Source organism: Anoplopoma fimbria, chromosome 12 (genome assembly GCF_027596085.1).
Source record: "Anoplopoma fimbria isolate UVic2021 breed Golden Eagle Sablefish chromosome 12, Afim_UVic_2022, whole genome shotgun sequence".
Taxonomy (NCBI): domain Eukaryota; kingdom Metazoa; phylum Chordata; class Actinopteri; order Perciformes; family Anoplopomatidae; genus Anoplopoma; species Anoplopoma fimbria.
The window spans coordinates 22,199,283-22,271,371 of NC_072460.1; the positions used below are offsets into that span (position 1 = coordinate 22,199,283).

Genomic DNA, 72,089 nt, shown 5'->3' on the forward strand with positions numbered 1-72,089 from the left:
TGTTAGTGAACATACTGGAGTAAGTACTGGAGTCAGCGAGTGAGTGAGTGAATGAATGAATGAATGAATGAAAGGGTGAATCAGTGGATCCAGAGCACTCTGTTTCCATAGCAACATCATGCATTCTCTTTAGCTAAAAGGATGCCAGATTTACTGTTGGTTTAAGAAAGAAGTAATAGATGCAAAATAGACACACAATGACAAAAGAACTCATATACATATATATCTGTTTAACATAATTAACAATGCTGTTTTTCTTGTTGTCCTGTGAATTTCTGCTTCGAGACTTGGGCATCACATCAGCTACTGTTATCATTAACAGCATACCAGCCTTCTAAATAAGGACGTGTTGTGTTTTGTCTTAAAGGTCACAGAGGAAGAGGGGAAAGTGGCAGAGAGAAAGGAGAGGAAGGAGGCGTCCCAAGCACCACCTCCTGTCATCATGTTCTCAGGTTCCCGCCTGAACACCTCCAAGGGTCTACGGAGGCAGAAGAGGGACTGGGTGATCCCACCGATCAACGTGGCAGAAAATTCTCGAGGACCGTTCCCTCAGATGCTCGTCAGCGTAAGTGACAGATTTGATTCGTTCTGAATATACAGCTGGGATGTCTTGAGGGCACTTCACGGCTAACCCGCTGATTGGTGGTTGTGGTTGGGAGGGGGTGTTTGTGGAGGGTGATAAAGAACTGTTACTCACAGACGATTATGCTGTGTTCCCCTGGTGTAATTATAGCCACAAAATCTTTAAGGTATTTAAACAGCCCTTATTGGCCCTGAGGAGTTTTCCCATCAGGCACAGGGCAGGCTCCGAAACAGCTAAGCAGCTCAACTCTCCCCCAGTGTGACGTCCGTTGGGACGCACAACGAAAAGAAAAGATTATTTCTCCTCTTTGCCTTTATCGGGGCTATTTCAGAAAGGTTGACCGAAGTTCAGTACTCTTTTAATGGCTCCTTTATAACAATACAGTTTGTCACAGTATTTTCAGTGAAGCCATATAACACTACGTCTCCTGTGACGTATAAAGAGAAAAGAATGAAAAGCTGATATTGCCAGGCCCAAAAGAGCTGGACGGTAGTTCATCCCCTAAGTCACAGCAAGGACGTGATGGCGTAAACTTAAAAGAATCAGAGGTAAAAACATACAATACATACAATAAACTGCATCCGTGTCTCAAAAAACAGGAAAATACAAATAGTAACACTTCAGCTGCTGGTGGCTAATCATTATTCAATAAACCTGTCCTCATTTAGGATTCGAGATTTGAATGTGGCAACAACAACTGACTCCCATCGCTGCATATTAGATTCTTGCAAAACTGCTAGTTTTGATAAGTGCAAAATATAAACACAACATGGTGGGGGTTGAAGGTCGAGCCTGTCTGAGAAAAAGAAAAAAAAGGAAACATGAATAAATAAAGGTTTGTGTAAATGTGTTGTGCAAGGGCTCGAGACGCAGAATGCTTAAAATTCAGAGATTCTGTCATCCCAGAATGTGCAGTTTGTCTCTCTCATAGCAAAGCTCTGGACTCTTAAGCTTGTGGTGTGTGCAGTAATTCATCAAAAAGCATCATTCCACTGCTTCACTCCCTGCACCCTGCACTTTCCTTCCGTCTTTATCTGGGATATCTAGCCATCAGCTTTTCCTCGCTGTTTACAAAACTCTCACAGTTTATCTCTTTTTAGGGTCTTAAATTGTGCAAAAGAGACATTTTTTTTTTCCCCTTTTGTTTCTGTTCTTTGTTTTTCTACCGGGTTTTATCCCATCCCCCAGGGAAAAGCCTGGGGAGCTGCTTGAAGAAACTTTTTTTTTGTTTGTTTGTTTTCATGATCCTTTTCTTCACAGTGAAACAAAACTCAAAGAGCGGAGAGTTTGTAAGTCTTTGTTTTGGGAGTCGGAGTGGCAGAGTGTGGCGCTCTCATCTTCGCCCGTCGAGCCCTTCAGATGTGCTACGTCATAAAATGGTCGGACAGTTCTGCTGTTCCATTGAGCTGGTCGGAGTCAGAGACAGAGAGATGGAGGGGATGGGGCAGGGGGAAAGAGAGAAGGGGAGGAGGGGGAGGGGTATCAAAGGAACATTTGGAAGTATAGTGTGCAGCCAAAACACAACCCACTTTGTGCAGTAAATAAGTCCGTCAGGGGCTGGTGGATTGCTGAGCGTGGGGCGTTCGGAGCGGTGGAGAAGTGATGCGTGTTGATGCCTCTGTTGGCCTCTCAGGCTCCCTGTCTTTCTCGTTAATGATGACTGGAGGGCAGGCAGGGCCATACTGAGAACTAGAGATTTTAACAAGGAGACGGCTCGGGGGTGTTGGATGGCATGGGAATGAGTTTTACCATTCTTATTGTTTATACTTTTAGTCCACTACTGTAACCTCTTCAGTCCTCCGTTGAGATCTTTTTTGCATCTGTTTAATTTCCCACAGTCAAAACAACAATGAAAAAAATCCATGCAAAGTTATATATTGTACTTTATATTTTCGCTCTCTGACATTTAACGTGTTAATCACAATTTTATGTTTCATAAGGAAGACCTGTTGCGATGATGCTCGGGGTCTTTCTGCCTCTTGTCTCCTCTCCTGTCTCCCCTCCAACTGTGCCATTACTCAGTACTCCGTGTGCTGTGGCTGTGTGATGCCTCCCCTAATGGCCTGTGAAGTCAGTCCCTCTCCTAATGGGCTGTTCTGTCATCCGGAGCAGCACTGAGTGACATGCAGGCAGCGGACTTCCCCGCCATCCCGCCGCTTTTTTCCCTCTCCGCCCTGACCAAGTTGCCGTCAGTTGGAAAGGCGGACCCGGGTGACAGCAGCCCTCACCTGTATTTCTCCGCGGGTCTGCAGCACTGTCACTTTGATCAGGCCGCCACAGGATCGGGCAGGTGTCAGGACAGAGGGCCCCCTTCTGACTGGCCCCCGTGAGCTCGCAGCCTGACATGGCTCGAGGGACATGTTGACTGCTTAGGTAGACTTCTTGGCAGAGCTGTACTCCCACCGCTCTCTAAAGCCTTGATGGTGTCAGAGCTCAACGAGACGTTATTGACTGCTTTTTTATTTTTATTAATAGCAGCTCCGAAAATAATTGCTTCACACTCTTCCACTGTACATCAAGTGGTGTCGTGCGCATGCTGTAACTCTGTGGCTTAATATTAGACCTTATCTGCGTCTGGTGTCAGAGAGCTGTAGGGGGTGCAGCTTGGCATTAGCATCACAGATGTTCCGTTGTTTTTGTCCTCCAAGATGATGGACAAAAACTCAAGTAGTAGGAAGAGAGGAAGTGAGTTAAACCTGGTATCGGCAAACCACCAGCCTCTTAACATAATGGACATAAATGCATAGAACAGTGAATTAATAAAAGTAGTGGAATGAATGTATGCAAATTGTAACAGAGTAAAAGGAATGAGGAAAGTAATAAAAAGGACTCTTCTGCTTTGAAACTACTTTAACAAAAAGACAAAACGAAAGTCTTTCAAAGACAGCCAAGTTAAGGAAGACTCTTTTCAAGAAAAAGAAAAAGGGGAAAAGATCCAGAAAGACTAAAACAAAGAGCGGGGGGAGTCATTTTTCACAATAAACAGGTGTACTTTGTCGTTCTCTATCATCCGCAGCCAAGCAGCCATCAATAGCATGTAAGGGACATTGATTTCTCACAGAGGCTTTTTGAAACCTCCCATTGATCCGCACACTTCTCCTATGGCAGAGAGGCATCGATTTCTTCTCCTCGGGTAAATAAAGACTCAACGTAGCCACCCCCACCCCCACCCCCACCCAACTCTCTTAACCCTCTATTAGAACAGCCGTCAGCAGAAAAAATGAACAAAACCCTGATGAAACCACAATTTAGCCGAGGAGCGAGACGAGGTATGAATAAACGTTTTTCCAGAGAAATGCCTTTTTCATTGTGGTGCTCGCTGACTCTGCTTTGTGAGATAATAACGTGGGGGGGGGGGGAGTGATGTGATTTTGGCCAGTCAGAGTTGCAGAGGAAGGTGAAGTCATGTTAACACATTGAAAAGAGAAGTTTTTAAACACTGTATCCGTCAATTAAAACAGAAAACATTGGTATAAAATTGGTGAATGTTCACATTTATAGGTATACTTTTGGGAAATATGCGTATTCTCTTTATCTGTGAGAGTTAGATGATAGCATTGATATCATATCTCTCCTTTAAATATGACACTACAGCCAAATACGACTAGCTTAGCATCAAGACTGAAAACAGAGGTTTAGCCAAGAGCTGGGCACATTTTGGTTTGTGCTAAGTAATTAAGAAATTTATATTAGAGTGAGATTAAACATGTTTCTATAAAAGCAACATGCACATCTCTGCTTTAAATGAAGTCTGGAAGTTTGCCTCTAGGCCCTACCGGTCATGTACAATTGCACGGATTGTGGCAGAAGGTGGGTTTTGATTTGATGAAAAAGACTGTTTGAATGCAGCTCATTCAATACAATTATATTTATATGCTGTAAGTGGAGACTGTCTTTCTATTTATACCATGAATGGTTAGGTATACATAAAGGTCTATTTATCCTTCCTTCCATCTGTTGGTCTATCACAAATGGATATAGACAGATGGAGTATGTTCACACTTCAAAATATATATGATTATTGACACAAGACTGTCAAACTATGATAAATGTATTTTTGTTCTCAAGGTCGGCAGTCATTGAAAAAGCAGCGGTCAGCACTGAAGCTACTTACACTCCTCTGATGGACTGGCCGCTATCCACATCCCAGGCAGCAACACACAGAAACATTTCTACTCACTACCCTCTGTGTTATTCACTTCTGATGTCTCATTCTGTGAACAAAAAGTTGAGAGAATTAGTAGTTTTCATTTAATTGTTGTCGTACACTTTAGTTGTAACACTGTGTCACAAAGTTTTTCTCAAGCCAGGCCAACACTTGCTACGAGACGGTTGCTCGTTTCAAAACGGTGCTTTGTTTAAGGCATCAAGACAGTTATTAAGATAATATAGGGTAGGATTTGATGACTAAACACATCAATATCAAAAAACAAGTAAGATACAGAAATTACAAGGCTAGTGGTCTACTGGCTGTAGCTTCATATTTAATAGGCACATCTAGAGTTGCTGTGAGACAAAAACTATTTCTCACAGCATTAGTCTCTTTTCATCCATCAACCATCCCTTTTATTTAGTTATTTTAATCCATTGCATCACTTTTGTCCTTGTCCTCAGTCTCCTCTCTTCTTTTATAAACTTATATAACACTTTTTAAAACACACAGTTACAAAGTGCTTCACATATAGGATAAAAAAACACATACAAAAACCAAGTAGACATACACACACATATACATCTATACATACACACATATATATATACACATATGCATGATACAAAGACAAGAAATGGAGCACACAACCAAAATAAACCAAACTTGAGGCAAACAGAGAGCATTTATAAAAACCCACAGAAATGAGTTTCAGATTTATCAGATCTGATAGAATGGGGAAGGATGTTCCAAAGTTTAGGATCCTCTGCTCAGCCTCTCTTCTCCTCTGAAACCTGTTATCGAGAGACGAGACTTTTGGGAGCTGGAAATAGGGATGTGAAAATGTTTTACAGAGAATATTTCTGTGGAAGAACATTTTTCTTTTATGTCTGTCTTCTATATCTGCGGGCTGTCCTTGAGACGGAGAAAGCCAGATATTTCAATAAAGTGTGGCTGCATCCCTCAATAATCACAGGACATTATATTGACAGCGATACCAAAGAGAGGAACAGCAGCTGCAGGAGCAATAAGCCAAATAAATGGGTTCTTGTCTAAAGCCCTTTAATTACTGATATGAAGAGAAAGAGATTCCTTTGATATCCTGCACTTTTATTGACAAGTCATTTGTCGCGGTGATTTGTTGTGGGCATTTACTCCTCGGTAGTATCTTCTGAAAATGTGTCTAATAAAACGTTGCCTGAATGTTAAACTGCACGCAGAACACCGACATTTGTATCTGATTTGATGTGTGTTGCGGTGCATCTGGTAGTGTTTACTGTACTCGCTGCAGCACCTGTGCTCCAGTTTTCTACATCCCTCTCTCTCTCTCTCTTTCTCTCTCTCTCTCTGTGGAGCGCGTTGAGAAAAGCGTTTTCTGAGTCGTGTCTGCATACGTTTACCAATGATTAATGAGTGCTCTGCTTCACCGACAAAACACCGCAACAACGGAAACACCACAAAGACAGAGAAAAGCAACCAAAAAAAAAATGATCCGAAAGAAAAGGAGAGACAAAAAGCAAGCTATTTTACAAGCTGATTGCATTGGAGAATTTTGAGGTGGGGACAAAGACGGGTGGGTATAACAAGAGAAGGCGCAACAAAAAGAAAAGAAAAGGAGAGCGAGAAAGGGAATGTAGGGCTAGGCCGGGATTAGAGGTCTGTGTTTGTGTTTTGGTCTGATAGACTTCCTCGAGAATTGCCGTTCACGGCCTCTTCCCCCTTGAGTCACCCACCAACCAGCCAACACCAGCACCGCACTGCTCCAGTCTGCTTTTCCACTCCCTCCTTGAGACACGCACACACACACACACACACACACAAACACACACACACACACTCAATCACAAACAAACATACACATGCATAAGCAAAAGCAGAGAGAAATTACTTGTCCTACGCAAGCAGCAAACAAAAGGATCAGCAAAGCGCATGTGCCGTGCTGTTGCCTTTGCTCATTGTTTGGGTGGTTTTGTTTGGTCGCATTTTTGCTTTATCCCTGAACAAAGAGAAGAAAAAAAGCTGAGGCAGAAAAACAGGATCACATCTTGTTTTTTTCTTTGTTTTTTTGTTTTTTTAACCTAGTCCACCAGAGAAACCGCAGAATTGAGAACATTGGGATGCGAGCATTCAAGGGATCACAGTCCGATCCAGAGCTCGGTCACTAGGAATTCACATTGCTGCCCATATGGAACGCTTTACCAATGTTGAACTGCACGGAGCTCATCCTCTGGGCTTAATACATTCAGGCTGTGAAAACACTGAAATGTGTGGTCACACTAAGTCTATCAAACACATGAACTGAACAGGATGTGCACTGCTGTATATGTATTCAAGCATATTTTGTTCGGGGCTATGTTTCGTCTTGTATTCTTTCCATGTTCTTGGCAGGCGTACAACTTCGACACACAAACGCTCACTTCACACACCTACTACATAAACACAATCAAGCCATGGTAGGAAAGAACGAGACAATAAACTTCTTTCATATCGGGGTGGACCTCCTGTAGAGTTTGAAGAGGGAGGAGAAAGAGAAGGAGAGACCTTGGCGTACTCTGGGGGAAGAGCGCAAACACTCGGGCCGGCATCTCATTTGCTCTTTGTTTTACTCAGTAACACATCTTTGCTGGTTTAAACTCTCTGCTTTTTTGTTTGATTTCCCCCCTCCTGAAGAACTCACAAGTGGTATTTCCTTACTTAACCCCAGCTGCGAGGTTTCTTCCAAGCACAAGCAGTTTGATACATACTGATACTCTTTTTAACGTCATGCGAGCTCCACGGCTCTATGGGTGGCACCGGTTGGTCGGTAGGTCCGCCATTTTTGTCCTGACTAAGATATTTAACAACTATTGGATGGTCTGCCTTGAAATTAAATACAGTTATTTGCGATCCCAAGGGTATGAAGCCTACTGACTTTGCAGATCCCCTGACTTTTGCTCTAGCGCTACCAGCAGCAGTCAACATTTTTGGGATTTTAGTCAAAGTGTAGCTTCACCTCCAGGTCTGAGCTGAAGTCCACCCACTGCATCATTTTGAAAAATCCCCCCAAAATGTCTGGCACTAAGATAAGAAACATAGAGGGTGTAGACATCCTTTTATGTCATGATGTGGATTAGTCCCAAACAATCGACTTGCAAGATTAGGGTTGTTATAAAATCATGGATCCATTTTCATGAATTCAGAATTTTAGCAAGAAATGTCCATTTTAATGCCAGCATTTATGTTTTCAAACAAAATGCAATTTTATAATTTATTTTATCGCTTAAAAAAACATGATTAAGTGTTCAGTTCCTCTTTATATGTGTATCTACATTTATTGGCTGGATTGCCATGAATTTTGGTATGACTTTTACAAAACCCACAAGATGTATTGTTATAACTTTGGTCATCCTTTAAACTTTTTATTTTTTGCTTCACCATCAGATGAACATTTAAATAAAAATACAAACATTTTAAAGATGCTAAACTGAGATGTGTTACATTGAACGCAAATCTTCACTCTCCTTAAGTTCAGTGTCACAGAGCCGCTGGATTCTTTGTCCCGTTCACAGTAAAATGACAATAACATCCAATAATCTCAGATATTACCCGTTCTATTCAGGCACAAGGTCATCATCTTTGGCGCAGGCAAGCGTAAAATAGAAGAATATTCAAATATGACTGTTCATTTATTTAAAAAACAAAAAGTCTGCTCTAGTGACCGCTGCAGTAAGCTTGATAGCCGCTCCTCATGATGTCAGGAGTAAAATGCCAGAAAAAGTTGAGAGTGCTTTACATTGTTACTCTTGCTAATGGAGTCTTTGTGATGGAGGAACATTTTCACTCCTGTCTCTTTTTGACAAGTCAGATCATTAATGAAACATTTGAACATAAAAGCAATTTGACCTTCTTCTGCATAGCGTGTGACTCGTTTCTCTTAAGAGAAGAGGTGAGCATGTGTGGGCAACGTTAGTGTCGCACCCAAGGAGGTGCTGGAGGTCAATCGTGAAAGAGGAAGGGGATGGCTTTATGGACAGCTCGATATCTGTACGCTGAGTTCTGATTCTCTTTTCCCATCAACCATCCACTCTTTCCCCTAAAAGCCGGAAGCCCCCACTCTTTATACAGTAGTCTCGTCTTGGCATATTACAAATACCTTATGAACTTCATTTCCTTTCCTCTAATGAAATCACTGAGATCAATGTAATTACGTCTCCTGCAATCTCCTGTTATTGACAAGAAAAACAAATTGTTCCTACGTTTCTACATTCGTCCAGAGCATTTGCACTTTGTTTCCCTGTTGTGTTCGAGGAAGTGAGACTGAAATGTAATTTTCACTGTTTTAATATCTCATTATTTCGAAATTAGTGGCGTGAAGTCTCAGTAAGCATGTTCGTCAGGCATTCTCCGCTACGGTTTTGTTTTTTAAAGAGGAAACATCAAGCCGTGGAATTGTTGCGCACACCAACTCCAGAGATGCTACTTCTAAGGCTTTACAGTAACAAAAAACTACAAAAGAAAAAGCCACCCACTCACACACACACACACACACACACACACACACATGGAGATAAACACATACACATGTTCACAAATCCCCCCCCTCCCAACACATTCCTTTGTGATATGACATCAGGCAGCGCCAGGCGGGCTCCCTCCTGGGTTCAGTTGGTGTTAAATTAAACAGTAAATCATCTCACCAAAAGACACAAGAGTTATGTGTGAGTCAAGGGCAACAGTTCTGGGCTCTTTAATAGGAGATGAGGACGACTTTATGAAGGAGATAAATAACGGCTTAACAAACAGCCTCCGTCTGGTCCCCTGGAGGTTGGCCTCGGCGACCCTGTGGATCAGTAGGATGAAGGAGAGCCAAGAATCTCTTTTCCTCTCAAGACATGAAAAAATAATGTGCAGTGAAATTCGAAGAACGGTATTCTGATGGAGGAGGAGTGGGGGCTCAGGGAGGTGGGGACCAGTGATGAAGCTGGGGGACGGAGGGTGGCAGTGATTGCTGGTGATATGAGAAGGTCGGTCAAATAGAAAAGGACACGTCGCTGGAAGTCAGACAGACAGAATGAGAAGTAGATAGAGAGGGAAAATGCAGGCAAACAGAAGTAGAAATAGTCCCATCAGGTAAAAAGATTCCTTCCACCTGTGCTCAGTAATGTTTCCCTGAGAGACAGACCTAACAAATTAAATCTGATTCAACACAAAGCAACGGCCTTTAAAAGCAAATGAAAGAAAGGAGTAATTGCGAAAGGGAAAAGTCCTTAGGCGTGAGATTGAATTGAATCGAAGTGCTTTTGGATGTCATGTGATTTAAAATTCTAATCTCACTTAATGTGCTTGTATTTTTCCATTTGCCTTCTTTTTTGGCGCTTTCTTTCCTGGAGGTTAAAATTCTAAATCGAGGCCCCGCACCAGAACAATCTGATCCTATTTACTTTGTCATTTCAAATGAAAGGCCTCTGTCACAATCTTTTCATGGAAGTATAATGAAAACTGTCATGGGGAGATCAGGCTTTTTGTATGCTGTTAAAAGCCCTACCACACACACACACACACACACACACACACACACACACACACACACACACACACACACACACACACACACACAGTCACACGCAGTCACTGAGGAGCACAGACAAACACACATTAAGATCTGGTACAAGAAAGCATACATCACCAGGATGCACGTGTGTAATAAACTTCCTCGTAGTGCAATGAAATGCTTTACAGCATCTCAATATGAAACCACGCTGGAGAAAAACAGTTTAGCACCGGAACTCCTTTTTTTTTTTTAACTTTGCAGGTTTCTCATTGCTTCCCTCTTATGAGTATTTTCGGGGCCAACACTCCCTGATGCTGTTTTGCACATTTTTATTAACATTTCCTCCTAACGCGCTATAAAAGCTTTAACATCCCACATTGTTCATAAAACCAGAGTGATGCATAGCTCCTTTGCACAGTGCCTGGCGTCGCAGCAAAACTGGGGGGGTGGTGGGGGGGAGTGTTATGGCTCATCTGAGGCCGTGCAGAAACGCTTCTTCGTATGAGGTGATTTGTTCTGGTTGCTACGTAGTCTGTGTCATCGCTTGAAAGAGGACTCAACGTCAAGCCAAGCGGCCAGGGCGACTGATGCATTTTTAGATTTCCAGCTATGTTGTCATGATGACTTCCGGGACTAGAGCGAGGTCCACAGAAACTGACCTCAGCTGCCTGTGATCCATTTTCTGATCTGTATCAATCAAGGAATGACGGGCCAGCTGCTTCTGAGCCCCCCCCCCCCCCCCCAAAATAAATAAAAAAACTCACTCACACCAGCCATCTGTGTGTGTCATCCCGGTGATGCACGTGCTTGTGCTCGAGCTAAAAAAACACAAGCGTGAATCCACACATACACGCAGATGCATGGCTCCACAAACACACACACACACACACACACACACACACACACACACACACACACACACACACACACACACACACACACACACACACACACACACACACACACACACAAACACACACACACAAACACACCTCTTCACTCTTCCAAGGTCCATTTGTCAACATGACAGCTGGACTCTTGGAGTTTGCCAAGCAGAATCCCTCGCTTGGTTAGTGGGAGCCAGAACATCCTGGGAAACATTCTGCACACACTTACAGGCTGCAGTGCGTCTGTGTGTGTGTGTGTGTGTGTGTGTGTGTGTGTGTGTGTGTGTGTACACGCCATTTGTGCCTGGTTGTCTTTGTGTTTGCGTGAATGTGCAACTTTCCAAAACACCCAGAAGCAGCATGACAAGGTCCGGCCCCTCTTCAGGTTCTGCCTACATTTGCTTGGCAGGAAGCTGCCCCGTTTTGTCAGGCTTCCAGTGGACATCAAAACGTGCACACTGCTCCCGCCTCCACCTGAACACCATTCCTCCTCCGATTCTCCGCTCACATCTGGGTGCTTAGACATCTGTTTACCTCATGATACCTTGAGGTGTTTTTTTTTTTCCCTGTTGGCTTTTGGCGCTGTATGCTTTTCCAATCCGAAACAGCCCTTCAGCTGTGTCCACTGGAAACATGTCCATCCAGTGATGTAACTGACATGATAGAATAAGACAATGTGAGACCTTTTTTTTTTTCTTTCTCAGCAGCACAGGATACCACAAAAGGTCACATGTCTGGTTCTGGGGAGGAAAAAAAAACTCCTCTTTCTCACAATTATAGATCCATCCTTCCAAGTGTATTTCCTGTCAAACAAGTCCTGGCAACTTCTCTGAACTTCCTGTTTCCAGGTTTCCAGCCAAAAGGGCTCGCCGCTCTGCCGCACAGTTTTTGCTGATGCAGTCAATTCACAGCCACTTTCATCCCCCCCCCACCCCCACCTCACTCGTACTCTCCTCACTCTTTCTTCCCTCCATTTTCCCTCTAGTCTGCATTTCTCCCCTTCACTGCAGCCTGATGGATTTAAAAAGCGAGAGGGAGAAAAAGAAGGATGGGGACAGGGGAGAAGAGGGAGAAAAGGGGTGTTTGAAAAGTGAAAAGTACAAAAATGTATGTGTGTGTGTGTGTGTGTGTGTGTGTGTGTGTGTGTGTGTGTGTGTGTGTGTGTGTGTGTGTGTGTGTGTGTGTGTGTGTGTGTGTGTGTGTGTGTGTGTGTGTGTGTGTGCTTGTATTGCTGTGGGGGGGAGTAAATGGCTGGGGAAAAAGTGCAATAGCAGCAGATTTCATGCCACTGTCACCCCTTTCTCTCCTACAAGTCGCCAACACTCTTTCCTCTAATTACCCAGATTGGGTTTCCCGGGGATGAAGGGACGGAGGGAGGAAAAGGGAGGAACAGGGGGTCCTTGATATTGTCCTTGTCAAAGCCTTGGGGGAGCGACTTGAGAAGTCATTCATGCATCCATCACACTCCCGATTTCACAATTTAATCAATCCCCCTAATGAAAGAGAGTGACTGAGAGAGAGAGAGAGAGAGAGAGATGGTAGCCCTCACACTCTAACCCTGCAGAGCCAAAGCTTAGGGGTGCGGCCGCTCTTTGTCCAAAACCACAATGGCCGCCGTATTTTCATTCTCCCTGCCTGGACGAGGGGAGTGAGGAGGGCAAGTCCGTTCCATTGTTACCTCCGGGGAGAATAGCACCTCTAATTTGCCATAAGCTGTCACTATTAAAGACCAGGCTCCTTTCATAGTGCAATAATTGGAAAAGTCATTCACTGCTTAACTTCCATTACTCCATGTTATTTTCACTAATGTGGAGGAAGGTCTTTTAATAATCTCACCTGCGTCAGTTCTAGCTATCATTCAAATGACACAAAAGCCCACTATCTCTCCATTACGTTCTGTCACACACTCACATCGGTCGGCATAGCCGGAGAAATCATAAAAAGCATCTTTTTTTTGTCCCACTGTCCTCTCTGTTCCCTGTGAAAATCAGAAAATTTGTCACAGGGAACAATTTTCGTATATTAGTCCGGAAGAAATGAGCTTTTCAAAAGAATTGACATAAGACTGTCTATACATAACTAGGAGCTGTGTAACAGTAGAGTTATAATTGCAACTTTCTATCATAGATTGTGATCATTCATTTAAAAATGTCAATATAGTCACAATATATAGCACGATACAGGGATTGTTAATCATGAGTTTGGTTATATTGAAATGCAATAGAGGTGATTGAGGAAAGCAGTAGCGAACACAACTGAGAATTAAGAAGCTGGGACCTCCCAGAGCAACCTACGACGTTCAGCAGGAATACTGTTTACCATGTACAAGTACTTAATTAACATGTTAGCACACCAGCATTTCCTTATTAGCAATAAACGTAAACAAATATGTAGACATATTGATCGCAATTGGTTAAAAATTAGGGATCACCAAAGTTATTTCAACTCATCGTTATGGGGACATGAATGTTCATGATAATTCTTCCAATATCCAACAGCTGTTGAGACATTTGACTCAAAACCACAAATGTCAACCTGATGGTGGTTCTATAGAAAAAGTGGGGGGAAGTTATCTTCTAGGGGACCTTGAATGTTGGTACGAAACTACATCGCAAACCATCCACTCATTTTGGAGATATTTCAGTCCGGACCAACTTTTTGACCAACAGACATCGTCATCCCTAGAGACACACTGCTAACGCAAAACATCACTCTGGATGTACACCATTCTCAACGAACACATAGCCACAAGTGCTTCTGTTTCTGCACTACTCCATGCAATCCTCCCTCCAGCTATGAATACAAAATGTTATGCAGTTTCTTTTTATGTTTAAGTTAGTGAGTGCATTTTTGAAAATCCCAACTCCAGACCGAGATACTCGACATCAATCCCGTGCTACCTTTTGAAGAGATACACTGCTCGACATCAAAGCCTGAGCAAAAGTCTGTGTTTTAAAAAAGGCAACAGGAAAGCTTTTAATGCAGACACTTTGCTGACTCACAGCAAAACACACAAGGTGTCTTTTTTTTTTTTATCTCTATGCGTGCACGCAAGCACATTTGACAGATGGAGTTTGCATGTCCGAAAAACCTTTCTCTTGTCGAGGCTCTTTTCTTTCCCAGAGTTAAACAGTTTGTTTGTGACCTGTTGGCCAATACCTGTATTTCATGCCTGCCTGTTAGGCTTTACTGTACTGTGGAAGAAACACATATATCCGTTTGTTCCTGTTGCTGTTTGTGTTTGGAGTCGCTATCCCTGTTTGTTGGGCTTTAGAGCTGTGAAAGGCCCGGCTTCAGCTCTTTAGGGGTTTGCTGTTACTTTACTGTCCTACTGCTCACTGAACCAGTGGCATTCACGGCACACCTAATTGGCACTCTCATGACAGGCCTCTGTGTGTTTGAGTGTGTCTGTATGTTTAGTGATACTTTCTACTTTGGCGGTTTTCTGTGACCGCCAACTCAAAGCAGCTTGTTGCTCCATTCCGTGGCACTGTTTTAGTTTTTACAATGTTGCATTCGTCACAGCATCAATAAATACATTTATAATAATGCTCAATATATATGGTCATAATGTATGTGTCACTTTTTGTTTATTTAAAACCTTACAGTAAATATGTCTCTTCGTTCATCCTTAAACTGGAGTTGTCTTCTATTTCAAAACAGAGGCAGCCTCCCAGTCGTTTGAAGCTGTCTGAAAGATATAATGCACAAAGCTGCAAGCTAATTCAAGTTGAAAGGACGTTTTCCTTCAAATGTATTTAAAATTGAAGGTTTCGTGTAACCAAATGCAGACTAGTAAATGTCTGTCTCAGATTATTTATTTTTTTGTGCACTTTCTGTGGTTAGTGTTTGCACCACCCTCCGGCAAAAACAATAACATGTGGTCACTTTGTTTCCATGTTGAAACCACTGTCGGCCACATCTGATATATGGGCTGTCTTATGTCATGCACTTCAGATAATTGGACTAAGGAATAACAAAATAGTCCTGAACATTAAGGCTGTTTTATGATCAGCACCCACACTGTGTAAGAAGTAAATGTGCTCGCGCCCATCTGTACACCCACGGGCGTGTTGGTCTTAAAAGGAGGCGTGGTCAGGCACATTGTTGGTGCATTGCTATCTTGAGGCATCAAAAGGCGATTCAGGAATTGACCAATAAAAACAAGACTAAAAGTATTTTTCTGTTATTTAAAGGCCGATATATTGCAGAAAGTAAGCTGCGCCTACATCGGCGGATTCACAACGAGCAGACACTCTGCTTGTTATACACACGGAGGAGTCTTCAGATTCGGAGTCTTCAGAGGCAGTCGATGGTCTGCTTGTGAGCTTTCAATTCACACACAAGCAGATTGGTTTACAGCAGCCGAAAACCGCTTAGGTTTGCTGTTTGTTCAATATGCTGCACCTGGCTAATTAAGGTAATGGGAGATGACTGGTTTAATCATGTCACGCCCCAAAAACACCAATGATTAATTAAGAGGCTAAATACCAACACCTTGCATCTTACTTTGTGCCCAAATTATGAGCCATTCAACGAGCAAAAGCAGAGTTGGACACCCCCTAATTGCACTTTCTCCATGACCTATAGATTGTTTGATTGGGCACATCCAACTTCCTGAATACAAAAGGATCTAAAGTACAGCCACGAGGCAGTTATATCATTCCTATGCTAATAGTCTTTCATCGACAATGCCCAAAGAACATCACTGCAATGCATATGGTAATTGAGGATATATCTATGTGCTAAACTGCAAATTACCTCCAATCCTACATGTACTTCAAGAGCTTCCAAGTACGGGAAAGGGCAATTATTATATAATCTATAATTAAAGCTATACTTGGACCGACTCACAAACGAAAAGAACAGATGTACCTGGTGAGTTCCTTTTATTTATGCATCAGTCAGGTAGCCTACAGAACAGATTAAGGAAGAGGTACTGTTAATAAAATCTAGAAGCTTCAATGTTTGAAATGTGGTCCATATAAAAATACAGAATAAACAATACAATATGATCATATTTCCTCCTTTTAGTCTCTTCAGGAAGAAAAGTCTGTTATATTCCTACCTGAGTAGGGTGTCAGGGTCCAGTCCAGTTTTTTATTTATTTATTTGGACCTCAAGGTACTCCTATGAGTCCAACCTCTTCTCTTCCAGGTCAAGGGGCCTCCTGTTCCTCTGGTAGTCCACCACAAGCTCATTGGTTTTGCTGATATGTAGCTTCAGGTGATTGTTGTTGCACCATGTGTTGAATCACGTCCTCTGTTTGTCCTCTGAGTGAAGACAGCTTGTTTCTAACTGGATATAATTTACTGGAATCACACAGGTCAATAAGGTGATAACTTCCATTCAACCAAAAACTGCACTTAGTACACTTTATTAATTTCCTTCACAATATTCACCGCATATAACACATGAGTCTGGACTGACATGGATGTAAACTGCAACATGACTGTTTGGTGAAGGAATGCAACCGTGAGGCAGTCATTCTAATCATCATCTTGATCTGGAATTGTCACTTTCACAGCACCTCCATCCTCTGTTGGGAACAGAACTGCAAACACAAGGAGTATACTGGCATAGACAGTGTCATGTAAAAAGCAAATTGCATTTCAAATGGAATATACTGAAGTCTTAAGCCTCTCCATGTTCCTCCCCTTTGTTTACATATAGCGCCTTCTCTCCTAATCTGCCAGGGTGAGAGTTGCGTGGGCTGAAAGGCAAACAAGTGCAATGGTGAAATGATTATTATATTCCTTTATTTATATATATATATATATATTTTCCTTTAAAATGCTCAGGAATGCTCTGGTATCACACAAAGCAGAGAGACCTGTGGTTGCCTTAGTTTGAACTTGAAACACTTAGAGAGCCAAGACAAGCCAGGATAACTGGAGTAGAGCGATCTCAGATTATGTTAGGGGCAGAGCAGGAATCGTGGTTTCAGATTTTTCAGAATTAAACCCCAAAAATTTGAAAACGTAAAGCAAAATGTGCCTTAAAAGAGGACATGCTTATTTACAACAGAGACAAAATTAGCATTTAGTTGTATCTTTGGCTATCTGTTAAATGTTAGTCCAATTTTCTCTCTGTTTTTGGTCTCCACCAACTAACCAGTTAGTCATTAAATGGGTCTGCCATTTTAGTGCAGGGAAGGCAGTGTAGAGTAGGTTTGTAGAGTTTTTTTGCTTAAAAAAATAGCCAAAAATGTTGCAGTGGAGTAACACGAGTGAACAGCAGTCAAAATAGAACAGTTGCAGTCTGAAAACCAACAAAAATAAGTCTAAACCATAAGTCTATAAAACTTTGTAGAGCTGAGGAGATCTGCAATGGCAGGTGATCATTTTCTTTGTTTTGGTCGACTTTATTAGGATGTTGATTCATCTCTGATTATTTTTCAGGCTCTCTGGTGGTTTATTGAATAGCCTTTTATTTAAAAGTGTTTGCAATATTGTTTCTACCCCGATGTATGCTTATGGGGATGAATTGCATATTAGAAGCATCGACTGGTATTGGATCACATACAAGGGGGGTTGATTTCTGTTCCCATAATATAAACAGCTAGACATCTACTTATATAAATTATTTGTATCTCAAACTAGTGTTACCCTGTCAGCATGCAGAGTAGATCACCTAATCAATACTTTTGGATTATATATCATCACATTATTAAAATATAAAGCCATGATTAACTACAACATGCAGCGCAGTCACATATCTAAGTAATAGTAGTTTGATACAAGTGTTAGTTAACATGCATTTTTAACTGAGAATCAATTCCTCTGCTCCCCAGTAACTGTGGTGGTAGAACGGCGCCTCTCTGTTATTCATTCCCCGCTCTTCATCTCCTCTTCTGTGTTTTCCCCGAAGACCCGGTGCCATGATAATTTCTCATTTGATTCAGTTTTGCCTGGCAGAAGGGAGCTAAGCTCACTGATAAGATCTCCTTAAGAACCAGACAAGTTGTCAGTAATGAAGGGAATTGCTTTGATCCGTCGACAAATAGGTCATTTAGACAGTGTCTGGTTTCTGATGCCGGATGATGCAGTCATGACTCTCTCTCTCTCTCTCTCTCTCTCTCTCTCTGCCTCTCCCTCTCTGACTCACCATCAATCTCTCTTAGCTGAGTGCTTCTCCTCCACTTTTTCTCGATGGACACACATACATGTACTATCAAGACAACAGAAGGACAATTAGAAGGAACACAAAACAACACAAAGAAAGAAATACTTTTTCTATTAGTATTATTATTGACTTGAAAATGATTTTTTTTGTTATTTGTCACCCAATGGAGACATTTTGTGTGTGTGTGTGTGAGTTATATTTTCTTAAATTGTGTGAGTTGCAAGATAGTAGTGTAGCAAGAGAGACAATAATCTCCCCCTCTTCATTAAAGGAAATACAAAGTGCTAATGCAGTTATTAGCAGCTCTTGATGCTCATCTCATGCTGGACTTTTTTTCAACACATCACCTCCCTTTCTGAAGCAAAAAATGGCACAATGATAGCGAGAGTTGCTCGCTAGTGAAATGACACCTAGTCCGTCACATTATTCTGTGTTAAAGGAGGAGACTGATTATATGCAGCAGCAGCGAGCTTATATCCATTATTGGATCCATTAATGCATAAGCATGGCATGTGATTTTCTTCTTTTTTTTTTTTTTTTTTACATGCATTATTAATCATAAGCCAGAGAAAACTTTGTGCACGCTTGAAGGCGCACACCGGTATGTGTGCACATGTAACCACCCACAATGGTTGATAGAAACAGATGAGGATAAGGACTCTGGCACCGTCCCTTAACAATTTTGAAAGCGTTTACGTGAACGTTGTGGGAGGGAGAGCGCTAATTGGCTGAAATGGCTGTGGAAACATGCGGACGAATCTCCCCCCCACACACACACCTCCAAGCAGGGCGACTTGGAAATGGGTGGGAAATCAGGGGGGCGGGGAAAACCCAAATGGAATTATGGAGAGCTATCACTTCCTAACTGGTGAGGATTTATACGCCACTGCCAAGGCCAACGGATTGAAGTAATTTCATTTTTCATGCATGGCTTCTGTCCCCACGGAGACCTGAAGCAAAGACAGACAGAGAGAGAGAGAGAAGGAGAGGGAAGAGATGAGAGGAAAGGGGAGGAGTGGAGATGAGAGAGAGAGAGGGAGTTGGAGAGGAGATGGGAGGGGCAGAGGAAAAGGAGAGACAAGGAGAGGGGAGGAGGAAAAAGGGGGGATGAATGAGAGGGGGAGACAGTTTGGCAGTGGGATGTGTAATAATGGCTTGTATTTCCTAATGCGACAGGAGAGGTAGATGGAGTCAGCGTGCTGCAGTCTCTTTGCTTTGCCTGTAGAGGAGGGTAATGGCGGTACACTGGGAGTTCAACTGAGCTGCCGGCTGGATATTTGTTAGTTTGTTGGTGTTTAACGGGGGGAGAGTTTCTTTGAAGTAATTGCAGTCGATGCCTGCAGCTCGTTAATTATCATAGCTGTCAGCACTAATTCGCAGAGATATGTGCAGATCATTCTGACGCTCTCCTCCTCTCCTATTCCCCGAAGAAAACACACATACAGACATGCACAAATTGCATTAGTGGGCTGTTGTGACCGCTCTTCTTGTGTTCTTACAGGGAATGTGTGTCTATGGCTGATCACATTTTTATTTGATTCGAAAAGACACACCTCCACTGGATGTTTCTGAAGGAGAGCTGGTGGTAACGTCGAGGCCGATGAAGAGAAGGAGAGGGAAAGCAGTGATAATAGCGGTGTCGGCGATGGTGACAGGCTCCACCAGCAGGAAGAGTCGAGATGACACCTGTCTCAGACTGTGTGTCCGTCCCTTGTCCTTGTTAGTTGCTCCAGCATTTTTCTCAGCAGGGCAGAATTCCTAGTGCGTCGACAGTGTGGCTAAATTGGTTCCTCGAGTGGTGAAAGATGGAGACAAATTTGGACAGGCTTACTCTTCTGGTGCACTCCACTGAAATAGTCATTGATTAGAAGAAAAAGGTCGGCCATACCTCTGTTTGTGTGTGTGTGTGCGTGTGTGTGTGTGTGTGTGTATGCCAACCTACAGTGTGTGCCCACATACTGGTATAAGTGCATGATTGAGTCATTTTGATACACCGGCTGATGTTCACGGGGATGTCATGTAGTTAATGGACAGAGATGGGATGCTTGGAGGTTCGGACTGTGTTTGGGCACTAAATTGAAAATCCCTTCCAAATGAGACCCAATTACACGGCACTTCAGTCCAAATCACAGGCCTAGCAGTGCACTTAATGCACCTGTTAGCTGTCTATCTGGAGAGCAAAGCTGAACCACAGTAAGCAGGGGTCTATTTCTTAAACAACATCCAGCTTCCCGTCTCCCACAGTTATTCAATACTCCTCTTCTGGTGTGCACCCCTGGATTTCAGACTATTATTTTCTTCCGGCCCGTGTTTTCCTCCTGAAAATGAGTTTGCCTGTTGTTGCTTCCCTTAATTACACAACAATTACAACCTCACTCTCCAATCTAATTGTCTTTCTTCTTTTTTTTGTTCACAACCTCTCTGTATTCCCGGCATGGCTCCAGCTAAATCTAAATAAATCACTACCTGACTGTCATTTAACAGTAAATATATGTTGATTTAATTTCACCCTCTCCCAAATATTGAATTCAAATTTCTCTTTGAAGCGCTCCAATTCTGCCAGACAGAATGCATAGCGCTCCCTGCGGCAGCTCTAATAGAATCCTAGAGTACGTGGTGGCTAGAAATGCCAAACTGTGATGAATATGTGTGTGTGTGTGTGTGTTTGTGCAAGATTGTGTGCCGTGTGTGTGTGTGTGTGTGTGTGTGTGTGTGTGTGTGTGTGTGTGTGTGTGTGTGTGTGTGTGTGTGTGTGTGTGCGTGTGTGTGTGTGTGTGTGTCTGTGTGTCTGTGTGTACAGTATGAGCTTGTGTGGTAAAGATAAAGCTGTGTGTGTGTGTGTCTGTGCATGTTTTCAGTGAATAATATGCAATATCAGATTTCTGAGGTTGTGTAAAGACAAAATTATTAAACTCGGGGGCTGTATATCACAAACTGGTCCCTGAATATTAAACACCTCTCAGCAGATATTGCATCAATAGGTTGCAGGTCGGCCATGGAAGTTGTGTGTTTGAGGTTAGTTCTCCTTCGAGCAAGAGAGGAATAAAGTCTGTGAAACACACTGTGAGACTTCAAATAAACACCCAATTGATGGATTGATTGATTGATTGATTGATCCTCTTCCTCTCTGTTTGTTGTGATGCAGATTCGTTCGGACCAGGACAAGGACATCTCGATCAGATACAGCATCACCGGGGTGGGAGCAGATCAGCCACCCAATGAGGTGTTCAATATCGACCCCGTGCTCGGGAAGATGTTCGTCACCAAACCTCTCGATCGAGAACATCGCTCTTCTTATCACGTGGGTGTCTCTTGCTCTCTCTCTCTCTCTCTCTCTCTCTCTCACACACACACACACACACACACACACACACACACACACACACACACACACACACACACATACACACAAAGAACAGCTATGACCTTTGAAATGAAACCCAAAAACATTATTATGCAGCCAGTTAACCCTGTAACACATAAATCAGACTAAATCAGTGTAGTTCTACATTATAAATAGGCCCTCTAGTCTGAATAATTTACATCGGATCAACTGATTTCGTCAATATGTAATTTTTTAATGTTATTTCCATCCTGAATGATTTATTTCTATATGAACATCTCAGGAAGTCCATGCAACAAATCAAGATTAAGATCTAAGACACCATCAAATGAGGAAGAGTTAGGGGTGCTGCCTGGTCATCCAGAGTTTCAATCTGTATGCAGGTGACCTGTTTCATCTTTATGCTAATATAAGGTAATAATGTCTTGGCTCTAGCTTGATATTCATGGCACACTCATGAGGGCAGTATCTACCTTCCGTCTAGCTCTTCGAAAGAAAGCAAGTAAGAATAATCCCTATAATGTTTAGATATTAATGTTCATATTGTAAATGAGAAAGGCAACTGACCTCCTGCATCCTTACTGCCAGCAGTAGAGGACTATAGTTGGAGAATAAAAACTGAAAAACTAGCCTACCTCTTTCCCAAAGTCCAAATACACCTCTAAAGCTGACTAATTAACACTCTGTATATTGTTTGCTTATTAACTTATTCATAAACAGTCATGTAAAAACAGCATGTATGGACTGCTTGTTTCGTCAATGCTGTGCTGGTCCAAAACCAAATTGGACAAGACACCTGTCTTGTTGCTACCTCATTAGAATCATCCTGAATGAGTCAGTCCTGTCAGTCAGAGCCTCCCACTACCGGAACAGTCGTCCTGTTGAGTTAAGAAAAAACATTAATTACCTTAAACTTTAAACAAATACTAAAGAGATGACTTTAGGCAAACCAAACCTGCAACCATGCGTAATCATACTACCTCATATCTAACACTGCTGTTATATACAATATATATATATAAAATATTCTACTTTAGGAATTTATTTATGTATTTTATTGTAGGATAAGATAAAATAAGATAATCCTTTATTAGTCCCACAGCGGGGAAATTTGCAGGATTACAGCAGCAGAGAGTATAGTGCAAACAAGAGACATGTATATTATATATACAGACAGAATAATTGTGGTATTGCACGGTGGATTGCACATATTTTTATATTATATTGTATCATACTGGGTTGTATTGTGCTGCACAGTGTTGTGCTATAGTGTTTGCTGTTATATTGTACTGATAATATTAGGCCACTTAAAAGTTATAAGCTGCTTAGGGACTACAGACGACAAATTTGCCCTCTAGAAACCTTTTTTCTAGAGGGCAAATTTACATTTTGGTGAAAACTGAAATGTTGATTAATGTGCATTCTCCTTGGTAAGCCAAAAAATTATAATTCAAATAAAATAGGATGACATTTCCAACAGTGGCCCTCCTCTCACCTTTGCGCTTTGCATGCTGGTTAAGGCATGGGAATATCAGACAGTCGGGGCAAATTGCTTTTAAAGTTTAGGAAAGCACCAACTGGTTGTATTGCTGCCTAAGCTAGTCTTTCTGCTGCTGTGGAAACAGAGCTCCACGGCTTTGATGTAGTGAGCAACCACACTGAGTTCATCACTTTCTGTCTCTGGCTTCCTTTGTCTCTGTGCCTGCCACTATCCCTGTATTCATATGGGAACCTGGTTCTTGACTTACAGTCTTGGTGAGCTTGCAAAGCACAACCTTTTAGTGGGAGCTGAGCAGATTTATACCCGGGAGAAACTCCAATCAATGAGGTGATTTGTTAAGAGAAGCGGAGGGGTTGCTAAAGGCTGCTTAACTTAAACTCCATGTTTGTTGTAGAGGGGGAAAGCTTTAGATGGTGTGGAATACAAATTTCAGGGAGAAACAAGCTGAGACCACTTAAAGACGCAGAGAGGTGTTGCACTTCAATTAAAGGCCTGGCACACTAGATGCCGTTTGAGCAACAGGAGAGCAATTAAACCGCATTGTATAAAACATAAACATCCTCAATCCAAATACTTTAGAGACAGGGAAGATTTTATTTACTGAGCAAACTCATCCTGGAAAGCTGCAACACACAAAGTTAGAACTTGACTTTGTGCTCTTTACTTTTGTTTACTTCATATTTAATGCAAGGACGGAACAAAGTCACGGTCCTTGCAAAGTTCTTCTTATTTCAAAAGAATGAGCAGTCAGAAATTCAAAACCAGCCATGCAACAGGATGCATTTCTTAGGAGGAAAAGAACCTTGGAGGCTGTGAGTCTGCTGTTATCTCTATCAGGATGCTTTGCCAACTGCAGAGCGCTGCTTGGCACCGTCTGTTCCCGACCCCCTTTGCCTTTCAAGATAATAACTTAAATATGGTCCCAGAATTGCATTTTGCCTTCTTTAAACATGGCGGTAATCTCTGACTCTTGCTGTTATTGAATTAGGGCGTGGGTCCTAGCCCCCGTTACAGCACAGCGAGATGCAAGATGCGGGAGGCAGCGTGGGGATATTGGGTGTAGGACCGATCAGACAATGCAGTGGAAAAAGCAAAGTCAAATTAACCTCAGGGAGACCTGGAGACGTGGTTTTGGTGGAGGTGCAGAGTGTAAAGGAGGGAGGTTTGGCAGCAGTGGAGAGAATCTTCACCTCTCTGAGGAGAAGGATTCTATGGAGAGTGCTATTTATTCACAACAAGCCTGGAGGCTATTTTTCACTTATGTGGCTCTCAGGCTCTAGCAGGGGCCAGCGAGCAGTTTCCCCATCAGGCATGTTAAGATTTTCTTTTCTCCATACATGACGGAAAAAGAATATTGCATTTTCTCGTCTTCTTTATCTGTTCCTCACATATTTGTATTCCGCCACTTCTCCTTTACCCTTCCTTTAGATGTATATCCTCAACATCAAATAAGGTGGAGGGGCCTGAAATTGATTGCTGGCATTTTAACTGAATAAATATTTACCAGGAGCAGGATGTAGATAGTTTCCCCCCTGTATGATATAAACTAAACATCCCCAGTGCTTTCAGCTGACAGGATGTATCACTGAATAAGTCATGTTCAGGGATATAAACATTCCCAGGTAAGGTGAAGGGAATCAAAACAGCTTTAGAGAGAACCATGGAGTTCATTTTGAAATGGCTTTTTCAGTCTGTTAGTTTGACCTTCAAGTATGGAGTGAAAATACAAACCGCATGTATTTAAACTCAACCATTCCCTGATAATTTTTTATTTATTTAACTCCTCCAGATTCCATATGAGAGAAAGCAGTCAAGACACTTTTTACTGGATGTATCGATTCCAGTAATAATTCCATGTCCAAACTATGTGAGAAATCCTAGTCGGTGATTCCATTGATCTGAGCGCAGCTGAGATGAATTTGAGATGGGCTGGCTGTTTGTGGTTTCAGAGGGAAGTGGGGAGATTTCAGAACTCTCGTTCAAACAAAACCAGACAGAATGTTGGCCTGGGATCCAACACAGTGATCCTGAAACAGACACCTTGCCTTTGCAACAGAGCCAACTTCCAATAAAATAAGATGTTTCTTGTTTTGCTTTCTGTGAGATAAAAACTTCCGGGGACCAAGCGTAAAAAAGAGATAAGAAGTCTGGAGAAAGAACACCATCGCAAAGGCAATTTCTCTGCATGAAAAACAACCAGAATTTCACTTCTGACCCTGACTCGTAGTGTTGTGTAGGTTTAGGAAATATTTTTGAAACTTTTATACTGTATAATTCAATAATGCAGATTGTATCAGCCTGTGTATTCACTAGCAGAGTTGAAATTCAGAAAACATTGCAGTTTGGCTTCAAGGTTCTGTGAAAACTACTGAAGACACCTTGAAGCAATAGAAACACTTTCAGTGGTGTTTTATTTATGTTGCTTCTCTCTTTATTTTGTCCACTCCTGTGCTGAGAGGAGGAGGGCGTCAATCCCAGGAGTGATATGAAGAAGTGATATTCCAGCATGCCAACAACTATTAAAAGATGAAATATAACACAACTAAATAAAGCATGCAAAGACTTAAAACTGAACTAAACCACACTAAAGTAGTCTGACCTTGACTGATGTTCAATTTGTTGGTGTCTTACACACATTTCATGATCTCTTTCCCAAAAACACATGCAGAGGATGAAGCATTCGTTCTTCCCTGAGCAGTGTCTGCAGACATGCAAAACAAACTAAAACTGTAGTAGTGGTAGAGACAAAAACAGGATTTTTATAAGCAGGAGATCCCAAATTTTCTGTGTAAATTCCATCCTCGATGTAAATAAACGTTGTTAGATGGAAAGGCCCTTGTTCCTTCAATGAGAAGTCATTTTTTTCCACCCATCAAACACCAAATGTTTACCCCGAATCATTTTCTCCATAAAACCAATACAAGCACTCATCGCACACTCATCGTACATTATTCATCGGTTCATTACTTCCTGCTCCCATAATGGTCATAATCTAACCTCATTTCTGATGTTTTTTTTATGTCTTCCAGCTGCGAGCCCATGCCGTGGACATGAATGGGAACCAGGTGGAGAACCCCATCGATCTGTACATCTTCGTCATCGACATGAACGACAACAGACCCGAGTTCAAAAACCAGGTCTACAATGGCTCTGTGGACGAGGGCTCTAAACCAGGTGATGAAGCATGGATGGATGGATGGATGGATGAAAAAAGAAGTACAGTATGCATGAGTAATTAGAGGGAATGTGTGAAGGGGTGTGGGGGATATGGCTGGACGGAGGAAGAGCAACTAGTCCATCAGGAGAAATTGGTGTCGTTAAAAGTACGACTACACCACTGAATCCTTGCAGAGAATTTTCCATTCCCCTTGATTTAGCCGACAGAGAAAGAATCCGTCTCCCACAGTGGCTTTTCATTGAGCCGGCTGCAGCAGCGGCCATAAACCAAAGAAGGTGCTCAGGCTGGAGAGGAGATTGAGGATTAAATGTACCACGCTGTAGCACCACTGGGTCATTTTATGTCCAACCTCCGAACGGAAGAATCTCAGAGATGAGCTCTCTATGTGCACGAGAATGTGTGTGTGTGTGTGAGCCTGATGAGCCAGATTTTATTGCTCCAGAGGTGATCTCCAAAGGCGTTCAGGTTTTCATTTCCTTTTTTCCTTTCTTTCTGCTTTATTTTGCTCTCTGCCGCCGTCCCCCCCTCCCTCCTCAGCGATGCCACCACACAGCAGACAAGTCTCTGTGGCATGCATGACATTCAGCTGAACAATAATCATAAAAAGGGAGAGTTTTAGAGTTTAGAGCTCCAGTGGTTTCAATGGAAGGCAAATTACAGACTTGAATTAGTTTGCAAATTAAAGAGTCATTACGGGGACCTAATCCTGTCAGGCACAGCTTAGGACGCCCGTACAAAGGGTCCACATTAAACCCCCTAAGAGTGGGGCTTAATGAAATTACCCCGGCGATGTGTGACACATTGTGATTCTTCATCTCCTTCTCTCTATCCCTCCATCTTCTGAAAAAAAATAGAAGCGATGGGTGGAGGACTGCGAGTCACTCCACTTGGAATCAAACCAAATATGGAGTCTGTCCTCTATTTCTCTCTTTTCCTCACTCCCTCCCTCTGTTCCTGGCGGAAGGTTTTTTTTTTTTTCTCCCTCGTCTCGCTGAGAGGCCTTTAGAGTGCTCCCTGTGGCCCAGTCATTGACAAATGTTGCTTTGAAATGTAATGAAGTTTGAAATGGGAGCTGCGGTTACAATTATCCTCGGACAGGGGCTGTCACTGGCATGATATCACTATCTCTGGCAATTAGAATCGGCTGCGAGGAGAAGGAGAGCAAGAGGGAGAGAGAGGGAGAGAGAGGGAGAGAGAGAGATGGGGAGATTGCGTGACAGGCAGTGATCCCACAGAGTTATACGAGTGTGTGGAGGCAGCAAACAAGTGGTGCATTCATGGACGGATAGTGGCTTATTCTCTGCAACAGAACTGAGTCTGCTTAATACTATACGTCTGTTCTTACTTGTGGTTGTAGTTGGATTGATTATCATGAACAGGTTTCAAACAGTTCAATCAATGTAGACAAGGGTTATCAATTCTCTTGACAATTTATTATTTATTATCTTTATATAGTTATCAGTATCAGAACAATGTGATTAGCAATATCTGTTATCAAAATCTACTTAAAGGAAGCACAAGAGCCGTCTATTTATAGCAGTTAAGAGAAAGTGGTAGACATTTTATTTGCAGCCTGTTCAATGTATATGCAAAATATGCCGTGAGTTAAATGGCCATAAAATCAGATCGCACCTATATCAGTGCATATTATATGTTTGTGCTTGTGTGTAGTTTGTTGGAGTCTGTGTCATTTACAGAACAGGTGTGCAACGTTTCGGTGCCGACATGAATCTGTAAAGATCCATTCACATTATAGCAGGTGGTAACAAACTGTTATGGAACATCCAGGTGGTTTATTAGCCATGTTTATGTACACGTGAACGTGAATATCAGTGTGATTATTATCAATACTGTATCTGTCATTAACATCTGTTTGTTAGATGGTTGATTAAGCAGAGTAGTGGATTGAGCGTTTTGTAGCTTCTACCTTTTTTGTTTCACTATAAGCTATCCAATAAAGAACGCAATAGCACAAAAATGATCAACGGTACAGAGTGAGTCATTTATTTTGAGGAAACATTTACGTATTTATAAAAAAATGTAATTAGACTCTGCTGCCTTTGCTGAACTGCAGCCACTATGGACTGAAGAGACGTTCTTTGGTTGCATGTTTTACTTTTGTTTAATAAAAGCATTGAAATGTTAAAACATACAGAAACATTAGAAAAAGTCGAGGTGAGTCATGAAGTCAGCTAACTGATTTTGTAATGTCAGGTACACAACAATGTATAAACCCAGCTAGCATTAGCTTCACATTAGCCACCATAAGCTTAAGTGTGTTAAGCTTATGGGGCGGCTGTGGTGTAGTGGAGAGCAAGGTAGTTCTCCAATCAGAGGGTCGGTGGTTCGATACCCGGCTTCGGCAGTCGATGTGTCCTTGGGCAAGACACTTAACCCCAAGTTGCTCCTGAAGGCTTGCCATCGGTGTGGACTGGATGTTGCATGAATGTTAGTTAGAGTCTGATGGTGGCACCTTGCATGGTAGCCTGTCATCAGTGTGTGAATGGGTGAATGATATGTAATATACTACTGATTGTAAGTCGTAAGCGTCTGCCAAATGACATGTAATGTAATGTGTTTTACTTTTATTATCTGAAAGGGGGATTGTGTTACTTAACCTTTCAAAAGTCACAAAGTGATTGCTTGCGTTTGGCTTGGAATTATATGTTGACAAATATCATTCCCTTCATCAGGAACGTATGTGATGCACGTGTCGGCGTTTGACGGCGACGACAACACCACAGCTAATGGAATGGTGCGCTATCGAATCCTGTCCCAGACGCCGCACAACCCCATCCCCAACATGTTCACCATCAACAGCGAGACGGGAGATATTGTGACTGTGGCGCCTGGCCTGGATCGAGAGGTTGGTGTTGTCTATCTAAAAAATTAAAGCAAAAACAATCAAGACAAATAAGGATTGTTTACTGAATGAACTAAAAGTTGATTTATGGAGCACAGTTCCTAAAACCATTGTTTACTGTAATGGCACTCTGAGATGCGACTTGCAAATTATGTCTAGCCATTTGTCACCAAACACACATTTATTTTTTTTCTACAGTAAATTGCCTTCCTTTTTCTCAGTCACCTTGTTTATGGAGCTATAAAAGTTGTGACAAGATCCAAATGTGTTTATTTGCGCGACATGGACGTGTCAGTGACAACTCTGCAAAGAAATCTCCGAGACAGATCGTCCTCCCAAACCGTCACCAGTGACAGACCTATTAACAACACATCACGCTGCAGTGGACTGCTCAGGTTGTGGTGTGTGTGTGTGTGTGTGTGTGTGTGTGTGTGTGTGTGTGTGTGTGTGTGTGTGTGTGTGTGTGTGTGTGTGTGTGTGTGTGTGTGTGTGTGTGTGTACAGTATGAGCTTGTGTGGTAAAGATAAAGCTGAAATATCTGAGATGGAATGCCCTTGACACCTGTCAGACAAACACAGAAGCCCATATAATCACATCTACACTCGATAAAACACTGGCAATGGAGGGGGGGGGCACAGTAAACTGGAGGGGGCAATAGAACAAAAACAGAGCGGGGCAGACGGGGTATTACAATGAGTCGGGAGGAAGTGAGTGTGAATTGGGCAATGAAATAGGGTGATGGAGACAGAGGAGCAGCATGAGACATGAGGGTGGCAGAAGGAGGGAGAGAGAGGTATAAGTGTATAAGAACGGGCAGTAAAAATGTCTTTTTTCTAGACCCCTAATGTAATATTAAACTCCGATCCACACTATACACACACATAAACACACAAGAATGTTTGTACAACTGCACTCGTGAAGGCCCATTCAGACATTATTCATCCAAAGTCCTTGAGTTTTTTGGGGGGTTTTTTTGTCCTTATTTACCAAGAGTAGTACCACTGAGAGCCCTCACCTTGCACACAGTCAATCGGTTATACACATCCACACCTTGAGGATTCCCAGTACAACTTCAGTGTTATCGGTTCGCCACTGAGAAGCTCCACTGAGGCGGATGTGGATTAAGGGCCTTACTACCTGGTGATAATGAGGGAGGGGCAAGCACTGCCCGTTCACCAGCTTAATACAAAGCCCAGTATTTAGTAGTTTGTTGGGAGATGATAGTTTTGAAACAATTAATCGATTCACTAGTGAGGATCATCTGCCTTTCTCTGTTTTACAGTATATCATTGTAAATTGAACATATTTGGGTATCGGACTGTTACTCAGACCAAACAAGTAATTTGAAGATGTTTCTATTCCCTATGCTTTGAGAACTTGGAATGGCCTCTTCCTGTCCACATGTGAAAGTGTCCTTGGGTATGATGCTGGGCAGGCCAGCTCCTAGCATGGTATGTCAGCCAGAGGTGTGTGTGTCTGTGTGTGTGTGTGTGTGTGTGTGTGTGTGTGTGTGTGTGTGTGTGTGTGTGTGTGTGTGTGTGTGTGTGTGTGTGTGTGTGTGTGTGTGTGTGTGTGTGTGTGTGTGTGTGTGTGAATGCAAGGCCAATGGTAAAGTGCTGTCTATTAAGGTAGAAAAGCGGTTTGTAAGTGCAGTCCATATGTCTTTCACCGTCGCAGAGGAACAACAAGTCGAACCCATGGAGCTGGGAGTATGAACCAAGTCTCATTTATGCAGTCCTTTGCTCACTTCTTTCCAAACACACGTCTCTTGCTCAAAGTACTATCTGAAACACAGCCTGCACAAGGGTGAGACTGTCTATGTGTAAGGTTTTAGCAAAGATGCATGCGTTTGCACAGTAGTCAGCATATGACTGGATAAACGAGACTTGGATTATTCTCCTCGAGTTGAGTGATGTTTTGATATAGTAATGCTGTGGTTAAACTCAGCCCACATTTACTTTAATTCATCATGATTTCTTTTTTTTTTAATTCATTGTTCACAATTGATATACAGATGGTGATTTTGTGGGTGAAGTGTTCCTTTAACGCTTAAACAGCCTCATGAAGAAGCGAGGACAAGTGAGCCGGAATGTCTTCACCTTCTAAAACTGCCTTCACTATCAAGGACTAAAACTCAAATTTGTCCTCTCAAAGATAAATGAACAAGAGCGTGCACGTGTGGATAAATAGATGCATGTACTCGTCTTAAATAGGCAAGTACATGCATCTATTTCTCTAGATTATGAGGTCTCACACATACGTTTGTATATGGATTTAATAAATACCTTCATGGGTGCACTCTTAAGCACTGTTTCTATAGCATACAAATACATGCTTCTGTTTTCCTGCAGCTTTTTTCTTATACAACAGATAAGAAGTCTCAAACCTTGCAGGAAAATAAAAAGGAAGTTTTGTATTGTACATAAACTTCACAAAAAGACGCTACACAGCACACTGCGGTGCTTCCCTGGTCCACTTTTAGTCAGCACTTTGGCCCTTTTGAAACTTTGAAAGTTTCTGCTTCTCCCTTCCCTTCACGGGGTGGGGTGTTGAAGGCGTTAGGTGCTACAAAAAAAGAAGGAAAAAAAAACACAGGCATCTATTTTTGGTAGTCCTCCTCCCTTGTGCATTCGCTGCATCCCCTGCTGTCTCTTATCCTCTCCTCTGTTCTTCACTTTTGAAATGTTTTCTTCCCGTCCTTTATAAACTCCCACACTGCTTCTCTTCTAAAGGTTTCCACTGGTCTGCAGTGGACTTATAAGGGCTTGTTGACAGTAACAGACCTCAGTCCTCCAGAGGAAGCTGTGTACGCTGCGGTGTTGCAAAGCTGAGAGGTTCAGAGGAGCTCTACATAATTACTCCCTTGTCTAATTAGTGTGAGTGTTGTGTACATGCCGTACACTGGCTGATGGGACAGTCAGCCAAGCACTGCCTCTGAACAATAAATGGAGAAAGAGAGGTGTGTGCGTGTGTGTGTGTGTGTGTGTGTGTGTACGTACGGGTGTTAATGAGAGTGTGTGTACGAGGTTGGAGTTCAGCATCTCGTCTAGCATCGAGATGAGAGGAACTGAGAGGAGCTGTCTAATCCTCCTGATGTGGTGTCCTGGCCTAATTGGGATATTTACTCGGTAATTAGCAGGTGAGAGAGACACTGGGAATGTAATTGGGAATCTCAGTGAAGAGACACATTACCCAGACAGTCGGCTCCCGGGCCCCATCCTTCCTGCAGCCCATTAACTGCACCATGGGACAGAAGAAGAGACAGCATGCCGGCAAAGAGAAGGAGTGCACCCAAGTACAGAAATACAAATAAGAGGACCTCACTTCAGCTTCTTGTGAAGTGACACTGTGTCATTTCAAAGGAATAGAAATGGCATTTATCATTCCATCGTATTATTGCTCCATAGATAGTCTATTAATCTCTGTCAGTTGGATCATTGTCTTCACATCTGTCCATCAGTGGCGCTGAATAAGTAACGTCTTTGATGACATACCCACGGGGAGGCTTCACAGTGCAGCCTTCAGACGGTGTGAAGTCTGGAATACGTTCCGCTGAGGAGGTTTCAACTCAGTGGAATGAAAGACTTCACCCCTTGTGATTCTGTGTTTCAAATAAGAGCACGGACAGCTACTATAGAACAGAACCCTCCTCTGGGAATCACTCTCTGTGGATGTTGCTTTAGACTGAAGGAAGAGAAAGCTTTTTGCAGATGAATAACTGCACACTGTGTTGTTGTTTTTTTTTCCCTCTTTGTTTCTGCCTTTTTACAGAAAGTGTCCCAGTATACCATCATCGTGCAGGCCACGGACATGGAGGGCAATCTGAACTTTGGCCTTTCCAACACAGCCACTGCCATCATCACTGTCACGGACATCAACGACAACCCGCCCATGCTGACCTCCAGAACCGTGAGTTGCTACAAATGAGGGAGTGGGGAGAAGGCATCACTTTAGAGGAGGAGAGGGTTTTGGGTTCAGCGAAGAGGGTGAAAATGATTAGTGTGTTTGAGAAAAATAAATTTGAAAGAAAAAAGGCTAAAGAGTTTCAAGAGGAGAGGGATGGAGGAAGAGATGGAAAGTGGAGGGAGGGATAGAATAAGGAAAGGAGAAAGGAAATGATGACAACACTGTTATGTCGTTACAAAGGAAGATTTACACAAGGACACTAAAGGAGGGCTATGAAGTGCAAGGATGGCTGCACACACACACACACACACACACACACAACACAAGAAAAAAACTAATCCATATCATTGACTTCCATCAGCAAGAAAGTTAAAACCAGCAAATCGTTAATGATTGTTGTCATGATAGTGATATTTAAAATGATGATTACACTGCAGAAGGTCATTATTGAGAGTCATGAATAAAGTCAAGAGTAATGTACTGCATGTAATGTGTCAATGTGGATGAAATTCAGCAACATCATCACAAAATGAATAAGAGATTCCATGTTGTTTAAAAGTTTAATTAAATTTCTTCCTCTCTCCTAGAGATCTTAAGATCTTAACTGTTCTCTCAGTTCTGCTTAATGTTGAAAAGTGCAAGTGGAACATCTGAGGTGGCAGCAGTATTTCTCAGTGGCCACTAGAAAGTGGATACATTTTGGAGCCAATATTTGCACGTTTTTTTTAATGAAATTCTTAATAGTCACAATTTTATTTCATGTGAAAGGGACATGCATTTGATTAGAGAGGTAAAGATGGTCAAAAGTTGAGTCGGGGTGTCTGCATTTTAGCTTCATGTTGTGAAGAATAATCTCTCTCGGTGTCGGTTTTGCTTCAGATGTCAGAATTATTCAGTATGTGCGCTTCATAAGTTGTATCAGTAGTGATGAGCGCACGGGCCTGTTGGGTAGATAAGGTGCTTAGCTCTGCAACTGCAGGGGTGTAGCGGCTGAGGCGGTATCAGCACTACAGGAGGCTCGGCTCTTTGAGGTGGGTAGCGGAGGAGCTAGCATTAGCATTTGCCCTGGGGCCTATTAAGACCCTTATGATGATGAGTTAGCACTGGCGGTAAGCATGTGTCAAACCATGGAGCTCATCAGAGGGCTGCTACATCACACACAGCAGGAAATGTACAGCGAGAGGGCAAAGGAGGGGAAAAAGACAGACACAAAGGAGATGATGAGCAAGGGGGAGAAGAAGAGCTGATGAGCGGACCACCATGTAGACTCCAAGACAAAATAAATGCGATGAGAGAAGCGATGGGGAGAAGGAATGAGGGAATATTTGGTCACAGGAGCTATTTTTCTACAGTGATAAAGCACAGACATGCCCCGTTGTAAATCAAAGGCCTTCCCTGCCTCGGCATCCCCTCTTCTGATTTAAGATTCTCTACTCGTGAAGGCGTATTGATAATAGTGGCTAGCAATAGATTGATATTCTCTAACTGTATTCCACCGTGTTTAAGTGCATTTCCATCATCGCCACAGAGGGAAGTTAATACGATCATAGATATTGATGAAAAACTTTAGTGGAGGTTTTGGGAGCCACGATGAGCGGAGCACTTCTACCCACTCCCCTTCATAAATCACCCCTTTTTTTTTCAGCGGTGGGGTAACATAAAAGCCATTTTGTTGAGAATGCAGGCCATTATGCAAATATTTAGTGTTTGCAATAAACCCCATAGATCTTTCAACGTGTCCCAGAAAATATAAAGTTTGGGGAATTTGTCTTTAATGTTGATGATTAATATTTCATCACGCCCATCAGAGGCTGCCCTATTTTTCAAGGCGGCAGAGGGGTGGTGTATGTGTACGGATGGGAAAGGCTTCGGGTGCCTCATTGGCGGCTGCATACATGATCTGCATTATTTCTGTGAGGCAGATAGATGAGATGAAATTAAAAATGTTATTAGTCTCTTTTGTTTGTTAACGCATACAGTGCTGCGACGACAACTGCACCTCACGTAGGTATGGAATGCTTTTGTAGGGGATTCCACACCCATGCAATCAGGGGCTCTTCTCTAACGCAGGACTTACTGCAGTACCATCCTCACAAAGCTCCTCTGATGAAGGTCCCTGTTCCTCCTCCTCTCTCTCCTCTCACCTCCCCCTGCCTCTTTCAGTCTTTCACCGCTGCCAAAATAATGACAGAAGGGTGAGAGTGTTGGCAAGAGGTGTTTTGTCAAGTGCTGTGAGAAAGCCAAGTGCACTCTGTGCCAATCACAATCAAAGCTTGTCCCTCCAGCAGCTTGAGGACAAGATACAGTACCACAGCAAAGGAAAAACTACCTGATCAGACAAATATCTCTGCTGAAGAGACACCGCAGTCATACGTCAATCCACTGTCAAAACAATACCCCGCCGCGGTACACGGTGCAACACAATACAGCATTGGGCTAATAAATCATTGAGAGTGAAAGGGAAGAGAACAACCCCGAGGTTTTTTTGTTTTTTTTTTTCCGTGACAGATTGAATTGCTCTCTGTGTTTAAAATCACACATGTTGAATCACAATCCGGTTTTGACAACAACGCCAGCAGACGTCAAAGCTCGCCGCTCTCACTCAGATAAAAGATGGAGTCTTAAAGAAAATAGAACAATCGCTCAATAAAACTGAATATAGTAGCTGGCTCCAAGACAAAAACATATTTTTCATTTGAAAGTTAACTCTAAAATGCAACCTGAATACTCAGTGGAGGAATTCTATTTCTATATATATATCTCCTTGAAAATCAACAGCACACCACGACCTTTGTTGCTTTATGCTTTATGTGTCAGCAAATCAGAGCTACAAAGATTAACAATTGCAATCTAACGTCACATTTGATTTAATTTAATTGATTTGCGGGTACTTACTGTTTTATTGGTAAAGTTGGTATTTACACAATCTTGTAAGTTTCACTATTACTTGCAGTGAAATGTCTGAAATGCATTTGCTAAGTGATGGTACTAATGTTATGGGGAATTAAAAAGCTGCCCTACCATGTAAGATTTCCTATGGGGAAAAATAAGACTATTATAACTCAAGCTCTGGACGCCTGTAGCTCCACCCACCCTATAAAGAGCTAATGAGAGAAGACATGTTAAACTGGGATGTTAGTAATAACAGCAGCGGTTGACCCTTCAGAGCCTTCCATCATATCTGGTTAACTCTTGGGTTTGCTTATTACTGTGTGCTTAAAGAGAGAAGATGCTCGAGGGCCCTCAGGAGCTCAAGAGCCATCTCTGAAGTTTTATTTCATTGAATTGGCATCGGAGAGTCCCTGAACCAAACCACAGTAATAAACCGCTCAAGCACACACACACACACACACACACACACACACACACACACACACACACACACACACACACACACACACACACACACACTACACATACACACACACGCACTCTAACACACAACAGCCTGCCTACTTATCCAATGCAGGCAGCGCATCATGACCACCCGGACATGTCTGTTGTCTTAAGAATGTCATTGAGTCTCTGAACAGCTCTCCTGACGCAGCCTCCCTAATCTGCCCGCCGCTGTCGGCTGTTTGCTGGGTGATGCGCGGGTTGCCAGGCAGGGTATTATGGTCTGTTGGAGTGTTTGGTCTGGGGCTTTGCTCTTTGATATCCTACACTCACATAAGCGGCTCAGTGGCTCTTCCACGCCTGTTGCCCATGTTGACACGGTAACTGTACGATGCCACACGCCTGTTGCCTCCAGATGAGGTGAAGACACGCCAACGTGCTCACCTCCTGACCCCCACGTGTAATCGGTTGAGAGTTGATGGGTTGTCTCTGTAGGTTGGGTTGCGGTGGAATTGTGTGTTTTTTTTGAAGGGTAGTGGTGCAGTCGTTTGCTGTTGTTGGTTCGTCTTTGTGGGCTTTATCCCCTGAGCCTGTACAGCTTTGATCAATCCCCACCATAACAGACGTATGACAGACAGCGGCTCACTCCTCATCAGGCTTATCAGGACAAAGCACATGTGTTTGCACAGCGATGGGGACAACTAAAAGCCACTCATATACACTCAAACAGCTGTTTTAACCCTCCCGACTGCTGGCTCCTCTCTGTTTACCCATTCTCTCCTCCTTTGTCACTCTGGCTTTCAATGGAATGAAATATTATTGCTCATCAAGGAAGGATGGGCACTGGGAACGTGGGGAAAAAAGGCAGCAAACACTGAAACTGGAACAACGCCCTTGTGTGCGTGTGCTTACTGGTGTGCAACTGTTTACCGCTTGTTTACTACTCAGCTGTGGAAAATAATCGAGATCATTAAACTTACTCTACCTGAAAACCTGAAAGGAGGACTGACTCTATAAAGAAAGAAAAAAGAAAAAAAAGAAATGAGAAATGGGTTTTTTCTTTTTTACAAAAATTGCTACACTCAAACGGCTCAATGGATCCCAAAAGACTTCATAAACAGTCTCAATAAAGATCACAAGGTATTCATTTTCTTCTCTCTTCCCGCAGTTTTCCGGTGAGGTCCCAGAGAACCGAGTGGATCTTGTGGTGGCTAATCTGACGGTGATAGACGCCGACCAACCGCACTCGCCGAACTGGAACGCCATCTACAGGATCATCAGCGGCGACCCATCGGGGCACTTCACCATCCGCACTGACCCGGTCAGCAACGATGGCATGGTTACCGTGGTGAAGGTAAGACGCCAACCTTATCAATAACATGCTCATCTTAGTACCAGTGTTGTCTCTTTTTCTGTGCTGTCAGATCCCCTCTGGATTCAAGCACAAGCAATAATAATAGACTACAGAGTTAAATGTGGAACAGACTGGAGTGTTTCGCCTTTCATATGCCCCCTTATGTCCAAATGAGGGATTGGAACCTGCTGCGCCCTTCCGAAACAACCCCGTACACTCACACACAGACTTAAACACAATGGCTGGCGAGACCACTGTAGCAAATTAGGTATTGATTTCTCAATTACAAAGGCAAGGGGTTTTATACACTCATAATGTTCTAGCTGCTGTGGTAAATGACAGCAACAACAAAACCATGTCTTGTAACAACCTGCTGTGTTAGTGTTCAGCCTCTCAGGCGGAGATTGTCCTGGGGGCTATAACCCATTCGGAGAGAAAGAGAAAAAAAAAAGGAAATAGACATCTGTACCCCTATTCAGCTTTTCTGTTTGAGTATGTAAATGTGTGGATGTATGTCCTGTTGAATGGCCTTTAGTGTTTGTATTTCTGTGCTCATCCATGAGTGGCTCACCATGTCGCATGTGTTTTTGTAGCATCTTGTATATACTCTTGACCCTGAGGACCCAAGGGTATTCTCCTCACGCATCTGAGTCCTGCGTATCGCATCTCGCATTCCTACAATAATGTTTAAAAAATAGCACTAACATCACCCCGTAATTCCCACAGCACCCTGAGCAATGAGCATTGGCATTTTGCTTCTCTTCATTATCTCTAGATGACTGCTTTTTATAATCCATTCCTCGCACTCCCTGATGTAAAATTCAGCAGGCAGCCGAGTAGCCGTGAGCTTCTATAGAGACCCATGGGAGGTTATCAGGAAATCATAAAAATAAGAGACAGGACACCCCCTGGGAAGAAATGAGAAATAGACTGTCTCCACAAGTAAACAGAGGGGCTTCGGCTTGCTCCGGGAAAAAGGAAGCTGGGATGGTTTTACATCAGACGCAATATAGGTAAAGTCAAGAAGCCGTATGAAGGCGCTGCTGTACCTTGGTGTTTCTTAGTACAGACGCATCGCATCACACCGCCACCGAGGAACGCTGCAATCTTCCACGAGGGACCTGGGCTCCTCTGTAAACAAGGGCTGAGGTCTTAACCAGGACATGTCACACATTTACGCTGCTCTCCGGGGAGTTTATGAGACGCATCCTAATTTCTGCGGCGCGGTAATAGAGCCAGTCGACAAAACAAGCAGGCATTAAAGAAAAATAAATAAATAAATAAAAAACACAAACAGAGCCGCTTGGTTTTCGAACGAGTCATTAAGATATGTAAATCGCAGCTTTCGGATAAACGGGGAAACGGAGTGGAGGAGGATTGAAGCGAGGCGGAGACAGATTTCCGAGGATTGAGTGATGCAGGGAATATAGATCACATGGGGGGGGGGGGGGGGGGTTGGGCAGAGGTGAGAAGACGTGGTGGGGGGGGGGGGGGGGGAGTCGGAGTCCGGCGGAACAAATGAAGTAAGAGGGAAAGAGAGGAACGAGTGAAGCGATACAGAGAAAAATGCAAGGCTCATCGGCAAAAGATGGAAGCCGTGTTATTGACCTCTCACCCCCTCTGGCTTCCCTCAGGGCGTGTGTGTCCGAGTGTGTGTGTGCATGTTTTAGTTCGCCTACAGCTATACTCTAGACCCCCCGTGTGCTCTGAATACCACTGGCTGCAGATCAAAGAGCCTTGACCATGGTTTGGCCTGCAAATGGGTTCCCAGTGCACCAGAGGGGTCACACACCAACGCACACCTATGTGTTTCCATTCATCCATGTATCCGTGGAAACACATGCAAACTGCAACAACTAACTAGCACACGCACAAAGGCTTCCACTCCGGTGCCCTTGTCAACCAAACTGCCTGATTAATAAGAATGCTTTTCTTTTTTTTCTTTTTTTTACATCAGAGCTGTGCTGCCACACTGTCCACTGATAACACTGCAATGCATCATACAGATGTGCCCAAAGTCATTAACATCAGCATCAAACACCGCAGACACAAGGCTTGCGGCGGTAATCATCACCCGCCTATTTAGAAATGTGCCACAAGGACCTGCAAGCACCATATTTGTTCTCCCTTTTTTTATTTTTTTATTTCCTTGCTTGTTGTTGTTGTCATTTGAACCTGATCGTGTAGTCTTCATTAGGAAAGCTCGGAACTGTCACTTTGGTTTAGGCTCAGCCTGTAAAACCCCCTCTAGAGTACACATATACACATATACACACAAACACACACACACTCAAAAGGCAGAGCCATGACAGCACCCTATGAATAGTCTTAGCCCTGCTGCCTCTGCTCAGGATGTGTGTGTGTGTGTGTGTGTGTGTGTGTGTGTGTGTGTGTGTGTGTGTGTGTGTGTGTGTGTGTGTGTGTGTGTGTGTGTGTGTGTGTGTGTGTGTGTGTGTGTGTGTGTATTTGTTAGTAGTTTAGAGAGAATATGGGTCCAATTCATAAGGGGAACACTTGACACGGCATCTGTTCATTTATGATGTCCTTTATCATCAACAAGGTTCAACGCATATTCCCCAGCCACAAAAGAGAAATATTAAGAGGGGTTTTCACTGTCAGCGCGTCACGCTTTAATACATGACATGGTGTGCTCATTAAAATTAATAGTAATAATGATACTACTAATAGTAGTAATAAACCAGAAGATGACACATTCTTTTTCTATTTTCTTTGCCTGTAAATCCAAAACAAAGACTGTAGTTTTAAAGAAAAGAATGCAGTTGTTTTTTTGCAAAAATAAAGATTCACCTTTTTTCCCACTGAAAAAGTAGATCAAATGATATAGAGAACATGATACATACAGTCCAAAACAACCATATAAATCAAGCTTTTTAATATCCGTTTTATGTTCAGACTATGTCACAGAGGTGGTTATTCTGGATTTCACTACATAAATTCATTATATTGTGTCTACCCGTTGCACATTTTCATATTAAAGTCTAATAAAATATGTGAAACTGATCAAGTAAAAGTCAAACAATAAAGCACAAAATATGACTATGAAGGGTATTGGTACAACATGGCTGATGTACACAGTGATTACAGCATGCTGGATTTATATTAGCATCTATATTAACCTGAACCTAAATATAGCAGCAAACAACTATTTGCTATTTAGTATATAGGGTAGAAATGTCTACCTGAGCAGAGACTAAAGTCGCTCTGTGTGTGTGTTGTTCTCCCAGCTTCTCCTTGTGCATGGTTTTATTGCATAGCCTGACCCGTTAGCTCAGGGACGCCGCTCTGCCCTGCTCTCATACAGCTGTTACAGCTGATAAGGCATCCCTAATGACAGCTTGGTCATAAAAGCATAGCACCCATCCTCTACTTCATTCAGATAAACACTGTTAGCTTGGTCAGCACTTCTGTAGTTGTTTGCATTGTTAGCACTGTTACCAATGAGCACCTTCAAGAATTTTATAATGTTAAAAGTGCTTGAATTCAGTTTCACTTTCTCTCCTCACACACTGTCATTATTCCCTCCTTCCTTCCTCCAGCCAGTAGACTTTGAGATGAACCGTGCCTTCATGCTGACGGTGGTGGTGTCCAACCAGGCCCACCTAGCCAGTGGCATCCAGTCCTCGCTCCAGTCCACGGCTGGGGTCACCATATCGGTCCAGGACGTCAACGAACCCCCTTACTTCCCCACGAACCCGAAACACATCCGCTTTGAGGAGGGCGTCCCTGCTGGCACCAGCCTGACGACCTTCTCAGCTACCGATCCAGACCGACTACAGATGCAGCAGACGATGAGGTACTGAGTGACTGTAACACATCAGACTGCAGGATGGGAATCCTAATTGGGCTAATTCGGACATTTTAATAGCATGCCATTATGTTTAAAGTTCTTCTGGTGCAAAAAATCATATGGCTCTTATTAGATAAGTTCTATTACATATGGACAGTCTCTGGACCCAGAAGAGTATAGCCTGATGAAGTCTGTCAAGCTGCAATGTAAGCACAACTCTGGCCAAAAATCCCTCCATATGCACTAACAGCAGGCTAAAAAGACTTTTGGATAGGTTCCATGTCAGTAGTTAGGGGTCAAAGTTCAACAAGGGGACTGTATTTTGGCATCGTCCAATCTCTCAAAGTCTTACTGTGGGAAGTTTATGAGCCACGGGAGAACTCTTAGTAAGGAGGGTGAGGTTAATAGGGAGCAATTGGCTCTGGGGTAATCAGAAACGTGTGCATTCTGTAGATTCCATGAGCGCATACATGTAGGTATACACACACACACACACACACACACACACACACACACACACACACACACACACACACACACACACACACGCACACAAGCAGCAGGAGAGAGAGAGAACAGGATGGAGAGAGGGGGGAAAGATAGAGAGAACAGCTGGCTGGAGACCAAATGCCTGACACAGCATTATGTCCACCTGCAGTGTTCTTTCTCCGCGCTAAGCCTCCCTGGATTTTAAATGTAAACCAACCTTTAAATGACCAGCAGGCCTTTCCTTCAGTCCCGCTGTCAGCTTGCCAGTAGCAGTGGACTGCATTGTGGCCTTTTTTTTTTTACAAACTTAGAGGTAATCTATTCAGTACACTTTGCTCTGTATTGATGTTCCAGAGAGAAAGGGCTTAAGATTCGGTGTGTTTCCACTCGTGGTCACATGTCGAATGTCCCCTATATATTATAGTGAGGGTGTTGGTGTAATGTATGGCCTGCGGCGATTGGGTTGATAGCAGGGCTGTGGCATTAATACCACCTCCCTCCAACCCGTTACACTCCAACAGCCCCTTCCTTCCCATTTTCTCTGGGGAGAAGATCTGAACAAATTTCCCAGCTAATTTCCCAGCAAATGAGAGTAAATTGAGAGTATGTTATAATTTAGGAAGACACCAAAGTCACCAGCTGGGCTCTCTCTCTCTCTCTCTCTCTCTGCATACTCTCTGTCTCTCTCTCTCTCTCTCTCTCTCTCATCCTCTCTCCCTGTTGAATTCACTTTGACCTCTTTGGTTTCCTCCCTGGTTTTTCCATGACCCGTGCAAGATTGCACTACTTTACATCTTGGAAATAAGTTAGCCATTTACAAGCATGCTGTGGTCTGTCACGGTCTCCTTAACACAAACACAAACCAAGTCTCCTCGCTGTGTTCTCACCAAGCGAGGAAGCAGGACTGTAGGGATGGAGAATCCACCGCCTCATTCATTTAGATCCATCTGGCTAGGAGAATTAAAAAGGTTTCTTTCTCTAGAGACCATTATGCAAGGACACTAATCACAGCTGTTCCGTCCGTCTCTCAAATTCTCATTATTCTGAAGAAAAGAAATTAAGGGACTCGTTTTTACAGCAGAGTTTCACCTTATTTCACTTTCAAAATGTCATCGCACAGAACTGATCTCAGTGTGCATACATCAAAAACCTCATCAATCAAATAGTTATCCGATATGTCTGTTTGCAAGGAGGAGACATTTAGATATGACAGCACCGTGTGAGTTACGTGTAATTTATGGCGTATGTCTTTGCATATGACAGAGCTGTATGTCTTTGTGAATTTATCTTTGAGATCCATAAAGAGAAGAGAGACAAGGAGAAGATTTAGAGGGTGGCGTTAAAGTCAAAAAGTTAAAAAAAAAAAAGACCTAAGGGATAGTGGAGGGAGGAGAGAAAGGAGCTAAGGATGGTGAGCTGACTCCGGGTCAAGGTTTGAACTTGAGAGATGCTCATCAACAGAGGCACAGACTGACAGTGACCTGTTGGGATTGGGGAGGAGGCGATGTGGACAGGAGGAGGAGGAGGGGGAGAGGGGTAAGGAGAGTGAGACATCATGCATCACCTGTCAGACACCCGACCAGTGAGGTCGAGACATGGGACTGGAGACGCTGGCATAAATGATTACCCAAACCTCCTTGGCTAAGCTTGAGACATGCATTTTTCATCCTCAGGGTCAGGGGTTTGAAAAATAAATGTCATACTTCCCCCTGCTGCTTGCTAAGATCACAAACCTGCCATACCTAATCATACATCCAGCTACACTCGCACACCAACCAAGTCCCAAATGAGAGAAACCTTCAGGTGTCGGAGAGCTCGGGAAAGCATTGGAAATGAGCCACAGGAGGGAATGATTGAACTTTCACACAAAGTATAAGATTCAAAAAAAAAAAAAAAAAAACATTTGAGAATAGCACTAGAGTAAGCATGGACTGTTTACCTTTCCAAAAGGAGACAAAATTGGCAAAGCACTTCATTAAAAGTTAGCGATTGGGACTGCCAGTTGTGCACAGGGACATTGTTGACAGTTGGGTCTTTGTTTGGACAATCATGATCGTAATGGCCAGAGCAAGTGAAGGAAGCGAAAATGACTGTTTATTCTGAACCTTAACTTTTCTGAAGTTTACCTTAAGAACAGAACTAATAAAGAAGTGAATTGTCAATTCATTGTGCTGGGAAATTAGCTTTGCTGCAAAGAAACCCTATATGAAGCAAATGAAGCCAGGAGTTTGCATTTGCTTCATATTGGGGTTATTACATCTGCACTGAGGGGTGTTTAGGAGACTTAATTAAAGTGTAGTGGTGGACAGAGCTCTCTGCTTTATGGACAAAAAGTATGTGTTATGGCTTTTATCATCAGAGAGCATGCAGCCACAGAATAAGTTCTGGGTGTTTTTATTGCCCATTATGGAGGAAAAAACTCTCTTCCTCTCACACTCTCACACACAATTTTCTATATTTAATTTTCTTGCGTTCAGTTAGGCATTTTGGGAAACACAGTTATGCACTTTTGGGCTGAAAGTTGGACAAAAACATAGATTCCACTCTCATGTCTGGACACGAAATCTGAAGCTGGAGCCAGCAGACAATTAGCTTAGCTTTGCACAAAGACTGGAAGCAAGGAGAAATGGCTAGCCTGGCTCTGTAAAGGAGTACAAAAAGAAATCAACTGATTGTACCAACAGCTTTAAAGCTAATTAACATGTTATATGTCGGGGGGGGTTGTACACAAACTGAAGTGAAAGAACAGCAAGTTGTGGTTTTACGGTGAGTTATGTGGCGGGCTATTTCTTCGCCGAGACCAGTGTCTTGTCATTTTGAGGCTGCCAGGCAATTAGCAGACTCCAGGCTCCAGTTTGCGGACTGATTAAACAAACAAGATAAAGTATGCCGAGTTAATTATTGACCTTTTAAATGGGCTGCTAGGCAGATTCTTAAACCTTGGAGAGAGCCATGACAGCTCTTTACTCCCGCTCCCCATCTTAATGCTAAGCTAATTGTCTGCTGAATCAAGCTTCATATTTAGCGTACATATAGAGGGGTTGCTATCAATGTTCCCATCCAACTCTTGGAAAGAAAGCGTATTTCCCAAAATGTGATTTCACTGTTGAACCTTTCATTTTATAAATCTTACAGAGTGTAGGACAATGTTCCAGGTGATTCAGGGACTTGACCATTTCAATTTCAATTGCTCAGTAAAAAGGGCAGCAGTTGGTCTGCCCTCCACTGGAAAGAATAAAAACAAAACAAAACGTCTCTCAGCCTGGTCAGAGATTGTTAGTTTGGCATGGCAAAACCAATAGAGTTGCAGTTGGACACAGAATAGCAATAGTAGGTATCAATCCGTCCTAATGAGGATATTAGAACCAGATCATACAGCCATGCTGCTTCTTCCGAATGTCACCTGTCCCGGTCTCTCTCTTTCTCCTCCCACCCATTCCTGATCCTCACTCTTTTATCTCACCCTCCCACTGCGATGGACTCAGTGTAGTCCTGGTGGTGATTTCACAGTCCGCCAGTTAGTGGCGGTTGGCTTGGCTAGCCAGTGTGAAACCGTCTAGAGTGTGGGAATGTCATCTCTGTGATCCCCTTCCCCGCACCGCGCTACGCCTGGGATCATGCCCACTGCCTGCTGGGAAAATCCCACCCCCCTCACTGCAGGAGAGAGATTATACTCCCTTCCCTCGCATCCTCCTAACCGCCACCCAGCCCTCCAGGCTTTTCACTCTCCTCCATGCAAGTAAATGTACATGCAGTATTTAATCAAACAGAAATAAACTGACAGTAAGTACACTGCAATTTAATACATATAAAAGCAAGGTTAAGGTCAAGTCCATTTCAATTTAGATGGATTTAAAAGCTGGAAGTGTTTGCCACATAACAGGGCTTTATTGACCAGGATGACATTCAGTAAATGAAATCGGATTGATCTAGAAACCTTGCTGTATAAAGCCAAGGCGTCACAGATTATGTTTCACAGAATAGAGGGGCCACATGGTGAACTCTGCATCAGAGAGGGAATGACACGAGGATGAGAAGATACAGACGGGGGGGGGGGATAAGAAAAAGTATGAATACAAAAGCATAGCGAGATGAGGTGAGGTGGCATGGCCTGAGAGATCTGATAGAATTGAAAGTGTGGAGCGAGCCGAAAGCGACAAACGCCCGAGAAACAAGAACAGTTAGATCAGAGTGAGATTGGGATTCAATCCTGGAGATGATCCCCTGTTCCTTCCTTGCCCTTTATCCCAGGGGATGTCGCCACCTGCTACCACATCCACTTTCCTGTTTGACGATCAGTTCCAAAGATCATATCGTCCCGTCTCCGCCCTATGCACAGCTTCCACATACACACACTGTGACATTTGCAAACACGCAAACACTAAAACATGCATGTATATAACCCTGCCAGGCAGCTAAGCCCTCCCCAGCATAAGCAAACACTTCCTAGAATATGTACACACACACACACACACACACACACACACACACACACAGGGAGGCAGTGCTTAACTATGGAGGTAATTTACTTCAATGCCTGGTACACAGAAGTGGAAAAATGAGGTGAAATTGACTGTAAGCTGCAGGCTCTGGAGGAGAAGTCAATGAAGAATTAAACTGTGTGAAGGTCAGGCGGTTGTGATTTTGTGAGTGTGTGTGTGTGTGTGTGTGTGTGTGTGTGTGTGTGTGTGTGTGTGTGTGTGTGTGTGTGTGTGTGTGTGTGTGTGTGTGTGTGTGTGTGTGTGTGTGTGTGCAGGCAATCTTTGTATGCACGGATGCAAGAGAAAATTTTCAATTGCTTGTAAACACGGAAGTGCTAGCGCTAACTCCACCATCGATTTGTCCTTGTGTGTCTCTAGGTATTCAAAGCTGAACGACCCCGCGGACTGGTTGTCCATCAACAGAACCAATGGGCAGATCGTTACCACGGCGATGCTCGACAGGGAGTCTGTCTACGTCAAAAACAACGTATATGAAGCCACATTCCTGGCAACAGACAATGGTAAGAGCCTCTTTTCAAGTCACGTGTTTCATCAGTGAACATTTACGATTATAGTGATCAGTGTTGCTGCTACCCACTCTTTATTATTTCTGTGTACGTCCTCATTCCCACGTTTATTTTTCATTCTTGCACATATGATTTTACGGCCAAAACTATTATTATAACAATGCAAATAGTCAGCCAGTTGAATGTGGAGGATTGAATCATCGTTAAGAGTCCCTCAGCACCCAATAAACAATGCCTCATGTAAAGGCCTCATTCGTAAGTAAGAAGTAAGAAATGCCTGGAATTTTTTTCCATGTCGGTTAAATGGTCCTACTTAAAAAATAAAATAAAAAGGAAGCAGTGATGAAAGTTTTAAACTTAATGAGGTCACTGCTAAAACATGTTGCTTGCTGTTTGATGAAAATGAAGACATTCGTGTGGATTTAGAGGGATATAAGGACACGGAAGCTCTGCAGCATTCAAGTGCATTGCAGCTGGGATGGAGTTAGAGGAAATCCTGGATTCACACAACCTGGTCACACTCTTGAGCCTCTCCTCTCATCCTCTTTATCTTCTGTCCATGACTGCCTTCTCTCTCCCCCTCTCTCACAATGTGGCATATATATTTGTTCTGCCTCAAAGTTCTAAACTCAAGTTTAGCTGAGCACAAACTCAATCACGGCAAACAAATAAGTTCCCTTTTTTCTCAAGTAAAAAAGGGTATTTATTTATTTTTCCTCCTCTCCAAGTTGCCTTATCAGTGACGTGCAGTGCACTGGTGTGTTTAAAATTAGTTGAGTTGGCTTTGAAACATCGGGGTATTTATAGGTGTGAGCATATGTGAAGAATGATTTCATTCCAAACACATTTATGGGAGCATATGTGTGTGTTTCTGTACTTTTTTTTTTATTTTGGCGATGACTGACAGTAGCAGACACCATGACGTGTGACCTGTCGTGCTGATGGGAGGGAAGAGGCAGCGGGATTAGAGGGTTGACTCACAAACATCTAATTTCTTTCCCTGTTATTTCCTTTTTATTAAAATTTTTATTAACTTGACATCTGACATCTGTTAAGTGCACAGTTCATAGCTGCATATTACGTCGATGTTTGTCGGATATTGGAACTGTGCAGAGTCAAAAAAAGATGAGAAGCCAGCAGTTGAAGTTAGTATGTGTGTGTGTATGCATCAGTCTGACTATGTGGGTGTTGCTGGAGTGCTAGCTGTCATAATGTGAGAGGGATTATGGTAAGAAGTGCTATGAGACAGTAAGGATAGTAGGACGGGTACGTGGAGAGGTGGTGACAGCATGGCGAGAAGTACACTTGTATTTCTAGCATATTTTTATGTCGGCCCCCGACACAATCCGACAGCCTGAGACCCTTCTGACACGCAGTCTTCTCCGTCACTCACCTATGTGTTTATGTTTGTATGTGCTCTTTAAAGAACATATGGAGGGCTTGCTACAAGTCTTTTCCCCGTGCCTCACATCTCTGAGCCGCCATCATGAAAAAAAGGAGTTAATACAAATCCTTTTGAGGAATTTACACAAACATAATTATTTATTTAGCTGGTTAAAACCCACATAATTCTCCTATCAGCTGTGGCAAGCTGCTTCCACATGTCCCCCATACATGACTGGGATTAACAAAGCTGCAGGATAGGAAAGCCTTCTGAATGCGTGTGTGTGTGTGTGTGTGTGTGTGTGTGTGTGTGTGTGTGTGTGTGTGTGTGTGTGTGTGTGTGTGTGTGTGTGTGTGTGTGTGTGTGTGTGTGTGTGTGTGTGTGTGTGTGTGTGTGTGTGTGTGTGTGCGTGTGTGTGTCTGTGTGTGTTGATGAACTTCACATGTTTATGGTTCAATATGTACTTGTTAAAAATGCATTTAATACTGTGCATTAAAGGGTTATTCCTTATGACTAAGAGACTAATAAGGACAATTTTTTTTTTTAATTGGCTCAGTATGTAGATGCAATGCTGTAACCTGCAGCTGCAAAAACGAGGTGCGAGGGCAATTGTGCAGCGTCGATGTAATATTACGTTAACTAGAAGTGCTTGTTTTTACACCACGGACGGGCTCTGTCCTTCTCCTCTCTTCACTTTGTAGGTGTATCCTTTTATTCTAGCTCAAATAAATCTCATCCCACATAGTCACCTCAATATTCAGCCATGACATTGAAAACTTTTTAGATAACACTAAGTAACACTTTATATACTTCAACAAAAAAACTCTGCTCACCTGGCACTGGCGTTTCCACCCTTGGCTTCTGGCAACGTGTCACCTCCCTAGATTTCAGAACGAGACCTCTAAGTAAGCCGTCCACTTGTGTTGTCAGAAACTTATAATAACCATCAAAGTCTGTCAGTGGCAAAAAAACGCATTTTTAGGGGATGGAATTTACAATGCCAGTTCGGTCCAATAGATTACATGAAAGCACGTGAGTGGCTGTCGTCTGCAGCACTCTCGCTCAATAATGGACCAGTTTAAGAAATTGTTGTCCCTTTAAGTCAGTTGGACACAAAAACATGGGAAAATAGGGTCCAGGTTGAAAAAAATGACATAGTTACCCTTTAAGTATGTATTCGCATCATGTCTGTGCATGAAACCACTTGTGATCAGATTTGTTGGATAATGTTTAAATACTGACCATCAAACTAAATGTTCCTCCAATTAGCTTGTAAATATATTAAAGGCTTTTAGAAGATGTTGGATCAATTGTTTTGTCCAGTTGATGATGTAGTCATACTAAAGACTATGATGTAAGTATAGTATAAATATGAAGTAATGGGATATTACTAGTTAGAGATCTAGAACTAGTTTCATAGCCGTATTTTGGGTTGTAATAAAGTTACAATTTTTATTTTCTAACTGTTTTTAGTGCATTGTCTCACACAACTTATTATATAGACATCATTGTTTTATTTCTTCTAACATTTGAATTACATTTGTATACCTTACATTTTCTCACATCAATCATTCTTTATGTTTTACAGTGTTTTTCATAACAAAGTCTACTAGATGTGCAGCTGTTTAATTAAAAGTATTCTATCTGACAAAACCGACATAAGGCATATAGCTATGGTAAAGCAGCATGTTGTAGCATTGTGTGGCTACATATAGTTTCACCCAACATGCTACCTGCTCTTTTGGTCGTTCACTCAACGTTCAATATCTTCAGTGAAGCGTATTGTGCAGTCTCAACACAGGGGTTGACGTGACATCACATCCAAGGCCACAGCGGAGTAGTGGGTTTTAACTTTGCAAAGCCGTGTGTAAACTGAGTGCCCCCTACTGACATTACACCCTAACACATGCTATGCTGCGGCAAAACTGTGACACAACCGTGGAGAAAACTCAGCTTTGTTATGGTAAAGTGCTACCGCTATGCATAACCTGGCCGCTGTTATTAATTTCCTATGTGAATAGTGCAGTTCTGACAAAACTAACTATGATGAGCAAGAAGTAGATTATTAAAGTGTCTATTTGATTCATGGTCTGTTAAACCTTGAACCTGAATGGTCTTCTTCACACAGGCTTTAAAAACCTGCAGACTTCTTTTCAGTTATGTATTCATTTTTCTGAAACTCAAAAAACTGTTATGAAACTTGACTAGCGCTCCAGGGCCACATCCATCACTGATCATTTGATAAGTCATCAATCACTTGAAATTTATGTAGTCATTTGCGACATAAACCGTAGTACAGACAGCAGTCAAACTGACTCACTTACAGCCCCTGTCTTTAACTGTGTCTCACTCTTCTTGTGGCAAATGTCTTGCTCTGTTGCCATGTTTAATTGGCAGATCTGTCAGCTTTGCATAAATCTTTGTAAATTACATCGCCCTTATCTCCTCCCGGGGATGGGCCCTGGGGTCGCTTGATTCCATCCAATGGCTCAGCCAGTGGGGCATGGCAGGGAAATGACTCGTAATTGGAGGCAGCTAAGGGTCGTCACCCCCTGACACACACTCAATAAACAGCTCTGAGCTTTATACGGCTAAGCGCTCGTTTTTTTTGGGGGGGGGGATTTCTCTGTGCCACTTTTTCATACTTCACGTACACACTCATGCATTCTCTCCCACCCAACTCTACTATCCCGCTCTGATTCTTTTAAGTGTCTATTCTTTACTCCCAATTCTCTATAAATGCTGTAGCTGAGGTCTGTTGCTCTGTTCAATCAATGCAAAGGGCTTCAGGATTGTGTCTGCAGATGAGGTGTGTGTCTGTGTGCATCAGTGCATGTTATTACAGTCCAAGGCTGACAATATTGTAGTGAGGCAGCACCTGCAATGCCTGCCAACTGTAGCGTCAGACCACATTTCTTCAGTTGTCATAATCATTTCCACAAACTTCATCATGGATGGATGGATTTGCGCTTTCCTAGTCTTACTATCATTCAGAGCACTTTAACACCACATGTCATCATTCACCTATTCACACCCATTCATCCATTTCCATTCACTGATGACAAGGTGCTGCCATGCAAGGTGCCACCTGCCCATCAGGACTCTTAACAGTCATACCTATTTGTACACCGATGGACACATTGACATGGTCCAGTGGAGCGGGGGATCGAACCGGCGCTCCTCTGATTTAAGGACGACCCTGCTCTACCGCTGAGCCACGGTCGCACCATGGAATGTGCAGCATTGGTGCAATGTGGATAGTAAATCTGAGACAATATCACAAGTTTATTATAGCTGTCTCATTAGCGAGATCCGTATGTATTTATAGTAGATAATAAGCCAATCCAGTGCTAAAGCATCTACGTGTTCAACAGATTCCATAAGTGAGTCAGTTTCACTTATAAGTCAGTTTGATCACATTTAGTTACATTAACATTACGTTAAATTAAACTATTAATTAAAAAACAGCAAGCCCACTAACTTTCAACTACCGAGAGGAGAGAAAAATGCAAAATGTGCTGAATCCGAGACTCCATCACAGAAGCATGGAGTTAATTAATGTATATTGTCTCTGTTAAATAAACAAAATTCATTATGCAATATACTGTTATAGTCTGAAATGCTGGAAAGTCACATCTGCTTTCACGCTGAGTAAATCATTACCAAGAGTGATGGATTATGTGTATGCAGGGAGTCATTTTATATGTATGTATATATGTTTGTATGTGTTCGAGCATGCAGCGGAGATATAAACATTTGCATATAGTCATAGAGACTGTGCATGTACAAGTGTATTTAGGTGATTTTGTTTTTGAGAATCCAGGACAGCATGCGCCACAACAAGAACGCCCTGTTCACCTCTTCAGAAATGCATTGTTAATATTGCAGGCAGACTTTTTCTTTATCTACCGAATCATATATGGCTCTCTTAGTTTTGTGTAAATGCACACGGACAAGGACTTGTTTGATTGTGTTACAGTCATCATTATTGTACCTAAGCCGTCTCCAGGCGATTCTGACGTGCCGTGCCTGCATCTGGATCGACTCTGATTTGTCTCTGAGGCTAAACGAGGAGCAGGGAAGCACAACTGTCAAAAGTATTCCTGTCAAGGGCAGATATTCTCCTCTCTCCTCTGCTTCTGCAGCATCCGTACCTCTAACATCACCACTGTGAATAGAGCTCCTTTCACCTCCTTTCGGTCCTTTTATCTCTCGTTTTTCTTCTCTTTCATTACTTGCCTCCCCTATCGGCCTTCAACTTCTGTCCCTCTTCCCTCTCAATCGTCACTTTCACTGCACACATCTTTCCTTTGTCATCTTTTCCTCACCATCATGATACTATTTTCTCTTCCCTCTCTCTCTTTTTGCTCCCAGGCTCTCCTGCAGCCAGCGGGACCGGCACGCTGCAGATCTATCTGATAGATATTAATGACAACCCCCGGCACTCATACCCAAGGAGTCTCAGATCTGTGAGCGGGTGAACAAGAACGTCCACGGTGTCAACATCACTGCAGCTGACGCTGACACAGACCCCAACGCTGGACCCTTTGTCTTCGAGCTGCCCAACTTTCCCAACAGCATCCGACGCAACTGGACGATTTCTCGGATCAGCGGTGAGGAGGACAACAGCACTAAAGAACTTATGAAAATGAATTCATTATCAGTGCATGGAACAGTTTCACAGTGTTACTGTATACATGTGTAGAAACATTAGTTTTGCATATTTATTACCAGTCTTTATCAATTATTTAATTTACTAACTGACCAAAATCTCATCAGATGCTTCATTATAAACCTGCTCGTATCTTTATTGCCCATATATGCTATAAATGAGTTATTCTTTCATAGTTAAATATGGAAGTAGTACTATGTTATTGTCCGATATGATCAACTTTTAGAGGATTAGTATGATGTAATGATCATATTTGACCATGTTTTCCCTTCTAACAAACAATACTTTTGGTTAAATTCATTCATTCAAGCAAAATGTAATTTAAAACCCCAAAACATAGTTTTTCACTAAAAGCTTTTAAATGATTAATGCATGATAATAGCATTCCCTATGTGGAAGCAATTGTTAAGATTTTGGTCAGAAGTAACTATTTTGAAAATGTATTGTCATTTCAGAGTATTATATTAATAAATGTGATCATTAGGTGCGTCTTGTAACTAACTCCTCTCTTTCCTCTTCCTCTCTACACAGGTGATTACGCTCGTCTCGGGCTGCGGTACCAGATATATTTAGAGCCGGGGGTGTATGAGGTCCCTGTCATTGTGTCGGACTCGGGGAACCCTCCGTTGTCCAACAGGTCGGTCATCAAAATCAAGGTGTGTCCCTGCGACGAACACGGAGACTGCACCACCCTCGGGGCCGTGGCGGCCGCTGGCCTGGGAACCGGAGCCATCATCTCCATCCTCATCTGCATCATCATCCTCCTCAGTGAGTATCAGCGGTTCATGATGCACTCACACACCTCACTGCTTTCAATAATGTCACACGCCCACTCACATATATATATATATATATATATATATATATATATGAACATAATGCAAAAAAGCTGCCAGTGATTTGCTATGGTCTGCTTTTCTGCCAGAAAATGTGTAGCTCAGGGCACAGTCATTAAACATTCACCAAGCTGCAGTACTACAACATGAACAACAGTTTGTATAATGGATTAATGCCCCGACTGCTGGCATCTTCTCAAGCATCTCTTGACAAGGAGGTTTCTGTCTTCTTTTTCTGGTAGGGTGAATATCTGCTGCTGCCTGTGCTGCCAGTGATTCATGCCGTTGGCTTACTTTTGTTGCTGTCAGCCACTTTGCTCATACATATAGACAAGTCTTATAGACAAATTCACCCGCCGCTGTAGGGTTTTTACAGCATATTTTAAAGTGTTATATTGTGCGTCATCCATACTTTTCATTCCAACTACTACTACTACAAGTGATTTACATTTATTCCTTTGCTTATCTTATAGTTATTGGAGCAGGTAGAGCATACAGAGTTTTGACATTTCTCTCTCACAGAAGACAAACAACACACAGGGAAGGTACATAAAAGACAACAAAGCTACAAAATGAATGTTAAATGACAAATAAAACAATGCTTAAAAGAAAAGAAAGACAGCAGGAGGAGGAAGCCGTTACAAATGAATACGTGAAAGCTGGCATCATGTTTTCGAGTTGTCCATTCGTCCGTTCCATTCTCGTGAACACGATATCTCAAGAACACCTCGAAGGAACTAATTCAAATTTTGCGCAAACATCCACTCGGACATCCACTTTGTGGGCAAAGGTCACGGGGATCTCACAAACACGTTTTTCACCATAACTAAAGAATTCATATGCTAATGAAATAGGTGCACTAAGTGGAGTGCAGATCTCTGATAGGTGTGTCTGCAATGACCAGTGCTGTGATGTTTGATTGAATAAATATGACTCCAATAATTAGCTAACCCTCTGTCTAACCGCAAGTGTCTCACACATCAGATACGCTCTCATTTTAATCTATGCATATGTCTGAACCGGGTCTCTGCAGGCCTGCGTCTCAGCTCTGTTTCACCTGCATTGCCGCGACTTGAAGCATTTATTGAGTACATTTTTTGACAATAAGCGCGTAAATGTGAGGTTTAAGCCCAAAAATGCAGCCAAAGAGCATCCTCAGATCGGCGGTCAACTGTATGTGTAGTTCCGTTTGCCGTTAGCCAAACACACGGTCCAACACATTAAAAGTGAGCAAACTGTTTTCCCCAAAGACGTACTGTCTACGGTTTTCCCCCTCTCTATGCCTTTGGCTGAAGGTTTATCTAGCTGGTGTGTGTCGGTTACAGGCATGGTGCTGTTGTTTGTCGTGTGGATGAAGCGCAGAGAGAAGGAGAGGCACACCAAGCAGCTGCTCATCGACCCCGAAGACGATGTCAGAGACAACATCCTCAAATACGATGAAGAGGGAGGAGGAGAGGAAGACCAGGTGAGATCCCGAGAGACATGCACCCACCAACACACACCCACACACACACACACACACATACGCTTTCTATGTTGACCTCCCGCACCAACTTACATCTGTTTTGCCTGTGTGGGTGTGTAGGACTACGACCTGAGCCAGCTGCAGCAGCCTGACTCCTTGGAGCACATCATCAGCAAGCCGCCTGGTGTCCGCAGGGTGGACGAACGTCCCATCATCCCTGAGTCCCAGTACCCGATCAGACCGGTCGTGCCCCACCCTGGAGACATCGGGGACTTCATCCACGAGGTGAATTTACTCAGCGGACGCAGACGTTTCATCTGCCATGCATGCTAGAGTGTTTCTCCCACAGTGAGCCGGCCTCTCACTTCCACTTCCCATCGATCTGACGTTTAATGTGATTACTCATTTCTGGATGCTGTTCAATATGTAAACTCCAGTATGCTGATGGGAACAGCGAAAATAGTTTTGTTTTACGTTGCAGCTGCTCTGATGGTGGCAGCTTTATTCACACACACACACACACACACACACACACACACACACACACACACACACACACACACACACACAACTCCAGCGTTGGCACACTGATGCGAGAAAATGCTGATTGACAGACTCGTGACAACGCGTTCACACTCGAGAGGTGTTGGCAGCTGTTCAGCTTTGATCCATCCAGCCTTGACTCTCTCTCTCTCTCTCTCTCTCTTTCTCTCTCTATCTCTCGCTCTCCCCCTCGCTCACACATGTACTCACCTGATCTCGCTCCAGCAGTCTGGTAAAACACAAACACAGCAAACACATGGTGTTCCTGCCACGCACTGTACCCCTTGGGGGTTGAGGCTTTTCAGGTTTCTATCCGTAGCTTCTCTCTGTATTTTGATAAAGTGGATGAAGTTCGTTTCTCTTCACCTGCCTCACCTTCAGGTCATCGACCCTCATTTGTCATCCTTAGAAGCAAGTGTGGGTTCGCACCCCATCGGAAAAAAGATACAGATTTCATTTCATCTTATTAAAGGCAGGGTTGGTAATCGTCTTCAAAAACATTTTTTGATATTTTTGTAGAAATTCTCATTTTATCTCTGGCCACCGCAGGACTGTACTAAGCCCGTCCAATCATTACATTTATCCTGAGTGTAATGATTGGACGGGCTACCTGCCTGTCTACTTCACGTATTCTGCCTCTGCACACATTGCTCGTCAATAGAGCTACTAGCATGACAGCTGTGAGAACTATCCATAGCAGTGTTTGTTGTTTACGTCCATGATCATTTTTTGGAAGTGGCTTTGGAGGGCGGCCTTAAGTGGCAGGCTTTCAGTGTTGCAGACTTACTGACTTTCTTGCTGGATTTAGTAGATTTAAGAGCCAGTGTTGTTAGCTACTTTTAGTGTAAAATACTTTCTTCTTCGGTTGGATGATTTTTAAAATCTTGCGTACTCTTGCTAGTTGGTCAAGATTACCAACCTTCCTTTAATGAAACAGTAACAAGATATGGATGAATCGGGTTTAATCACACATTGCTGAGTCAAATTCAGACGTTGCCAATGCATCCCGTTATTCATGTGTTTTTATATGTGAAAAACTAGAATTTGTGTACAACCTACTTGTACTACATGATACATTTTTGGAAGTGTCTGAGCTGGTTTCCGACGCTGTTCGTATTGACTTGTGTGAGACTGGCTGTGTTTTGGTTTGTGTCTCATATCTGTTGTATTTCTGCTGCTTCACTCAGGCTTCACAAAAGAGATCCGATCTCAATGAGACTACCTGATTAAATAATGGTTGTAATAATTTAGGCCCACTGAGCTTTATAGGAACATGCCCCTATGAAGCCTGTAGTGTTTGAACAATTCACTTAACGTATTCAAAATTCACTTAAAGAAGCTTGTTGAATAATTCATTTTAGAAGAAAATTGCAAGATATGCTGTTATTAGAATAAACTTTATTGTACGAGTACTGAGACAACGAAATGCAGTTGTGCTTCGTCCCAGAGTATGAGTACAATACAACAATATTATTTATTTCCAATAGTTTTCTATGCGCAATGCCATGTATCCTTAATTTAACTGCACACTGTATTTGTTATAACATATATGAGACTGAACGTTGAGCTTTAGACAAAGAATTGATAAATACAAGTGACAGAAAGCACAATTATGAAGTACTTGGGTTTTACCATTCAATGGTGCTTAATACTTCTACCATATACTACGGTATTGTACTTTTAACACCGCTTCATTAACTTCTAGTTACTAGAAGTAGTATATTGAAATTGTAATACAAATATCAGCTTATGAAACAGTATGCATTGTCCCACCAGTCCCACCAGTATAGAAGTAAAGTAAACTCCACTCTGACCAGCTGCGGCAAAATGCTGCCATACAAGTAGAGATGCACAATAATAATATAAAGCTGTGAAAGAGTCACCTTTACACATAAAGGTCAGGGTAACATGGGAAATACTGCTCAGCCTGTGAAAACAGTTGTGTAACGTCTTCTATGGCTCTGAGGAAATGACCCTGATGATGCCACAAACGTTGGATCCAGATTTTGACTGTTACAGGATATCTCAACATCTGCTCATTCAATTTTAAGCTTTATTGAAAAATCTTATGAGCACAATGTTGAATCACAGGAATTGACCTCCAACAGCTTGTTGCTTTTCCATCATCCTGCAGACATGTGCGTACTGACCTTTTCTTCCTTCTCGTCCTGTTTAGGGTCTGCGAGCGGCAGACAACGACCCCACAGCTCCTCCGTACGACTCCCTGCTGGTGTTCGACTACGAGGGCAGCGGCTCCACCGCCGGCTCCGTCAGCTCCCTCAACTCCTCCAGCACGGGGGACCAGGACTATGACTACCTCAACGAATGGGGCCCCCGCTTCAAGAAGCTGGCTGACATGTACGGAGGAGGGGATGATGATTAAATCTGCCCCGTCACACACACACACACACACACACACACACACACACACACACACACACACACACACACACACACACACACACACACACACACACACACACACACGCCCTCGTCCCGTCAGCTGGCCTGCCATGCTCTGTCCCTGTAACACATGGGGCTATTACACCCTTATTGAACACAAAGTTAACAATGACATGTTCTCACTGACCAACTGACTGACCAACCAACCAATCAAATTAGCCACCACAGAGGGCCGGTGTCGTGAGTCCGTTTCGGGTGCTCTTCTCCACCGTCTCCTGCTCTCAGACTAAAACGGAAGATCTGAATTGCAGGCTTCTCATAGTTTGTATTTTCAAGTGCTTGTGCTTTTCATTTTTTTTTATTTTAGGTTTTATGCTTTATGTAAGTTTTTGTTTTTCCTTTCGTTTGTGTTTCCTTTTTTTTGTCACCACTCCCTTTCGATTCGAGCCGTTCCCTACTCCTGAGGGTTTTCACTTTTCCCTCGCTGTCAGACCCCGCCTGCCTCTCTGCAGAAGCTTTAGGTTGAGCTGCTCGCTTTGTCTGAGGGGAACAAAGGGGGAAAAACAAAAGAAGAACACAGATATGAAAGTCCTTCCTGCACGGAGGGCCCTGGTTTATTCTTTCTTGAACTTGAATTACTTAGAACAGAAGCACTGTTGTTTAAAAAAAAAAGTGCCTTCAGTGGTGCGTATTATAGCAGACTCCCGCTAACTCAGGATTGGTTGCCATTTTCTGGGCTCACATGCCTCCATATGACCCCTGACCCTTTAACTCAGACCTTCCCTTGTCATTTCTGTCGTCCTGCAGGGCTGGGGTAGCTGCAGGAGATGTCAGTGCCGATTTCAGAGGAGCATTGACTGGCTAACGAGGGCGCTTTATGTAGACGTACTGTACATAGGCCTACAGTGTGTCTGTAAGTTATGGACAAATCATTCACTTTTCAAGTCAAGGCATATCCGTGCTCCTAGATCACGGCCAACTTGAATGTGATTACTGAAATCACAAAAATACATAACGGGACTGTCTTAGAGAAGAAATGCATTGCGTGTCTTTGTTTATTGTGGCTTCAATAGCAGCTGTGTTTGTTTTGAGCTCTCAGTATTTTGCACAAAACCTGATGAGGCTTGTTTTCTAAATTTTGAAGATTGACAAGTCATGTGTGTTACCTCTCTAATGTTGTTGTATATGAAAGTGCGTATGAGGGTTATTTAAGGAGACGTTGCCTTTAAGACCATTTAAAGTTTGCATGTTTATCCCTTCACCCAAAGGTAGTTAACATGGCACCAGTTATTGTGTGGTAAATGTGTCAAAGAAAAAAATATATAAACTGTACAAACATGAGGGAAAAGAAAATATGAGATGACTTCAAATAGCTGTGATAGCATTACATACAGAGATGTGAGCTACGAGCACCATTCTGAGATCCCCCTTCTCTCTTTTATTTCATTTTTTTTATAATTCTTATGTTGATTCACTCTTGTTTCCCAGCAAACTTTTGAATATACCAACTTTGGTGCCGGTCCCTGTCACAGAAACCGGGGAAATTGAGCCTCAGCCAGGGATTTAGCGCCTTTACAATCTGTCTCTCTTCAGGCAGCGTTTTATTCATCTGAAATTTTCTCCTGAAATTTTTGGCTGCAAGTTCAAGAGGTTTTGAGAAGAAAAATAAAGGAAAGGCAAAGTCTGTTATGAAGTTCTGCATTTTTATCAAGGCAGACTTGCAAAAAAACTAAAGCTTCAGTTTTTAGCGCTTTAAAAGACGGACATTTTGAGAGACCGTTGTGTTGTGACTTAATGATAATGCAGCACTACCCAGTTCAGACCCCCAGAACTGCTTTTAGAGAACTGGGGGGGAAAAAAAAGAGCTTTAGTCTTTGTGTTAAATTATTTAAATGTGCAAAACATTTCAAAGAGGGACCAGGGAGAGGTTTAATCATTCCTTATCTTCTGAGTGCCCGTTGAAACACTCCTCCGTTGTAGCCAGTTTCAGCTTGACGTGGATTGAGCAGATCTTCTATTAATTATGAATCTGATGAATACTTTGAGGGATCCTCCCCCTCTCATTTTTTTCTCCAGCTTCTCTTCAGCTGTTCCTCACACGCTCATGGTTCAAATGAATATCTAGCTGTAGAAGATTAAACCATCTTGGTAATAAAAATTGTAACTATTCTTTCAGAGTGGATTGAAAGGAATTTGCTTGTTACATGATATAAATGGGAACTATATTATGTTAATGTAAAATATTCATCATGCCATGATAATGAAATAAGGATGGAGAAGGAAGGTAATAGTATAATGAATAAGGTTAACAGGGTAGGAATCTCTTGATTTACATCAATACAGAAATGAGTGCAAATTGCACCTTGTGGTGAGGAAACTGACAGCTGTGATTTTCAGGATAGCTGTCAGAGAAAACATGAGATATTGAGTAGTTTCCACCGGATAAAGCTCTTATCTATCCGATTGCTCCACAGCCTACAGAATATCTTCACGAAATAAACACAGCTGTTACTTTCTGCTATTTGTGATTATTTCTGACATATACATGTTGTATATACAGAACATTTTTATACATTTGGTCACATGATTTTTCCCGTTTCTGTGTCGTCTCTGCATTTTTCTTTCACTCCATGTTTTTTTTTGTTTTTAAATGAATACTCGGCAAGGTATATTTCACCACAAAAAGCCATGTGAGTTTAGGAGAATCTGTATGGTTCTCTGAGAGCTTACAGCCATACGTCGCTGTTCAAGTTTGGCTCCATCGTGGTGAAAAGGTTCCACTTCAAAACCAACTTGTACAGTCTCTACTAGCACACACTCACTCCTCTAGGCCTTACTGTATATATGTGAGTGTTCTATATTATATGAGCCCTTTCAGCATTGTTCTATTTCAGCTGCACAGCTCCAACATGAAGGCCATCCTGCTTAATGATTAATTAATTAATCATGCTTTTTGATCAGATGTTTAGACCTGGTTCAGGGCCAAACCTAGCAAGTGGCCCAGACACACACACACACACACACACACACAAACACTTTACACAAGGTAACTGACAATTGTAACTGTGTCATACATACATATGAGACACAATGCCATTATGAAACTGAATGTTATCAATGACTCGCAGTGACACGTGACAGCAAATCATCAATGGAGTCGGTCACACTTGACTCCCCGTTTAAATGCAATTTATGAGGGGGAAATGAAGGATGATTGATCATTACTTGTTACATACTTGGTCCACTTGTCTTATTGACGTTCTCTTTCTCAAAGTGAGGGGAGAATTAGCAAATAATGGGATTAAGGAGGAACTATTGCACTGCTGTAGTCCACCGCTGTCTTCTGGCTCTGTCAACAAACGGCTCCTCCTGCCTCTCTGACTGGTGTTAGTTAAAGGACACTTGGTCTCACTCGGGACACTGCCTGACCATGGACACACACATGACAGGAGGCTCCAGCAGAAGCCAGACTCTTGCTTGCTTGCTTGGCCAGAACTACAAAGACAGTCAGACAGCCAGCAGTTTCATATGAGTTCTCCCAATACTGCTCAAGTCCAAGTGTACATAATTTAGTATTTGCTTGAAGCTAAACAGACGAAGTTAGGCAAACTGTACCTGTACAATTGGAGCTTTTTGCATGTGTCTTTTTATAACGGACAGATGAGTTCTATTACAGTAACCATACAACATTTTAAAATGTGTCGCAGCCCGCATGACAGAGGTTGCGACACACTCCATACTCACAATAGATTCAAATGGAGGACAAGAAAAAAAACGCTGAAAAAATGATTGCACAGTTATCGAGTCAAAAATACTTTTTTTGTAAATTGTCAACAGCACAAATATTTTGTATTGTTGTTTGTACCATTTTGTAAGAAAACTAAGGAAAAAAAAAAAGGGAAAGAATCTGTTGTTTCAAGCGTGTGTTTATATAGTGCCACTGCAATCTTGGTTTCCAAATACCGTACAGTAAATGCGCAGCCTTGCAGATCTACCTTGTAATATAGACGCTGAGCCTGGACTCCCTGTCAGCACCATGTGTTATAAATAAAAAGTTCCCCTCCTTATAAGAACTGTGTCTTTTCTGTGTCACCCACTGATTTCTGCAAGCGATGCATTTCCTCACAACCCGTGTTATTTTTTAAGTGGTTATTTTGACCAGAGGTTGTTACATTAACTGAAAAAGTGTCCCTGACACTCAGGCAACTTTGCACTATTTATATTTGGTTTAAAAGCTTTAGTACATACATAGTTTTGCCCATTAATAATACTTTATAGCAAGAACAAATTACTTGAAATAAAAATAATACTATTTTCATCATGTTCCGTATGACAGCTCTGCACACACTTCTTATATCCTTCTTTCTATTTCTTCCACTTTAGTGCCATCTATATATTTCATTGAATTATAAAAAAGATTTTCATCACAGCAATCTTTTTTATGTTTTATGACATATTCTTTTAAGAATTTTTATTTTTTGATACTATGACTTTTTCCTAACTATATTTTTAAGTATATTACTTTTTCCAACATACTTTATTATGACTATACTGCCGCTTTTTATGACTTTCCTACATGCTTTACCATGACTTTTTTCGACATTCTATAGTATAGCTTTTTATGACTTTTTTACATACTATATTTTAAATGTTTATGACTTTTTTGCGACATACTATACTTTGACTTTTTTTTCCAATGATTTGTATGTCATAAAAGTGATAAAAAGTCAAAATATAGTTTGTTGAAAAAGTCATGAAAACTCATAGGATAGTATGCCGGAAAAAAACAATTATGATATGTCGACAAAGTAATAAAAAGTTGTACTATAGTATGACTTTTTATTACTTTTTTTGGCATAATATACTATGACTTTTTTCAAAATACAATAAGATAAATAGATTTTTACTTTGACATGTTTTCGAGATTCTATATGTTTCATTTTTAGGACTTGTTTTGACTAACTATACTGAGACTATACTGAGAGGCATACTATATTTTGACTTTTTACGCCTTTTTTTACACAGAATAATATGATATTAGTATTTGAAAACTTTTTGAAAACTTTTGGACATAGTATACTGTGAGATTTTATGACTTTCTTCCTACTCACTATATTCTGATTGAGCTCACCAGGTAGAGACTGTGTTTTTTGGATGAAAGTAAAGGTTTCAGTGGCTTGAGCCGAAAACCAGCTACAACCCTATCATTTATTCATGATTTTTTTAAATACATTTTTTTAAATACATTTTTCCACATCCAATGTATTGAATTTTTCGACAGAGTATATATTTAGACTTTTTAATGCCTTTTTTAGACATACTATACTATGACTTTTTATGACGTTTTTCAAGATATTTATTTTGTCTTTTTTATGCCTTTTTTTTTACATACTATACTATGACTTTTTAACACGTTTTTTTTGAGATACCATTTTTTATGTTTTACGCCTTTTTGACTTACTGTTCTATAACTTTTGTTCAACATACGACCCTGTGACTTTTTATAACTTTTTTAGTGATACTATATTTTGACCTTTTATAACTATTTTTATACTATGACTTTTTTACGACATACTATACTGTGAGTTTTTATGACTTTCTTCCTACTCACTATATTCTGATTGAGCTCACCAGGTAGAGACTGTTTTTTTTGGATGAAAGTAAAGGTTTCAGTGTCTTGAGTTCAAAACCAGCTTACAACCCCTTGATTCCTATATGTGTTCTTTCAACATACTATACTATGACTTTTTATGAAGGTTTTTTGAGATACCATGTTTTAACTTTTAACGTTTTTTTTTCGACATGCTATACTATGACTTTTTTTCGACATCCTATACTATGCCTTTTTTCAACATACTATACTATGACTATTTTTAGACATGCTATACTATGACTATTTTTGACATCCTATACTATGACTTTTTTTCAACATGCTATACTATGACTATTTTTAGACATGCTATACTATGACTATTTTTCAACATACTAGACTGACTTTTTTTCGACATACTATACTGTGATCTTAAACGGAGCTGTGTCTAAATACCATATTTTAACTTTTAAAGCATTTTTTCAACATCCTATACAAGATATTTTTTGGACATACTATACTATGACTTTTATGATTTTTTTGAGATACAATATTTTTACGCTTTTATGCTTTTTTTTTCAACATGCTATACTATGACTTTTTTTTAATATACTATACTATGACTTTTTTCGACATGCTATACTATGACTTTTTTAACATGCTATACTATGACTATTTTTCGACATACTATACTATGACTTTAAATGAAGGTTTGTCGAGATACAATATTTTTACGCTTTTATGCATTTTTTTCGACATACTATACTATGACTTTTTTTTAACATACTATTCTATGACTTATTTCGACAAACTATACTATGACTTTTTTTCGACATACTATACTGTGAGTTTTTATGACTTTCCTACTACTCACTATACTATGAGTTATATTTGATGAGAGTAAAGGTTTCAGTGTCTTGAGTTCAAAACCAGCTTACAACCCCTTGATTCCTATATGTGTTCTTTCAACATACTAGACTATGACTTTTTATGAAGGTTTTTTGAGATACCATATTTTAACTTTTAACGTTTTTTTCGACATGCTATACTATGATTTTTTTTTCGACATACTATACTATGACTTTAAATGAAGGTTTGTCGAGATACCATATATTTACTTTTTATGCATTTTTTTCAACATGCTATACTATGACTTTTTTTTCGACATACTATACTATGACTTTTTTTCAACATACTATACTATGACTATTTTTCGACATACTATACTATGACTTTTTTTCAACATGCTATACTATGACTTTAAATGAAGGTTTTTTGAGATACCATATTTTAACTTTTAACGTTTTTTTTCGACATACTATACTATGACTTTTTTTCGACATACTATACTATGACTTTTTTTTCGACATGCTATACTATGACTTTTTTCGACATGCTATACTATGACTTTTTTTCTACATCCTATACTATGACTTTTTTTCAACATGCTATACTATGACTTTTTTAGACATGCTATACTATGACTATTTTTCAACATACTAGACTGACTTTTTTTCGACATACTATACTGTGATCTTAAACGGAGCTGTGTCTAAATACCATATTTTAACTTTTTAAGCATTTTTTCAACATCCTATACAAGATATTTTTTGGACATACTATACTATGACTTTTATGATTTTTTTGAGATACAATATTTTTACGCTTTTATGCTTTTTTTTTCAACATGCTATACTATGACTTTTTTTCAACATATTATACTATGACTTATTTTTCGACATGCTATACAATGACTTTTTTCGACATGCTATACTATGACTATTTTTCGACATACTATACTATGACTTTAAATGAAGGTTTGTCGAGATACAATATTTTTACGCTTTTATGCTTTTTTTTTCGACATACTATACTATGACTTTTTTTTAACATACTATTCTATGACTTATTTCGACAAACTATACTATGACTTTTTTTTTCGACATACTATACTGTGAGTTTTTATGACTTTCCTACTACTCACTATACTATGAGTTATATTTGATGAGAGTAAAGGTTTCAGTGTCTTGAGTTCAAAACCAGCTTACAACCCCTTGATTCCTATATGTGTTCTTTCAACATACTAGACTATGACTTTTTATGAAGGTTTTTTGAGATACCATATTTTAACTTTTAACGGTTTTTTTCGACATGCTATACTATGACTTTTTTTCAACATTCTATACTATGACTTTAAATGAAGGTTTTTTTAGATACCATATTTTAATTTTTAACTTTTATGCTTTTTTTTTCAACATGCTATACTATGACTTTTTTCGACATACTATACTATGACTTTTTTCGACATGCTATACTATGACTTTTTTTAACATACTATACTATGACTTTTTTCAACATGCTATACTGTGAGTTTTTATGACTTTCCTACTACTCACTATACTATGAGTTAGGTTTTTTATCTACACTTTTTAGTTCTGATTTAGCTCCACCAGGTAGAAGCTGTGCTATTTGATGAGAGTAAAGGTTTCAGTGTCTTGAGTTCAAAACCAGCTTACAACCCCTTGATTCCTATATGTGTTCTTTCAACATACAACTTTTTATGAAGGTTTTTTGAGATACCATATTTTAACTTTTAACGGTTTTTTTCGACATGCTATACTATGACTTTTTTTTGACATACTATACTATGACTTTTTTTCAACATACTATACTATGCCTTTTTTCAACATCCTATACTATGACTATTTTTCGACATGCTATACTATGACTATTTTTCAACATACTAGACTGACTTTTTTTCGACATACTATACTATGATCTTAAACGGAGCTGTGTCTAAATACCATATTTTAACTTTTAAAGCATTTTTTCAACATCCTATACAAGATATTTTTTGGACATACTATACTATGACTTTTATGATTTTTTTGAGATACAATATTTTTACGCTTTTATGCTTTTTTTTTCAACATGCTATACTATGACTTTTTTTTAACATACTATACTATGACTTTTTTTCGACATGCTATACTATGACTTTAAATGAAGGTTTTTTGAGATACCATATTTTAACTTTTAACAGTTTTTTTCGACATACTATACTATGACTTTAAATGAAGGTTTGTCGAGATACAATATTTTTACGCTTTTATGCTTTTTTTTCGACATACTATACTATGACTTTTTTTTAACATACTATTCTATGACTTATTTTCAACATGCTATACTATGACTTTTTTCGACATACTATAGTTTTTATGACTTTCCTACTACTCACTATACTATGAGTTAGGTTTTTTATCTACACTTTTTAATTCTGATTTAGCTCACCAGGTAGAAGCTGTGCTATTTGATGAGAGTAAAGGTTTCAGTGTCTTGAGTTCAAAACCAGCTTACAACCCCTTGATTCCTATATGTGTTCTTTCAACATACTAGACTATGACTTTTTATGAAGGTTTTTTGAGATACCATATTTTAACTTTTAACGGTTTTTTTCGACATGCTATACTATGACTTTTTTTCGACATGCTATACTATGACTTTAAATGAAGGTTTGTCGAGATACCATATATTTACTTTTTATGCATTTTTTTCAACATACTATACTATGACTATTTTTCAACATACTATACTATGACTATTTTTCAACATACTATACTATGACTATTTTTCGACATACTATACTATGACTTTTTTTTAACATACTATACTATGACTTTTTTTCAACATGCTATACTATGACTTTAAATGAAGGTTTTTTTAGATACCATATTTTAACTTTTAACGTTTTTTTTCGACATGCTATACTATGACTTTTTTTCGACATACTATACTATGACTTTTTTTCGACATGCTATACTATGACTTTTTTTGACATACTATACTGTGAGTTTTTATGACTTTCCTACTACTCACTATACTATGAGTTAGGTTTTTTATCTACACTTTTTAATTCTGATTTAGCTCACCAGGTAGAAGCTGTGCTATTTGATGAGAGTAAAGGTTTCAGTGTCTTGAGTTCAAAACCAGCTTACAACCCCTTGATTCCTATATGTGTTCTTTCAACATACGACTTTTTATGAAGGTTTTTTGAGATACCATATTTTAACTTTTAACGTTTTTTTTCGACATGCTATACTATGACTTTTTTTCGACATACTATACTATGACTTTTTTTCGACATACTATACTATGACTTTTTTTCAACATACTATTCTATGACTTTTTTTCAACATGCTATACTATGACTTATTTTCGACATGCTATACTATAACTTTTTTCAACATACTATACTGACTTTTTTTCGATATTCTATACTATGATCTTAAACGGAGCTGTGTCTAAATACCATATTTTAACTTTTAAAGCATTTTTTCAACATCCTATACAAGATATTTTTGGACATACTATACTATGACTTTTATGATTTTTTTGAGATACAATATTTTTACGCTTTTATGCTTTTTTTTTCAACATGCTATACTGTGACTTTTTTTTAACATACTATACTATGACTTTTTTTCGACATGCTATACTATGACTTTTTTTTAACATACTATACTATGACTGTTTTTCGACATACTATACTATGACTTTAAATGAAGGTTTTTTGAGATACCATATTTTAACTTTTAACGTTTTTTTTCGACATACTATACTATGACTTTAAATGAAGGTTTGTCGAGATACAATATTTTTACGCTTTTATGCTTTTTTTTTCGACATACTATACTATGACTTTTTTTAACATACTATTCTATGACTTATTTCGACATGCTATACTATGACTTTTTTCGACATACTATACTGTGAGTTTTTATGACTTTCCTACTACTCACTATACTATGAGTTAGGTTTTTTATCTACACTTTTTAATTCTGATTTAGCTCACCAGGTAGAAGCTGTGCTATTTGATGAGAGTAAAGGTTTCAGTGTCTTGAGTTCAAAACCAGCTTACAACCCCTTGATTCCTATATGTGTTCTTTCAACATACTAGACTATGACTTTTTATGAAGGTTTTTTGAGATACCATATTTTAACTTTTAACGTTTTTTTTTTTCGACATGCTATACTATGACTTTTTTTCGACATACTATACTATGACTTTAAATGAAGGTTTGTCGAGATACCATATATTTACTTTTTATGCATCTTTTTAGACATGCTATACTATAACTTTTTTTTATACTATGACTTTTTTCAACATACTATACTATGACTTTTTTTTAACATACTATACTATGACTTTTTTTCGACATACTATTCTATGACTTTTTTTCAACATGCTATACTATGACTTTAAATGAAGGTTTTTTTAGATACCATATTTTAACTTTTAACGTTTTTTTTTTTTTCAACATACTATACTATGACTTATTTTCGACATGCTATACTATGACTTTTTTTCGACATACTATACTATGACTTTTTTTTACATGCTATTCTATGACTTTTTTCGACATGCTATACTATGACTTTTTTTCAACATGCTATACTATGACTATTTTTCGACATACTATACTATGACTTTAAATGAAGGTTTGTCGAGATACCATATATTTACTTTTTATGCATTTTTTTCGACATCCTATACTATGACTTTTTTTCGACATACTATACTATGACTTTTTTTCGACATACTATACTATGACTTTTTTTTTGATATAGTATAATGTGAGCTTTTATGACTTTCCTACTACATATAGTCCCATAACTTTTTTTTGCATCTTTTTCTTTATATGTCATACAATACTATTACCCTTTTTTACTGACCTTTCATGACAACCTATACTATGACTTTCCACCACTTTTTTCAACATACTTTACTATGCCTCTTAATATGACATTTTATGGGTTTCCAGTGACCAAGCAAAAAAGGAAGGACAAAGGCTTAAAAAAAAAGAAAAAAAAAAACATTGCTTTAATGAATTTGCACAATTTTACAAGAGACAATTGACAAAAGAGAAAGAACATTTGGGCACAAACTCAACGGAAGTACATTAGGCAATAAAAAACTAAAGCTTAAACCTAACCAGCATACCCACATAGACCTATCTTCCAGTTCTCACACAAGGGGGTAATATACAGACAAGTACAAGCCCTGCACAAGTGGAAACGACCAAAAACAACATTAAACATCGAACACACAGACATCCAAACATACAACCTGTCAAAAGAAATGATCCGCAAAGAAAGAATTCATGTCCCCCGGCTCCTACCACAGATGTCCTTTAAAAGCCATCTCTCCCAGTGAGGATGAAAGGGGAGATGTCACGGCTCAATATCGTGTGAAATCATTGGGGTACAACACATGCAGAGTAAAAGCTGGTATGCACGTGCCAAAAGGCTGAGTAGCTTGAGTGCAATCATAGAGCATGAGGGTGAATGATTCGTTTCAAGAGGCGTCCTGAAATTTCGGATGAAAATAATAATTATGTAATTATTGAAAAGTTCTTTAATAAACAAATTCCTATTTGAAAAAGTTCTATTGCTTTTCGGTCGGCATCCACCCAAGCGCACCCAAATGGAACCTGAGTGGACACCATCCCTTTTTTTTCTTGAGCAGTCTGCTGTAAACCTTAAACATTGCAGCTCCAGTGACACTGCACGTGTCATACCCCATAGCTCAAGGCCATGGCTCAGCCTTCATTCAGTTTGATCCCTGCCAGGCCTCAGGCCTTTTGATGGAGGAGCTCCGTAAGATCGAAAACGGAAGTGTGATACTTGCATGTTAAAGAACCATGTTGTAAAATGTTAACCAACTTGTGTGTACCAAAATTTTACACAAAATGTCATAAATTGAATTAAGTCTGTAATATGTAAAAAATATGGTGTAGTTTTGGTGTAGTTTCATTCTTTTGGAAAAAAAATCCATTTTTGTATGACATGACATTGTCATACAAATACAAAATATAATGACTTTTTATTGACTTTTTATTAACTTTTAGTAACTTCTGGGGGCATACTATGTTATGTCTTTTGAATGACATCTTCTATGACATTTTGGCATTTTGGCTTATTATACTATGTCTTTATTATATTTCTATGACATACTATACTAAGAATTTATGGAGATGTTTTTACAGAAGATGTAGCAGTATACAACCACACAACTATAAAATGAGGTTTTATGCCAGTTCATATAGCAAATATTTTCTTTTTACTTGTTTGGTTAACTTTCTCTGAGCCTTGTTTGTTGCTGCACAAGAAAAGTACTTCATCAAGTATATATCACTCTTTAATAAGTTTTATTGGACCTTTGTTGCTAAGAAACAGCATCCAATTCAACAAGAAATAGACTTGGGCACACTTAGAAAACTTATGTTTGAAACTGTGATATAGGAACACATACTAGATACAATAAGAAATAAGTTCATGGAGAGGTCATGCTGTTTTTAAGCACTTTGGTTAAATTATCAAATTATTACAATTTGAAAAACTTTAAATTGTTCTAGAGGTACCTAACTTTTCAAATGACAGTATATCATTACATTCTGAGTGTTCAAAGCAGTTTCTAGGCAATGATAATGTAATATTTGCAACAAGATATAATAGAATGCATAACACAACAAGATAAAATGAAATAGATAACGGCAACAAATTGTTCAATGTGACATGGTTTGTAGTTAATGGGCTAATAGCAGCAGTACGGTCCTTTGACAATATGTTGCAGGCACACTGAAGTGAGCTTACTGCTTGTCAACAGCAAAACTTCTTTATTGACTTTTTCAGCTCAGTTTGAATTCTTAATATAGCGATGGCCACTGGAAAAACAGGAGAAACCTAAAGGTAGAAAAGAAACTCCGTTTGTAATCAGCACCAGCAGTCCGAGGGAGCACGAGGAGCAGGATGAGATGACCCGACTTGTTCTCTTTTAGCACAGCAGTCGATGAACCAACAGCGGACTGCATCCCCTCCTCATTGATTGACCTGTCAGAGCACGTCAATGCACATGCAGATAGAATAAGCTGTGCTGTTACCCACTGCTCACACATGAACCCACGAATCTGTCTCCTCAAACCACAAGAAAAGTGAGGATAAAATGAAACCATGCTCCTGCCCTCCCAGCAGCCAGACTCCAAGGTTGACAGGATAAGTCAAGATGAATTAATTCAGTTAACAGTCACATGATTATTGGTTTTGCCCCCATGCTGAATTTTGACCCTGTGCAGGCT

The 72,089-nt window shown here is 41.0% G+C and overlaps 1 protein-coding gene across 1 annotated transcript; it reads left to right on the forward strand.

Annotated features, from left to right (window-relative positions):
• Positions 1-442: 442 nt before the first annotated feature.
• On the forward strand, positions 443-58,934 carry LOC129099503 (cadherin-4-like). The gene is given in 14 exon segments (XM_054608757.1): positions 443-565; positions 21,421-21,576; positions 26,149-26,293; positions 28,991-29,163; positions 32,932-33,069; positions 37,571-37,756; positions 41,314-41,570; positions 46,913-47,055; positions 52,820-52,879; positions 52,882-53,058; positions 53,649-53,885; positions 55,279-55,418; positions 55,539-55,703; positions 58,138-58,934. Coding segments are annotated over 14 exon segments (2,307 nt in total). The 3' UTR covers positions 58,345-58,934.
• The last annotated feature ends 13,155 nt before the right edge of the window (positions 58,935-72,089 follow it).